A 72,089-nucleotide genomic window follows, 5' to 3' on the forward strand; every position below is an offset into this window, starting at 1 on the left:
AGTGCCATCCAAATTTGATCGGTTTGAAGTGATAACTAGGTTCCAGAATCCCATAGATTGATAAAAGAAAAAAATATATTTAAATAGAGTAGGGCATTCTCAGCTATCAGTTGCAAAATTGCTTGCTATATTCGCATGCTTCCATTTTTAAACTTACATCTGTTTTAATTGAGCAAGTCTAAATTTATAAATTAATATAGCACACTCCTATATTTGATATCTCAAGTATCTGATTTTCAAAGGGGATTATCTATGTGTATGTGCATATCTATCACGGGCAAAAATGGAAGCCAAACTTGAAACTCTATAAATGCTATTGGTGATGCATTTGTGGACATGTATGATGTAGAACTTTATAATTACTATTTGAATGCTCAAATAATACAAAACAGAATACCTCATAAATGGAGTAATGCAGTATCTTCTAAATGGACCATCAACTGTGACTATTACGAAAACACTGACCTAGCACTAACAGTATATATCCTTTTTTCTCCACCTTATTCTATTTTGCTTCACATCAATAGTTAAAAACTGGAAATTCAACAAAGCTTTCTTATAAAAAGTGCCTGGAATATTAGCTCCTTATTTTCTTTTGCTTTTGAGTCTAGCCCAATGGTTTTACCTTATTCATCCCAATATCTCCCTTTCACAACATATTCTAAAACGTGATTCTGTGTGGGAAAAATGGGAAGATGAAAGAGCAAAACATTCACTAGATTTTTTTTAAAAGTACAAGTAAACTAACAAACAAGGTTTATTTACATGTAATAATAGAAAGTGAGGAATGATTTTAATTTATGCAGTGATAGCGTCTCTCCAAAATAAAGAAGTGATGGTATTCAAAGAAAGTAATTCTCTGTATTAAAAATAGGATGGAACAATATTAAAGAATCACTCAAAGCCTGTGATGTACCTCGAATTCCCATCAAGACATGCAGTCAGACTCTAGTAATTGTAGAGACCTTGGGAACGCTTCTGCTTCTGTTAGGTCCATACCATTTCTGTCCTTTATGGAACCCATCTTTGCATGAAATGTTCCCTTGGTATCTCTAATTATCTTGAAGAGATCTCTAGTCTTTCCCATTCTGTTGTTTTTCTCTATTTCTTTGCATTGATGGCTGAGGAAGGCTTTCTTATCTCTCCTGGCTCTTCTTTGGAACTCTGCAGTCAAAAGGGAATATCGTTCCTTTTCTCCTATGCTTTTTGCTTCTTTTCTTTTCACAGCTATTTGTAAGGCCTCCTCGGACAACCATTTTGCCTTTTTGCATTTCTTTTCCATGGGGATGTTCTTGATCCCTGTCTCTTGCACAATGTCACGAACCTCCGTCCATAGTTCATCAGGCTCTCTATCAGATATAGTCCCTTATCTATTTCTCACTTCCACTGCATAGTCGTAAGGGATGTGATTTAGGTCATACCTGAATGGTCTAGTGGTTTTCCCTACTTTCTTCAGTTTAAGTCTGAATTTGGCAATAAGGAGTTCATGATCTGAGCCACAGTCAGCTCCCGGTCTTGTTTTTACTGACTGTATAGAGCTTCTCCATCTTTGGCTGCAAAGAATATAATCAATCTGATTTCGGTGTTGACCATCTGGTGATGTCCACATGTAGAGTCTTCTCTTGCGTTGTTGGAAGAGGGTGTTTGCTATGACCAGCGCATTCTCTTGGCAAAACTCTATTAGCCTTTGCCCAGCTTCATTCTGTACTCCAAGGCCAAATTTGCCTGTTACTCCAGGTGTTTCTTGACTTCCTACTTTTGCATTCCAGTCCCCTATAATGAAAAAGACATCTTTTTTGGGTATTAGTTCTAGAAGGTCTTGTAGGTCTTGATAGAGCCATTCAACTTCAGCTTTTTCAGCATTAATGGTCGGGGCATAGGCTTGGATTACCATGATATCAAATGATTTGCCTTGGAAACGAACAAAAATCATTCTGTCATTTTTGAGATTGTATCCAAGTACTGCATTTCAGACTCTTTTGTTGACCATGATGGCTACTCCATTTCTTAAGGGATTCCTGCCCACAGTAGTAGATACAATGGTCATCTGAGTTAAATTCACCCATTCCAGTCCATTTTAGTTTGCTAATTCCTAGAATGTCGATATTCACTCTTGCCATCTCCTGTTTGACCACTTCCAATTTGCCTTGATTCATGTACCTAACATTCCAGGTTCTTATGCAATATTGCTCTTTACAGCATCAGACCTTGCTTCTATCATGAGTCATATCCACAACTGGGTATTGTTTTTGCTTTGGCTTCATCCCTTCATTCTTTCTGGAGTTATTTGTCCACTGATTTCCAGTAGTGTATTGGGCACCTACTGACCTGAGGAGTTCCTCTTTCAGTATCCTATCATTTTGCCTTTTCTGTTCATGGGGTTCTCAAGGCAAGAATATGGTATGGACCTAACAGAAGCAGAAGATATTAAGAAGAGGTGGCAAGAATACACAGAAGAACTGTACAAAAAAGATCTTCACGACCCAGATAATCACGATGGAGTGCTCACTCACCTAGAGCCAGACATTCTGGAATGTGATGTCAAGTGGGCCTTAGAAAGCATCAGTACGAACAAAGCTAGTGGAAGTGATAGAATTCCAGTTGAGCTATCTCAAAACCTAAAAGATGATGCTGTGACAGTGTTACACTCAATATTCCAGCAAATTTGGAAAACTCAGCAATGGCCGCAGGACTGGAAAAGGTCAGTTTTCATTCCAATCCCAAAGAAAGGCAATGCCAAAGAATGCTCAAACTACCACACAATTGCACTCATCTCACATGCTAGCAAAGTAATGCTCAAAATTCTCCAAGCCAGGCTTCAGCAATATGTGAACCGTGAACTTCCAGATGTTCAAGCTGGTTTTTGGAAAGGCAGAGGAACCAGAGATCAAACTGCCAACATCTGCTGGATCACTGAAAAAGCAAGAGAGTTCCAGAAAAACATCTATTTCTGCTTTATTGACTAAGCCAAAGCCTTTGACTGTGTGAATCACAATAAACTGTGGAAAATTCTGAAAGAGATGAGAATACCAGACCATCTGGCCCACCTCTTGAGAAACCTATATGCAGGTCAGGAAGCAACAGTTAGAACTGGACATGGACCAACAGACTGGTTCCAAATAGGAAAAGGAGTACATCAAGGCTTTATGTTGCCACCCTGCTTATTTAACTTATATGCAGAGTACATCACGAGAAACGCTGGGCTGGAAGAAGCACAAGTTGGAATCAAGATTGCCGGGAGAAATATCAATAACCTCAGATATGCAGATGACACCACCCTTATGGCAGAAAGTGAAGAGGAACTAAAAAGCCTCTTGAAAGTCAAAGAGGAGAGTGAAAAAGTTGGCTTAAAGCTCAACATTCAGAAAACTAAGATCATGGCATCTGGTCCCATCACTTCATGGCAAATAAATGGGGAAACAGTGGAAGCAATGTCAGACTTTATTTTTCTGGGCTCCAAAATCATGGCAGATGGTGATTCCAGCCATGAAATTAAAAGACGCTTACTCCTTGGAAGGAAAGTTATGACCAGCCTAGATATTATATTAAAAAGCAGAGACATTACTTTGCCAACAAAGGTCCATCTAGTCAAGGCTATGGTTTTTCCAGTGGTCATGTATGGATGTGACAGTTGGACAGTGAAGAAAGCCTAGCACCGAAAAATTGATGCTTCTGAACTGTGGTGTTGGAGAAGACTCTGGAGAGTCCCTTGGACTGCAAGGAGATCCAACCAGTCCATCCTAACAGAGCTCAGTCCTGGGTGTTCATTGGAAGGACTGATGTTGAAGCTGAAACTCCAATACTCTGGCCACCTCATGAGAAGAGTTGACTCATTGGAAAAGACCCTGATGCTGGGAGGGATTGGGGGCAGGAGGAGAAGGGGATGACAGAGGATGAGATGGCTGGATGGCATCACCGACTCAATGGACATGAGTTTGAGTAAACTCTTGGAGTTGGTGATGGACAGGGAAGCCTGGTGTGCTACGATTCATGGGGTCGCAAAAAGTCGGACATGATTGAGCGACTGAACTGAACTGGGAACGCTAGTCTCTACTAGGTGACAAGAAATCAAGAATTAGATTGGAATAAGGAACAATAATATGAGAAGAAATTTCAGTGCATGGTAGTATAGTGTGTGGTAGGCCTTATCGGAATAAAAGTGGAAAGCCTCTGGCCACGTGAGAATAAGTCAACAAGTCCAATATACAATCTTCACAATATTACTTATCATTGTACAATCATGCTTAGTCACTCAGTCGTGTCTGATTCCTTGTGACGCCGTGGACTATAGCCCACCAGGCTCCTCTGTCCATGCAATTTTCCAGAAAAGAATACTGGAGTGGTTTTCCATTCCCTTCTCCAGGATCACTGTGCAGTAAGTGAAAAAAATGTGAATATAACTATAAACATTTTTGTAGCCTTTATTGAGGTATCACTTAAATTTCATGTATTCATATTTAATAATTCTTATAATACTGTTTAAATGAGCCTTAATTATTCTTTGTTTCATGTTTACGCATGACAATAACAAAGGATGATATAAATGAAGACTGGTAACTCAAATACCATGAGTGTTATCGCTGTTGCTATCAGTGACACTATTGCCAAAGAAAGTGAAAGTGAAAGTCGCTCAGTCGTGTCAGACTCTTTGCGATCCCATGGACTATACAGTCCATGGAATTCACCAGGCCAGAATACTGGAGTGGGTAGCCTTTCCCTTCTCCAGAGGATCTTCCCAACCCAGGGATTGAACCCAAGTCTCCCACATTGCAGGTAGATTCTTTACTGGTTGAGCCACAAGGGAAGCCGACTATTGTCCAATATAGTGAACAATTCCTGAAAAGTCCCAGGGACTTCCCTGGTGGTTCATTGGTTAAGAATCCACATTCCAATTCAGAGGGCATGAGTTTGATCCCTGGCTGGGGAACTAAGATCCCACATGCCACAGAGCAATTAAGCCTATGTGCTGCAACTACTGAGCCTGCTCTCTACAACTAGAGAGAAAACTATGAGCAGAAACAAAAAGTCATGCCTGCTGCAACGCAGGCCCGATGCAGCCAGAAATAAATATTCCAAACTGAAGTAAAACCTCCCATAGATTTGCATTCTAGTTACATTTCTGGAAAATTTAGTCTGTATAAAAGCTGCACATGTCAAGTGGTTTCAAGTTCTAGGCTCAGATAATTATAAATAATTCTTCCCTTATATGGATTTCTGATGGCATACTCAAAACCTGAGGAAAAGCTTGAGAAAATATACTTTATTGTGTGACACTATCATACTCATTGTAAGGCCTGCAGCATCCTCATTAAAAGCCAGGGCATGACAAAGTCACCCTCGCCAATTTCCAAAATGCCCTCTAGGGGGAGCTACTACCCCCATCAAAAAAGCTAGGATCCCAGCTGTTTTTTAAAAAAATAGTTTCGTGATAAATAATGTCAGCATACCTTCTAGTTGAGGTATTTACATTTAGACTAAAGTATGATTAGCATTTTAATCTTTTTAACTAAAAAATTTAGATTATTTTATGCTGACTAGTCAAGCATTTGTTCATTTATGAAAACCCAACTTTATTACCAACGAATGTAAGAAATTTCAAGTCGGAAGTGTTAATACTAACATACTAACTTATACGACCAGAAGTAGCACAGTAATTGGTTAAATAATATGATTTCAAGTTAGATACCTAGTTCAAGACACAGAACGATGTTTTACTAGTTGTATGACCTAATATGGAATATTTAACCATTATAACCTTTCATCACTTTATCTGCATATAATAATAGTAATTTAAATTGTTATGTTTTACAGAGGAAATGTAGATTTTTTTTAAAAGTCCTTAAACATACATTAGCTAAGTGCTATTGCTATAAAAGCAGTTTTAGCTTTTCACTATATAGTTTTTGATTTTTTGTTTTCTTATGAAATAAATAAATATCAGAGAACATTAAATTGCATTAAAAGCTATGGGCACTGTCAAAGGAGGTAATTCAAAAGAAGAGGTAAACTTTGCATTACAATAAAAGAGAGAAGAAAATGTGTCAGACAAAAATAATTTCTTCCTAATTGTTACACATTTTGTACAGCAAAGCCTCTGCCTTTTCTTTTGGTGTCATGATTTTGCTGTTCCCAGTCTTGGCTGAGGGATGTCACAGCCAAACTCTGCTTTAGTCTTCACACCAAGTCATGATTATACTAGCAATCATCAGTTACATGAGAACAAGTAAGGGCCGTAGCTTCCCTAGATCCTTGCTAGTATTTTAAAAGATTTTTTTAGTTAGACTGAACACATTTTTTGCCCTCTGCTTTAAATGTGTCAAGTACCTAGACCAAACTTATCAACCAAAATTATATTCCCAGAGTAAGAAACAGAGACATCACTTTGCAAAGGCCCATATACTCAAAGCTATGGTTTTTCCAGTAGTTATGTATAGATGTAAAAGCTGGACAATAAAGAAGGCTGAGCACCAAAGAATTGATGCTTTTGAAATGTGGTGCTGGAGAAGACTCTTGAGAGTCCCTTGGACTGCAAGGAGATCAAACCAGTCAATCCTGAAAGAAATCAACCCTGAATATTCATTGGAAGGACTGATGCTGAATATGAAGCTCCAATACTCTGGCCACAAGATGTGAAGAGCCGACTCGTTGGCAAAGTCCGTGGTGCTGGGAAAGACTGAGGGCAGGAGGAGAAGGGGGCAACGGAGGATGAGATGGTTGGATGGCACTACTGACTTAGTGGACACACATTTGAGCAAACTCTGGGAGATGGTGAAGGACAGGGAAGCCTGGGGTGCTGCAGTCCATGAGGCTGCAAAGAATTGGACATGATTCCGTTACTGAACAACAAATACGTGGCACATGCATGAAGTGTGAATCTAGGCTTCTTTCCCCTTTAACCGAGAGTATCTAAAAATCTCTTTCACTAGACAGAATTGTTTAGAGGGTGGAAGTGATAAAAATGAAATATATTTCCCCAGTCAGAGCTGTTACTTAAGAGTCTTCTTTTTCTCAGTCCCCTCTTCTGCCCTTAATTTACCATAAAGCTGCTGAGCTTCAAGTTGTTCAATATTTAAATCTCATGGATTTGTAATACAGTTAGCAGTGTATTCTTTTTAACAAGAATCTATTAAAATGGCATTTGGGCATTGCATCAGGGCCATTTATCTCTAAAACTATAATGTGTATTTACAAACCCTATTCTTTTGATGGGACTATTCCTCTCATAACCTCACCATTTCATATGATTAATAGTTACACTGGGAACAAATTAACTGGTTTGGCCTGAATGTTAATTTTTAAACAAAACTGTTTGTAGATAGATCTCTTAGCAGGTCTGAGATTCTACTATGCACGGGGTTAGGTTAGTGAAAGAATCTTGTGGATGGATTTATCAGTCTCTCTTTCTGACCAAGGGAAATATTTGCTGGATGAGAGGGTAGCTTCGTGTCCCACTCCCCGCCTCTACCCTATTTCACTGCCCCTTGTGAAGGGTATGGTACCGGTCTCTGACTTTCTCCACCTTTTTCTCAATCTTTTCTCTCCTCCCCTGACCCTTCCAGGCCCTAATTTCCTTATCCTGCTTTACTTCTGTTTTTCATGGTATTTTTACCACCTGGAAACCTGTATTAACTTATTTATCACTTTATTGTCTGTCTCTTCAATAGAACATCAGGTCCTCTGAGACTGAGGCTTTGTTTTGGTCACTGCTCTAGCCTGTGCCAGGTAAATAGAATACAGTAAATATTTGTTGAAGGAGTGAACAAAGGAAAAGCTTTTCTTGGTCTTTATTAATGTAATTGATTCAGAAATTCTTTTGTTGTTGTTGCCTCAAGCGGTCCAGTCTAAAATTATACTTTAAGTAGAGAATAGTAGATCAAATTAGAGATGAGCTGAGGAGGAGAATTGTAATGTTATTTAACTCTAAGTGGAAGTCTGGGAACCAGGAAATCTTAGGAGAATACTTGAGGATAATTTTTAAAAACTTTCAATATCCTCTTTTCTGTATCCTAGAGAATGAAGATCAGAAACCCTTGAGAAGTCATGTCTCAACATCTGTCTGTATTTCTGTCAGACAACTTTCTTAAATAATAATGTCAATCCTGTTTATGGCCAAAGACCCTCCTTCACACTTACTTACATCTCTTTTGGGTGATCTGGTACAGCAAAGAATCAGTCTACCTGACATTTCCAGAACAGCTAAGGAACAGATTGCTGTTTTCCTCACTTAGTAGTTTGGGAATTTATATTCCCAAATTATTAAATATTATCAGAGATAAAAATAAGAAAAAAACAAATCATGAATACTGCCTCCCACAGGGTCCAAGTGGAAAGCTAATAAGCCAGCAGAGAAGAGCAGTCACCTGTTCTAGGATGTACCTTACCAATCGCAACTTACATGGTCAAAATCAACTGATGCATTTTATAAGGTAACCACGTTTCCCCAGGAGATCTGGAGACTCACACTGTATAAGTGTGCATATAATTTACATACATATGCATGTCATGCTCAAAAATACTATTCCCACATTCATATACGTAAAAATAAAGTATCCAATAAAATCTTACGGTAGTTGTAGTCGGGTCAAGTATTCAGGAAGTCTAGGAGAGGTAAGGGTCAGAACGGCCAGTGGACAATGGACCAGCTTCCTGAACTCCTTCCTTACGTGAGGGACAGTTCCAGAATATGCCAGAGAGCACACCTAGAGAGAAAGCGGATCAGAATTAACACTGCTCTTGAAAAGAGTTATGTCTGCTAGCGCAAATGTACTGAACATTAATTGGTTTAAGGCATCATACCAGGTCCCCTAAGAATTGTTTTTGAGATCCTAGATGGTACTAAAGTAGACTTCTGTCTCCATATGGAGGGTCGGTGGCAGAATCTTTCTATAAACGAACTGCTTTTTATTCTTTCCTTTGCCTTCTCCCTCTTCCAAATAATACCAACGTATATACTTAATTCAGAAAAGCAAGCTTTGGCGTACAGTTCTTATTAAAGCTGAGAAAAAAATTACTAGTATATAATTCTGAGGTTCATAATTTCCCCTTAAATAAGCTATAGGTTAATGTGTAAAATCCCCTGTGGATTTTTCCCTTTGTTTAAATAATATCCTGTAATTCAAACCAATATACTTTACAATAGCATGTTAAAAGCAAATAGGAAAGCAGCTTAGCTCTAAATTAAGGTTCCTCCATCAGCATTTCTACTCACTCTGGATATTTTCTGATACAAAGCTTTGGTCTCTCCTTTCACGATGCTACTCTGCAATAGTAAAGCAAGTAACCACAGCTTCATAATGCTAAGCACTCCAGTGGGAAACACAAACAGAGTGCATAAACCAAAGTATTCATTTCGTGAGGTTTTATTAAAAGGCTTCACCTCTAAATTGAGCTGTCATACACTGTTGGGAAACTTTTTACCACAGTTTATTTTAACTATGTAAAACATTAAAGGAATGGAATTTCTTCCACTTTTCATAGAACGGGCATGACCTTGCTTACACACTATAAGCAGTCTACACTGCATTTAATCAAATTGGCTGGAGAGTAAAATCAGGACATATGTTTTCCTATTTCCCCCAGTTTTCAGAAATAACCCCAACCTTGTTAACATGCTGTAGATTGTCATGTAGACCCAGTAAGTTCTCTGGCGTTCTTACAGAGAAGCTCTACTGCATGATTAAAAGATATTCTTCGGAGGAGAAGGATTTTAGGTAATTTATAAATCATTCATTTGTGACAGAGCTTTATACAGCATTTCAAGGAACTGCATTAACTGCTTTTGCAGTTTCCTCAAATGTTGCTTTCAGTTGACAGTGTCATAGGTCATTACCAATTTTTTCCTTATGTAAGCAATACCAACTTTCTATTAAAAATACTAATTTCCACCCTACTACAGTGCCTTTTGAAGTAGGGTGTATATTAAAAAAAAATCAAGTTGCTTTGAAATATTAAAGGAATATATTTAACTGAAGGGTTTTCAGACAGGTTGTTTTTCTGTATTCCTGATGACAGAAAGATTTTAGCCTACAAAGTCAATAGTAAATTTTATTAAAGTCATTATTTTCCTGTTACAGGCCTCGTGCTTTAAATAACTACAGCTGACAATGCTGTCTTACATACTGTCATACTGTAAAATGTCCCCTCTTTATTACCACAGGGACAACTCATTTAGAACTTTGAAAGTGTTTTCACATTGGAGTTGCTCATTTGCAGAGCTGGCCTATGGCTGTGTTTAAAGAATGTGGTTGATACTCCTCTTTTCCTCTAAATATTCTAGGGAAAAATATAAACTTGCCAACACAACATTTTTTAGATAAAGATTAATGTCCCTTCTCCATGGATAAAATATATCTCAATCTTTCCAGATGAGTATGCTCTGACTACTCATGACATTATTTCTCCCATTGGCCTATTGTAACAGCAAAACACTCAATGTGGATATGAAATGCTTCGTTTCAGGAATTGTTTTTACTTTCTCCCAAATTACATTCTTTAATGGATGGCCCACCCTGTCGGCATCATCTTCTCCAGCCACATAATCTTGATGTTAGGAATGTATAATGATTAGAAGTCGAAAAATCATCCAGAAAATACTTTTATGAAAATCAGAAGGAATGTTGATCCTTTTTGCAATCATGGCATAACATTCTGCTAGGGGAAGCACGCTGACTGAAACCGCCCACCCTGGCCAGGCACTAGAGTAACCATCTGCATGAGTCGTTTTATGACAGGAGGTCCTGGTAAGGAACACAGAACTAATAAGCCACCACCGACTGGAAGAGTTCGAAAAAGGTCAAAAGGAGACACCACATGTCCAACGGCCTCCCAGAATCCTCTCTGGCATCCATCCTATCTGAACAAGGTGTGCACCACCAGGAGGGACTGAGTCAGAATGATTGGCTAAGGACCACCCGGAAACTAATCCCATCACCATAAAACCCGAGACTGCAAGCCATGTGGCAGGGCCATTCTCCTGGGTTCCCTTATCCTACTTTACCCTACTGCTCTCCACCCAGCTTCCCTTTCCCAATAGAATCTCTTGCTTTGTCAGCACACGTGTCTCCTTGGACAATTCATTTCCGAGTATTAGACAAGAGCCCAGTTTCGGGCCCTGGAAGGATTCTCCCTTTCTGCAACAATTCCAAGTGCTGCCCATTTAACTCCCTATATGCATGCATGCTAAATCTCCACAATCATGTCCAATTCTCTGCAACTCTATGGATTGTAGCCCAACAGGCTCCCTCCAGGCAAGAAGACTGGAGCTAGTTGTCAAGCCCTCCTCCAGGGGATCTTCTTGGCCCAGGCATCGAACCTGCATCTCATAAGTCTCCTGCATTGGCAGGCAGGTTCTTTATCACTAGTACCACCTGGGAAACCCAATCACCCATATAAAACACATTTTTTCCCAGTACCGTTGAACATATATTGCACAATTTTTAACTCGATTTTTTTTTTCTTTTCCGTGTGTATCCAAGCCCCTACCTACTCATATATACTACTAGGAAGAGAACAGAAACACAAAGAAAGAAAAACATGTAACAACTTGCATTTACAGCTTAATGAGATGTAATCACCACTCAATCCATTCTTTCCTGTACTCTTCTCCTATTTTAAGATATGTCTACAAAGTACATCTATAGTGTTCAGGACTACTGAAACCATGTAAAACTTTAAAGTCTTCAAACTCATGGTCAGCATTGTTACATCTGCCTTTCTTCTAAGAACAGGGCAGAGCAGAGACCAGATGCATGGTTAACTCTGCAGAGATGTGGATGTTCCTCTCCTCCACCCTCACAATCTGGCATCGTTTCCTTTTACCTCATGCTGCACTCAGACCCAGAGGAAAAATGAGAAGATGTGTGTAAACCCTTGTCCAAGACTAACGAAGATTTGATCAATGTCAGGTCTTTGATTTCAAATCCAGTTCCCTCCTGTTCGATCTTCAGACAGCGATCTTTGCTGCTGGTGTGTGCCTGTGTTCACCTCTCATTGGTATCAATTTCTGTGGCCTTTTAAACCAAGTGAAATAGAATGGAGAACATAAAATGTTCTCCCTGGGAAAGGTGAACTAATTTCTTTCAAAAATACCCTGTACGGCATCCTTATAAAAGGAGAAATGTTCTTTAATTAACAAACATTTGCAAATTTTTCCTGATTTCTTTAGTATCATACTGCAAATAAGCTATGGTTAAATATTTTGCATTTAAATCACTTTCATTCTCCATCACTCACACACATACTCTTTGCATGTACACACATATACACACAGTACAACCTATGACCTAGTCAATAACTGTAACAACACTTCCTGAATTCCACCCATAGCCCTTCCACACAGTTTAGAGTCCCAGCTAAACCACAATCGCTGGAGTTCCTATACCACATGGTATGAACCCAGATGGTATCAAAATGCCTGATTTGTGATGTGTGTGTTACTGTTCACTTAAAAGTGCTTTCACTGCCTTTTCTTATCAATGGAAAACTTTCAAGATATTTAAAAGGAATGCCTTTAAACCTTCTGACTGCAACAGAGGAAAAATTGTAGGTGACTATATGAAAGAAGTAGAATACATTTAAAGGAAATCACTCCTAGGTAAACATGTGATGTTGCTTAGAGTCCATTTATATACTTTCTACTGGGAAGAATGTGTTTTGGGGTGATGTGAGATTCTTTCCATTTGCCCAGTGAGAACATTAACTGCTTTATAGAACAATGTTATTATTTTTAAGAAAGATGGAAAAATGAAAACAGTAGAAACCCTTCCTTGCAACAAGAAGAGCAGAGTTCAGCCATGATAAATAGACAGGCCAGAAGGCTAAACTTAAAACCACAAATTTCTTAATTAAAGAAGAAAGATTAATTAAGAAGAAAATTAAAATGCTTTACCATTAGGCAACCTTTTTGAGGAGCTGAGGAGAAGGAACTCAATGCCGTGGAAGCAAGCTTTCTAATTAAGGACAAAGAGAAATGCTGGCTCCTTTGAACAGGTTAGCTAATGTGACTAATGCATACTTGTTAAAGGCACAGGGAGATGGTACACTGGCATTCAGAGGAAAAAAGAAAAAAGGTGAGTATTCATAATATAAGTCACAGAGACAAATCTATAAAACCTGTTTCAGTGAGGTTAGGTTCAGATAAAACTAAATAAATCATACATCTGGCTTCCTTTTAACATCTACAATCTCCATTTTGCTTCCTTTATGGAAAGTAACGAAAAGGCCTCCTTTCTTCCCATCACTCCTGCATTCAGTGTATTCAATGGCAGCTGGGAACCTCTAAAAGATGATGTGTCATCAAGGTGAGTGGGCTTCCCAGGTGGCATAGTGGTAAAAAAATCCTCCTGCCAGCGCAGGAGACGAAGGAGATGGGGGTTTGATCCCTGGGTCGGGAAGATCCCCTGGAGAAGGAAATGGCAACCCACTCCAGTATTCTTGCCTGGGAAATCCCATGGACACAGGAGCCTGGCGAGCTACAGTCCGTGGGGTCGCAAAGAGGCAGACACGACTGAGCGCACACACATGCAGGCAGGCATCAAGGTGAAGGTTTTATAACTGTGCCCCTTAAAAGTTAAAAAAAAAACCCAACAAATTTATTATCCTCTAAAACAGAAATTACTTAAGTAGTATTTAAGAGTGTGATCAAAATTGCCATGTAAGTATGATAGTTGGACGGGTAAATAATTTAGAAAGGAAAGACTGATTTTTCAGCATGGAGGTTAAGCTTGTATTTATGAGAGATAGTAAACACTTGTACTGGAAAATGATAGACCCACTGTCACTAGGTTAGAGATTCTTAGAATTTAAAGCTGGTGGAGAAGCCTTCCCATCAAGTGTGCTCAGTCGTGTCTGACTCTTTGTGACCCCATGGGCTTTAGCCCAACAGGCTCCTCTCTTCAGGGGATTCTCCAGGCAAAAATACTGGAGTGAGCTGCCATGCCCTCCCCAGCCAGCGATCGAACTCAGGTCTGCCTGTGTCTCCTGTATTGCAGGCAGATTCCTTACCCACTGAGCCACCTGGAAAGCCTTTGTTTATGCACCTCCAAACCTGAGGAGCATCCAAAGAGTTGCTGTCTGCAGAGATATGCACAGCTTGATGGTGGTTGGCCGCAAACACTTGTGCATGAAACTCCTTGATGGATAAGGCAAAGTCCAGGGTTGGAAGAAACAGGGAGACGCGGAGTGGTCGAGAACAACTGGGCAGAGTCGAAGGACTGAGGGTTGGTCCTCCTCACTCAGCCATCACATCCCTGCAATGAATTCTGAGAACTTAAAAAAAAATGTATTTATTTCTTTGCCTGTACCAGGTCTTAATGTAGTACATGAAATCTTCAATCTTCATTGTGGCACACAGAAATTTTTTTTTTTTTAAGATTTATTTATTTTGGCTGTGCTGGATCTTTGTTTCTATTGGGCTCTCTCTAGTTGAGCCTACTGGGGGCCCCTCTGTAGTTGTGATGCATAGGTTTCTCATTGCCACGGCTTCTCCTGTGGCAGAAGGTGGGCTCTAGGGCAAGCAGGCTTCGGTAGTTGCATCTCCCAAGCTCTAGAGCATCCTCCCAGATGAGGGATTGAACCCATGTCCCTTGCACTGCCAGGAGAATTCTTAACTACTGGACCACCAGGGAAGCCTGGCATGCAGAATCTTTAGTTCTGGGTCTAGTTCCCTGACCAAGGATTGAACCCAGACCCTCTGAATTGGGAGCTCAGAATCTTAGCACTAGATCACCAGGGAAGTCCCCTGAATTCTGAGAACTTTGATAAATACTTTTAAACTTGGGCTTTCAGATTTTTATGGGGGTTTATTTATAAAGATAGACAATTATAATACAATATATTTAAGTGTATTTAGGAATTCATTAGATCTATATAAAATTTTTATTATTTAGATGAATAGTATGTGGGTTTCACAGATATTAAGGATAAGGTGGTAACAGGCCAAGAACTCTTTATTTTATTATGAACATAGAAACTTCTCTCTTGATAGTTTTGGACACAAAAGACACATTTTAAGATTTCAAATCAACTCGGAGGAGGACAAGGAAAGAGCCTTTCAAAGTTGAGAATAAGGTCTATTCCTATCAGCAGACTGAAGAGCCTCATAACAATGCATAGGCATTAATTAGAATACTCAGAAAAGTCTTGCTTCTGTAGTGGGAATTAATTAGACCCAAACTAGCATTTCTTCTGCTTTGCCAAACAAATCTTAAAAGGCAGACCCAATGGTATCAAGCTATTTCTAAATAACTTTCTAAATAACTGTATTTTTTAAGAAAGCTCAAAAATATTTACAGGAATAGGAAATGTTCAGCATTCAAAAATCTTAAATTCAGCCTGTGTAGTATCCAACCCTAAATTACCAGGCATGCAAAAAATGAAAACAAACAACATAAGACACATAACAAAGAGTAAAACTAGTCATTTGTAACTGATCCAGAACTGACATAATTGTCAGAATTAGCAAAGAAGGACAGAGAAATTAAAACCACTACTATAGCTATATTCCTCATGTTCAAAAAAGTAGAGATATGGATATCAAACTGCTAGAAATTAAAACTGTTTGAGATGAAAACTAAACTGGACAGAGTCAACTGAAAATTACAGAAAAAAACATTAGTGAGCCAGAGGGCATAGCAACAGAAACTTTCCACAACGAAACAAAAGAAACCCCAGTTTTAAAAAATGAATAGATCATCAATAGTTGAGGGGCAATTTCAAGCAGTCTATTGTACATGTAATTGAGTTCAAAAAAGAAGAAAGGAAAGAAAATATTTTTTAAAATGGTACACAATAATTTTTCACATTTGATTAAAACTATAAACCAAAGATGCAAGAAGCTCAATGAACCCCAGAAACAAGACAGGTAAATAAAATTACATGAAAGTCAAAATCAAAATTTCTTAAAACTAGTAATAAATAGGAAATCTTAAAAGCATACAGAAGTAAAAGGACATGTTACATGCAGAAAAGCAAGGATAAGGACAGAAGTTTCTCACCAGAAACAACACAAGTAAGAAGATAGAAAAAAAATCTTTGAAGTACTAAAGTTCCTCTTTGAAGTACAAAACGGCTCCCAAAACCTGTTAATTTAGAATTCTAAAACTAAGAAACATACATTTAAAAAAATAAGTCAAAATAAAAACTTCTGTAGAAATAAAAATAGCAGAGAGAATTCATTCACCAGCAGGTACACAACAGAAGAAATATCAGTTTCTCAGGCAGAAAGGAGATAAAATGTGATGGGAATGTGAATCTAGACAAATAAATCAAGAGTATCAAAAATGACAGTTCAGTTCAGTTCAGTCGCCCAGTTGTTTCTGAATCTTTGCAACCCCATGAACTGCAGCATGCCAGGCCTCCCTGTCCATCACCAACTCTTGGAGCCTACCTAAACTCATGTTCATTGAGTCAGTGACGCCATCCAACCACCTTATCCTCTGTCATCCCCTTCTCCTCCTGCCCTCAATCTTTCCTAGCATCAGGGTCTTTTCAAATGAGTCAGCTCTTCACATCAGGTGGCCAAAGTATTGGAGTTTCAGCTTCAACATCAGTCCTTCCAATGAACACCCAGGGACTGATCTCCTTTAGAATGGACTGGCCGGATCTCCTTGCAGTCCAAGGGACTCTCAAGAGTCTTCTCCAACACCACAATAAAATACAAAATAAAAAAAATTAAAAGTACAGAACAACATCCTTCATGATCATGATGCCAATATTCTAAATAAAAACTGAGGAAACCCAATTCAACATTATTTAAGAATGGATTGCCATCCCAATCAATGCAGAAAAAGCATTTGACAAATTGCAACATTCATTTCTGATAAGAACTCTCAACAAACTAGGAATACAAGGAACATTCTCAACCTGTTCAAGGTCATCTACCAAAAACTCCCAACTAACCTCAGCTTAATGATGAAAGATGAAAGGCATTTTCCCTAAGATCAGCACCATGACAACAATGTTCACTTATTATGACTTAGTTAACTTTTTTTTTCTCTTTTTTTATTAGTTGGAGGCTATTTACTCCACAATATTGCAGTGGGTTTTGTCATACATTGACATGAATCAGCCATGGATTTACATGTGTTCCCCATCCCGATCCCCCCTCCCACCTCCCTCTCCACCCCATCCCTCTGGGTCATCCCAGTGCACCAGGCCCGAGCACTTGTCTCATGCATCCAACCTGGGCTGGTGATCTGTTTCACCCTAGATAATATACATGTTTCAATGCTGTTCTCTTGAAACATTTGAAAGGGAGTTTCTATCCTATATTTTAAGTGAACTCACAAACATTTAAGAAATCTAAACACTTATTCATAGACAATATGGTCTATTTAGAAATTTGATAAAATATAGCAACATGTTAATAAAACTATAAGATAGTTTAGAATGGTTGCAGGGCACAAGACTGACATATAACAATCAATAGTATTTCTATATACTAAACACAATCAAATGTAAAAAATTTAAATTACTATTAATATAGCTAAAAATGGAAATACTTAGGAGTAAGATGGTTGGATGGCATTACCGACACAATGAACATGATTTTGGGTAGACTCTGGGAGTTGGTGATGGACAGGGAGTCCTGGCATGCTGTGATTCATGGGGTCGCAAGGAGTCGGACATGACTGAGCGACTGAACTGAACTGAATGAAACCTCACAAAATTATATACGAGCTCCGAACACTGAAAACTATTAAATAGTACTGAAAGAAATTAAAGAAGAATTAAATAATTGGAGAGATGTATCACATTTATGAGTCATGAGATATAATATTAAGATGTGAATTTGGGTGAAATTGATCTGCTGAGTCCATATGCAATTCAAATATTACCAAGTGCTTTTACAGAAGTTGGTAACCTGATTTTAAAGTTTAAATGGAAATCCTAAGTATTCAGAATAGTTAAAACAATTTTAAAGTAGAAAATCAAAGTCGTAAGACTAACACTACCTGAGTTCAAGGCTTTTTATAAAGCCATCATAATACAGAAAGTGTTATAGTGATATAGAAAAATACAAATATATCAATGAAATTATGCAGGTTAATTTATTAATAGCATCAAACCTTTAAAAAGAGTTCAATTTTGAGAAAGATGTTAAGGTAATTTAGACAAGAAAATATAGTGTTTTAAACACATGGTGCTAAAACAATTGGATATTTGTATGCAAAAATGTGGACTCCAATCCATACCTTGTACCATACACAAAAATTAATTTAAAATGATTTATAAACCTAAAACTGCAAAGGCTCTAGAAGAAAACAGGAGAGACATTTCTGCCTTTGGATTAGGCAAATAGTTCTAAAATATGACAATGAAAACATAATTCATTAAAAACAATAATGATAAATTGGATTTCATTGCAATGAAAAAAGATCTGCTCTTTGCAAGACATTATTAAGAGAATGAAAAATAAGACAGAGGCTGGAAGAAAGTATTTGGAAAGCATCTACCTGATAAAAAATTCATATCTAGACTACACAGAGAACTCTTAAAATCCAATAATAAGAATATAAATAACTCAAAAATTTAGACAAAAGTTTGGATGAAAACGTTACCAAAGAAGATACACAGATGATAAAATAGTGTAAGTAAAGATGTTCAACATCTTTAATTATCAGAAAATGAAAATTAAAACCACAATGAGATAACACTATATATTGATACATGAAAATGACTAATGCTAAAAAGAATGGCCATACCAAGGATTCATAAGATTATGAAGCAATTGGAATTCTTAAAGAGTATAAATTGGTAAGAATGTAAACTCGTACAAGGATCAGTTCAGTTCAGTCGCTCAGTCGTGTCCAACTCTTTGCGATCCCATGAACTGCAGCACACCAAGCCTCCTTGTCCATCACCAATTCCCGGAGTCCACCCAAACCTATGTCCATTGAGTCAGTCATGCCATCCAACCATCTTATCCTCTGTCGTCACCTTCTCCTCCTGCCCTCAATCTTTCCCAGCATCAGGGTCTTTTCCAATGAGTCAGCTCTTCGCATCAGGTGGCCAAAGTATTGGAGTTTCAGCTTCAGCATCAGTCCTTCCAATGAACACCCAGGACTGATCTCCTTTAGGATAGACTGGCTGGATCTCCTTGCAGTCCAAGGGACTCTCAAGAGTCTTCTCCAACACCACAGTTCAAAAGCATCAATTCTTCTGTGCTCAGCTTTCTTTATAGTCCAACTCTCACATCCATACATGACCACTGGAAAAACCATAGCCTTGACTAGACGGACCTTTGTTGGCAAAAGTAATGTCTCTGCTTTTTAGTATGCTGTCTAGGTTGGTCATAACTTTCCTTCCAAGGAGCAAGCGTCTTTTAATTTCATGGCTGCAATCACCATCTGCAGTGATTTTGGGTAGTGAAAACCAATTTGACATTTAAAAATTTAATATATTATCATATGATCCAGTCATTCCCTCATAGATATTTGCCCAAGAGAAATAAAAACCTATGTCCAATTAAATACTTGTACATTAGTGTTCTCCAATGACTCAGGGAGTAAAGAACCCACCTGTAATGCAGGAGACACAGAGACATGGATTCAATTCCTGAGTTGAAAAGATTCCCTGGAGGAGGAAATGGCAACCCACTGCAGTATTCTTGCCTGGAGAATCCCATGGACTGAGGTTCCTGGCATGCTGGTCCATGGAGTTATAAAGAGTCAGACACGATAAGCACATGGCACTTTGTTCACAACAGCTTTAGCTCTAATAGTGGCAAACTAGAAACTACTGACATGTCTATCAATAGGTGAAAGGACAGGCAACTTGTGATATATCCATGCAATGATATTTGTTTAACAATAGAAAGAAATAAACCTGCGCAACAACATGGGTGAAACTCAAAATTACTTTTCTGAGTGAAAGAAATCAAACAACATCAAACATCGGTTGTATGATTCCATTTATAAAAAAAAATTAGGCTATCAAAACTAATCTACCATGACAGAAAGCATACACACAGATGCCTGGGGATGATAAAGGTTGGGAGAGAGTGATTATTAAGGGTCATAAGGAATGACTGATATGTCCACTTTCTTGATTGTGGTGATGGTTTCTCAGGCATACACATCTGCCAAAACTTGTAAAACTGAACACCTTAACTAGATAGTTTATTGCATGTCAATTACAACCCATTTGACCTATTCAAAGCCATTATTGAGATGAGTTTGATTTATTGCTCTCTCTCTCTCTGTTCTATAGACCCACTTGGAAAATCAAAATTTTGTATGGCTATTTCCCGAGTTCTTCCTTAAGAGCCTTGCCTTTCCAAGCCTATCAGAAAAATCCAAGGAGAGTTCATGAGGGGGATCACCAGCAACTTGCACTGTTCTCTATATTTAAATTTGTATTTATCATTATTAATGTGGCAGGTATTCAGCTAATCATTTTACTTTCACACTTTTAAATTTTCTTCTTTTCTTTCCTTGATTGTAACTTTCCTCTTGAGCTATCTTTCCCAATTACCTAGGTGGTATGTAGACAAAAGTGTACCAAAATTTAAGGTACTTTGCTTGCCATATTCTTCTTGGCTTAAGCATCAGGTTAAAAAAATAAAACAAAGCTTGAATCTTCTAAAAAAATATGTTTACAAGGCAATATTAGAGAAAATTTTAATCATGGAGGGTTTCCCTGGCAGCTCAGACAGTAAAGAATCCTCCTGCAATGCAGGAGACCTGGGTTTGATCCCTGGGTTGTGAAGATCCCCTAGAAAAGGGCATGGCAGCCCGCTCCAGTATTCTTGCCTGGAGAATCTCCATGGACAGAGGAGCCTGGGGGGGCAACAGTCCATGGGGTTGCAAAGAGTCAGACACGACTGAGTGACTAAGCACAGCACATTAATCATGAAAAGGGAAGACAAAGATTGCAAAATGCAAATTTTTTTATATTGCCTAGAAAGTAGTTTAGCATGTAGAGATTTCTAAACACTTAAATCTGTATCTCTTGACTGTTCTCATTCATTTCTAGTAGGTCTTCTGAAATTAAAAATCAACACTCGTCATTTTTAGTCCTAGCTCTTCTCACCAATGAGTTTTGGTATCTTTGCCTGTTCCTCTATATTCGCATCTGCTTTAATTTTTATTACTATCCAAGTGGCTTCCAATCATTTAATGTTCTCACCCTGGGAGAGGTGAGAACTTCACATCTGCTTTTCTTGCTTCCTACTTCAAATTCTATCTGTTTATATTTGGAGTGTAACCTGAAATTATTACCTGTTAGTACTGTTTGTAACTCCAGTCCATTCTTCCCAACTCACTTCCTATTCCTTCTAAGGTTCTTTGATTCTTTGAAGATGTATTCAGGTGTCTCCCACTTTTAATGGAGCATGAGGATGGTTAACAATAGATACCAAAGTGTGATTTTTTGCAAAAAAATACTAACACATATGTAATTATCATAAGTCATCTTCCCAGGAAAACTCTTGGAGATAGATTGATTTTATTAATTGGTTAAATTCCCCAAAGGAACCAAAATGTTTTATAATGTGGAAAGAGCTTTAGAGTCTAAGGTGATACATGATACCCTAGTGAATATTGAAAACTCCAGTGAATTTTCTACTTTACCTTCACCAAGAGTCATCCAATACAACTTAGCTCACATTTAGTTTGATATAATAATATAGAAAGCTGCAGATACAGATCTCTTAGCATTTTATAAGTGGGTATATGATTGGTGATTGGTTATTTCAAATCTCAAGTGGTAAATTTGAGTTAGAACAGAACTAATGAGTTTATCTGAAAATGATCAATAAATGAGGAACATATGAGTGCACCACACGTGCCCCTAGTAATTTCTTCCTATTTATCATCTGGACATTTCCATCATGGTCCAAGTGCCATGCAGTCAAGTAATTCTGATTTTGAAATTGATTAAACCCAGCAAATAGCAACAATCCTCAAATTTCATACATGAAAAGTTTTATTTTTTAAGTTGCTTTTGTATCTGTATGTTGTTATTCTAATATCAGTACCTATTTTATTGATTCTCTTAGATTTTGGATTTATCTTAAAAGAAAGTGAAAAAAGTCTCAATATCAAGAAAAATAATGTAACAATGATCTCAAAAGCCACTAAATACAAATTAAAGTGATTTAGTGGATTACTCAATAGCAGAGATGCCCTAAATAAGCCAAGGAATATGAACAATGAAGATTATTAAGACATCATCTTAGGAAAAATGATGCTAACTCTCAGAGTCCATTGAAGCAAAGGGTTCTTTTATTCTTACAAAATTTAGGCACTAATCGCTACCTTCAAAACATTTACATTCAAATCTGGTCTATACAAAGTTGGAATGCATCACTGACAACCAATATATTTAAATAATCTACTAGGTTGACTAAATTTTGTGAAAGCTTTAAAGTCTCTTTTTGTATCTTTGCATATTTTTAAAACTCAGTATTTTAATACTGACTGCTAAATTAAAGTTCTTCTGTAGTACTCCCTTTCCACTCCCTGTTTTGGCCTTCATGTATCTGCATATTCATAATTTTTAATTTTTACTTTAATATAACATATATAGACTGTGCTTAGTCGGGTCTGACTCTTTGTGACCCCATGGACTGTAGCCTGCCAGGCTCCTCTGTCCCTGGGATTCTTCAGGTGAGAATACTGGAGTGGGTTGCCACTTCCTTTTCCAGGAGATCTTCCCAACCCAGGGATTGAACCCGGGTCTCCCACATAGCTGGCAGATTCTTTATCATCTGAGCCATCAGGGAAGCCCCATATATAGACTAGACAAAGCTTAACATAAGCTTGTGTCACTGCAAAATCATCAGTTGTGGGGTAATAAGTAAAGATGTAATACACTGTATTATAAAAATATACTACTCTTTATAATAATAAATTCTATTTAAGGCACTTAAAATGCATCATTTTTATAACAAATTTGTATTATAAAAATACATTATCTTGTAACAATGAATTCTATTTAAGGAAACTTACATTTTGTGATATTTCTGACAGATTAATTATTAAATTACTTTTTAATACTACTGTGGAAGGGTGTTTTGATTAGCTAGGCCAACTTCACTTTCAATCTCTTTTGTCAATACAGAGTCAGTGACAGTTAATATATTTTTCCTCAGCCTACCTTATGAGTAGAAGTAATCATGTCACATACTTCTAAAAAGAAACCTGCTTTGCTTAAATTTCTTAATAAAAGAGACAGATCTTACTGCTTTATACTCTCCTTCCTTTTTCCTACCTTGATCTCAACATGCTGAATGGAGCTTCAGCAACCATTCTGTCTCTGTGAGGTTTGGCAACAAGATGTGCATGAATTGATGTACTAAGGATAGTAGAAAAGAAAAACTTAAAGACCCTGGATCCCTGATGGCATCACTGAACAGCAGCATCTCAACTTGCTCTTCTATGCTTCTCGCAATGGGAGATAAATTTATGTCTTTATTACTTAAGCCTTTCTTAGTTGACTTTTTCCAACGATGCAGGTAAAATATTCCTCACTAATATGACCATTTAATTATTTTTAAGTAGAGAAACATAGCTACTTATGAAATTTCAATTTACAAACTTTCTTTCACCTAAATGAAGCTATGTTTTAGAGAAAACAAGAAAAGCATTCATTAGTAGGTATGATAAGTGCTCATACTTGGCTATTTTAAAATGGGTCACAGAATGATTGATTAATCAGGGATATGCTTACTCTGTTTCTGCTTAGTTTTGAGATATATCATGCTTGATAAATGAAAAAGCATGAGTTATTTAAGATATTACTTGGGAAGATACATTTTTTCAAGGAAGGAAAAAAAATTAGATTAATTAAAAAGAAACTCGGTGAGAAAACAATGCTTTATAAGGACACAGGATAAATAATTGAATAGCACATATATTCTGAAGAACAAATGGCAAATTACAAAAGACTAGAAAAAAATGACCAGTTAAATTAAAACAATTCTTTGGGGTGTGTGACTAGAGGTTTAGCAACAATATTGTGTCCCTATCAAACACAATTTAATTCAAGAATAAGGTCTGGAATTGGCTTGAGAATGTGGCAAAAATATTGCTTCTACAAATCTGTTTTAAAACTTTCCAGGTGGTGCGAGTGGTAAAGTACTTGCCTGCCAAGACAGGAGATGCATGAGACACAGGTTTAATCCCTCGGTCAGGAAGATCCCCTGGAGTAGGAAATGGGAATCTACTCCAACATTCTTGCCTGGAAAATTCCATGGGTAGAGGAGCCTGGTGGGCTATAGTCTCTGGGGTCACAAAGAGTCAGACATGACTGAGTACTCTGAGAAGACTAAGATTGAATCACAAATTCAAGGCCTATTTTAATATTAAAATGTCAAAAATGGCAAATATGGTAATTGCAAAATATTTTAATTCTCCCTTTAAATGCAAAAAGAGATTAGACAAGCATTATTTACCCTTCTTTCATCCTACTTCGTGGAACATATATGCAATAACTGGATGTCTAGTTGTTATCTTGTATCAAGAGAAAGTCACCTCAGAATGATCATAATGTGAGCTTGCAAATTTAGGCACAGCTAATATAATTCTAGTGTTCTCTCTCTGTCACTGTCATTCTCTCTCTGAATGGTGCTTAAATCTGTTTATTTTTTAAATGCATGGAAAAGAGTTTATAGTGGCTGTATTTCAACACACTGATTTGTCTGGACCAACCTCAGTTGTGGTGGATCTAGCCTCAGAAATTACCTCATTACTGCTATTGCAACTTAACATTCAAAAAACTAAGATCATGGCATCTGGTCCAATCCCTTCATGGCAATTACATGGGGAGAAAATGGAAACGGTGGCAGATTTTACTTTCTTGGGCTCCAAAATCACTGGGGACAGTGAGTGCAGCCATGAAATTAAGATGCTTGCTCCTTGGAAGAAAACCTATGACAAACCTAGACAGTGTATTAAAAAGCAGAAACATGACTTTGCCAACAAGGTCCCTATGGTCAAAGCTGTGGTTTCCCCAGTAGTCATGTATGGATGTGAGAGTTGGACTATAAAGAAAGCTGAATGCCAAAGAATTGATGCTTTTGAATTGTGGTGCTGGAGAAGACTCTTGAGAGTCCCTTGGACTGCAAGGAGATCCAACCAGTCTATCCTAAAGGAAACCAACCCTGAACATTCACTGGAAGGACTGATGCTGAAGCTGAAGCTGACATATTTTGCCACCTGATGCGAAGAGGTAACTCGTTGGAAAAGACCCTGATGCTGGGAAAGATTGAGGTCAGGAAGAGAAGGGGATGACAAAGAATGAGATGGTTGGATGGTATCACACATTGACTCAGTGGACATGAGTTTGAGCAATCTCCAGGAGATAGTGAAGGAGAGGGAAGCCTGGCTTGCTGCAATGCATGGGGTCACAAAGAGTTGGATACAACTTTGCGACTGAACAACAACAACATTTGGTAGAATCACTGCTAATTAATGACTTACTGATACCTTACATTAACGTCTGTCAACTACAGAGTAAGGAGTTAGAAACATCTGCCCCTAGTGAAAGCAGAATGTGTCACATAATCACATGCTCAAATTATAATTGACAACGTTTTTCTCTTTCTTGTTCATAATAGTGCCTCTTAAAATTGATGGCAAAGGGGGGGAGAAATTGAGAGATTACCACTGACATTCAAGAAGGCAATGGCAAGATACTCCAGTGCTTTTGCCTAGAGAATCCCATGGACGGAGGAGCCTGGTGGGCTGCAGTCCATGGGGTCACAAGGAGTCGGACACGACTGCGTGACTTCACTTTCATTTTTCACTTTCATGCATTGGAGAAGGAAATGGCAACCCACTCCAGTTTTCTTGCCTGGAGAATCCCAGGGACGAGGGAGCCTGGTGGGCTGTCTATGGGGTCGCCCAGAGTAGGACATGACTGAAGTGACTTAGCAGCAGTAGCAGTGAAAGCTGGTTAGAAGGCAAGGTGAATGTGAAAATAGTTTTGAGCACACAGAAGTAGTTTAAGGTTTAACAGCATCTGAGATGTGTCTGCTACCAATCAGCTTGTTTCAAACTGCTGCAAATACACCTGTGTTAAAATTCTAAGCCTTATATGCCCGTTCAGTGAATCCTGGTTGTTGGTTTAGCCATCAAGAAGTGACCAACAGGGGTTGGAGGGAGAAGCAAAGACCTCCTTGTAGATATCTGCGGTAAAGCCCGAGTCAATAAACTTTATTTTCACTTTTGCCTAAACTTGTTGTTATAATTCAGATTTTAAATTAGGAAGAGGATTCCTCTTAGTTATTTCAGAAGCATTAAATTCTTATGCTCAGCAATCCCTCCCAAATCATGTTTACCTTGATAGAGTGCTTAGTAAACCTATGGCTCGGACAGTAAAGGATCTGCCTGCAATGCAGGAGACACGGTTCAATCCCTGGGTCAGGAAGACTCCATGGAAAAGGAAATGCAACCCAGTCCAGTATTCTTGCCTGGAGAATTCCATGGACAGAGAAGCCTGGAGGCTTACAGTCCATGGGGTCACAAAGAGTTGGACACATCTGAGCAACTAAAACTTTCAAGAAGATTCAACACACTCTGTTTAGTCCAATACGTCATTTTCCATCCTTAAGAATTTCAATTCTTATATTTATGAACTGTAACTCACCTCTATTGATAATTAGAAAATGAGGAAAGATTGGAATCAAGACAAAATCAATAAAGCAAATAGCCAAACAAAATAAGACTTTTAGAAGTAGAGCCTTGGGATAAAGGTTACTGTTAGAGAAGAAACACACTTATTCCCATATGATATACATAGGAAAAGCAGATGTTTGAGAGAGCTTGACAGGCTGTTTTGGCCTGAAGTAACTCAGCTATGACAACTACTTTTTGTGACTGGCGAGGAGAGAAAGGACCTTAATCTGAAATAGGGTGAAGTCACTTTGTCTCTAGGACTATAATAGGATACATGAAACATGGGCTTCAGATTTTAAAGTCAGATAGTCATTAAATATTAGTAAAGATAGAAATGAGGGAAACATCTGCTATTACAAATACTATCTGCAACAAAACCAAAAATTTATATTTTGAAATAGAGATGAAAGATCATCAAAGAAAGGTAAATTGAAATTGCTTAAACAATATTCATTAACATTAATGTAACATATACAAATCAATATTTAGGGCTTCCCTGGTAGTAAAGACAGTAGTAAAGACAGTAAAGAATTCACCATCAATGCAAGAGACCCAGGCTCGATCCCTGGGCTGGTAAGATCCCCTGGAGAAGGGAATGGCAACCCACTCCAGTATTCTTGCCTGGAGAATTTCAAGAACAGAGGAGCCTGGTGGGCTACAGTCCACAGGGTCGCAGAGTTAGACATGACCCAGTGACTAACACTTTCACTTTCAAATCAATACTTGGCAGTTGGTAGGCTCCACATGTTTTCTCATTTTTTATTTGTTCTCGTTTATGTAATTTTTTAAATTTATTTTTTATTTGGAGGCTAATTGTTTCACAATGTGTTGATTTTTGTTGTATGTTTTCTATACTGTTCTATATTAGTGAATATAAACTTTCTTTTAAACATTCACAGGTTTTCATAAGGATGTTAGAGATCTTTAATCTTCTAACCTTATTTTTCCCACAGGATATTAAGTTCCTCATTCAGAAATTCTCCTACTAAAAAAATTGTCAGAAACCCAGTTCCTGTGGTTGAGAAAGAAATAATACTACCAACTTTGAAGTATCACATTTTCCTATGTGAATTTTTTTTAATTAGTTCAGAAAGAAGAGAGCTGAAGGTGCTAAGGCCAACCTATGTATGACACTTCCACGAGAAGGTTTTAAAGTGTATTCTCTTTAATAGCAAGAACTATTCTACTTAAGTCTTCTCTAAGATCATTCTACTTAGGCTGGAACCTGTTTGCTTAATCAGTAGATAAAGTCTTAAGTGGCCTTTTAAAAAAAGCCAGATTTTGTTTGGGTGGGGAGGAGGGGTAAAAGAAGACAGAGCTTAATTAACCAGACTGACAGGCTCCATAGATCTCTCAAGTGTTTAAATTAAGGATTGCAAGTTCTTGAAACTTGACAAGGCAGGCAGGATTGTCACTGCTGCTGTCTGAAGCAGAGGTAAGTACAGATTAGGCTTGTCCTATCTCTATCATAAGCATTTTTCCAGGATCTAAGAACTCCACACTGGGGACAGACTTGAAGGTTTTCTTCAGTACTGAAAAATTAAAGTCATAATTAAATTCTCACCTTTTCCAAAATAAAGATTGTTTGCTTGCCACAGTAATTTGTTATTGGACAATGCTGCACCATTACTGTATTAAATGTATTAACACACTGAGATCTATTCCTTTACTAAAGAGAAATACTCACTTGTACTGCACACTGGCTCTCAGGTTGAGTGCATTCACATCACACACAGATTGATGTACATCGAATAACTGGACGTAGTGCTTAGGGGCTAGTGAATGTTATTAGCTCCCACCCACCTGGTTAGAGCTTTCCTGTGGAATGAGATGTATCCTTCCAGTGATTTATTTTCTCTGTGTGCATATATTCACAAGCATAAATATATACATATGCTTGGAGCATGTTCCACTACATTTGACATCTGGCAACTCTCCATTAGGAGACTTTCGATGCTTCCAATGAGTAATAAACTGGAATTACAAGAAGGAGGTGAGGGTGGGGTGTAAATAATGCAAATTATGGCCCACGAGTCTCCTTCTCTGAATTTAGGCACGTATCAAGCACAGATCTTCTATAAAACATCTAATTCTAATCTTTAACCAAGTCCTGCTTACATACTGATTTTTGGGGGATCAAAGACATTTGGATATTAGAGATACTCCTCTCAGATGTTTGTGTGTTGATACCTCCTTGCTGAGGAAGCTTCTTTCAAGCTTACATTAAACAATGGCCTAAGCACATTAAACATCTGAGGTGTTTACAAAATGGGCACATACTTTATTCTGAAAAAGAAAAGAGAATCTTTATTTTTTTTTTAAGAGGAAAAATGTTTTGGCTCTTTCGGTCACCTGGCTGAAGAATAAAAAAAAGGAAGAGGGGAAAAAAAGTTACTGTGTGCAGTTAATATCGAACAGCAGCCATCTCCAGATGATCCCCGCTGCATCCAATTTCTGCCAAAATGCTTTCTGTTAAACCTCCATCAAACAGACACACGGCGCACAAAAGAAAACCTCATCACCAAGGGAAACTAATCCACCGGTGCGCAATGTAAGCCTGTCAACTTTTTATTATAAGAAGTCATCACTCATTTCAGTGAAGATTAAAAGTATGACTAAATTGAGAAAATCCTCTTAGCCATTTGGAATTTTAATAGAGGAGAAAAGGGGGTGAGTAAAATTTAGACTCTAGGGGTGTGCGTGTGTGTGTGTGTGTATGTGTGTATGTATGGGAGGTTGGGGGTGTGTATATAAATATACACACGGTGTATACATGCCTATGTGCTTATGCACAAACATCAACATTTGTATATACATGTCATTTGGATGAACACTGGCAATTATGTATACAACTTCAGCCCCCCTAAAAAGGAAAAGCTACCAAAAATTCATACATAAACATGTAGGCTTGTAGTAGGTTTTCTCAGTTACCACAGACAAACAGTTTCTGATTCAGAGGAGCTTAAGAGATAAGAATGGAAAATGAGTCCTCACAGCTTTAATTACATCGCCACTGGCAACAAGGTGTTACAGTGGCAGAATGACAATTGCTTTTACTCAGAGTATAGATTCAGGGTCAATATGCTATTTCATCCTAGTACACCAGAGCAGATGAGCACCATGTTGTTTCTATATTGGCCTTGCAATGCTTTATCCCTGCAGGTAAAGTTAGTCTGATGTGCAATTAGAATTACGGGAGACGTATGCATCCGTGGTTAACTGGAGTTGGGTTTCGCAAATTATATTGAACGTGGTGTGTTTCACTCCAGCTGTCATCGAAAACGTGGGTAATCTTTTGCAGTTAAAGACCATAATCATCTTCCCATCCCAAAGATTTCACCTGTGTTAAAGCATAAGTCTTTCTCCAGTCAGTCTGAAGTTTGAGGATGATCAGCTCTTATCCCTGAAGTTCTAAGTTACCTTTTTAAAATGCACAGGGAACTTTAAAAGTGGGTAACTCCTCCCACACCTAGGTATATTCTTTCTCCTCTGAATTTTCACAATATAGTAATACAGTTATACAAGTTCTGTATTTGGTTATGAATTTCTGGCAGTAATCCTCAATGTAAGTTCACATGATCACAGGAGAACAAACAGGAAAGTCTCATCACTTGCCAAGAAGATAAACTACAAGTGTATCTTACCTTCAGGCAGCTACACAGGCACCAGCTGGCAGGGAGGTGAGTTGAAATCCTCTCTGCAAATCACTAAAGACCATGGACGACCAGGAAGCTTGCCTCTTAGAACATCACAGAGTAGTGATACTGGCACCTTTGGGAGAGGATGGGGTGCTTGTCAGCTGTTTCAGCGTCTTCTGGGGCTTTGATTAAACTCTTCCCACCCCCACCCCGACTCCCAAACTAACTAAACCCTTTTGCTATTCCAGGAATGGTAGACAACCACTGAACTGTTTCTGCTTTGAGAGCCTACTTTACTTTCCATAACCTTCTCTTCCATCCAATGAAAAGCAACTGTGGCCTTTTACTAAGTAAATGAGCAAATATTTTCCCAGTGTTCACCAGGTTAGATCCCCATTTAATTAAACTGGCTCATTATGTCCCTATCTGATTAGCAGAGTAGAATCAATTATTCAATGCACAAACATGGCTGCAGGAGCTAGAGGTGTATACAGAGCTGTTCATTTAATTCCAAGGACACTAATTAGGTACAAAGCAAGCGATAACTTTAACAATTGCAGGCACAAGCATACACGCAATACAGGACAAGGAGGGAAAAAACAGGCCTTCATTTTCTTAATAAGCTGGATTCTCTTCCTCCTAACAGGGTCAAGAAAAAACAGAAAGCGAGAGAGGATGAAATGTAGATCAAGAAAGCTAAGCATCCAGGAAATAACCCTTGGGATTTGCATATGTAATGGTGTGCTGCTACTTTTGTACTTTATAATCAAACAGTAGGCAATTATCCAAATTATTGACAGCAGATTTCTCATTTCAACTGCAAATTAAGGCCATTAATAAAGCTTTCTAATGCAAAAGTGACTAATTAACTAATGGAATGGAACTCTGAAGCTGTGATATCAAAACCAGTCCACCACATATTGTGGAAACACAGGGGAACTAATTAGTTTAATTATCAAAACAGCTAATTAAAATTACACAGTTGCCTAATTAGTTCTTTGCGTTTTTTCTCTGGTTTAATTGACAGGATGGAGTTAAATAGGTAACCGGTCTCAAAGAGGGAAAGGGAAAAAACCAGGAATAGCTTCTGCTGAATATTTTAGCTGATGTTATCTCATTCATGTGGCAGACCAGTAACAGGAAAATAAATGACTCTCATCCTTTTGGTAAGCAACTCCAAATTTTCCAGACATAAATCTGCCCTCGGAGTAAGCTATCTAAAAAGATTTTCATGAAGTTAAAGGGCTGGGACGTCTTGATGCCTCCAAAAGGTCAGGGCGAACACATATTTTGGAGGAGGACAGCATGTGGTTTTTCTTCAGGAAGTTAATTTTTCACTTAGTTTAATTTATACTGTACTGTATGTGTGGTTCCCTAATCACTGCCAAGGGACATGTAAAAATGGCTTAGATAGCAGAGTCGCTTTTGAGTCCAAGTGCTGAAAGATAGCAAAGGCTGGTGGCAGAGATTTAATCGAAGATGCAAAATATGGGCCATTCCACGAGGTCTCCGGACTTTCCTAAGCTAAATTCCTTGATTCTCGGAAATAAAAATAGTAATAATTTTATAATAAACAGTCTTAGTCTATTAGTGTACATGGTTTCAAGGACTTTGCTCCCACGCTGCAGATGAAATAAAACCAAACAGGACTGTCCCTTTCATTTCAGCACTTTTGGTGCTGGTCAGCACCCACAAACACAAAACCTGGGTGGCAGTGGGTCCAGGATTATCAAAATCATACAATTAAAAAATATTAATTAACTTACCTTTTACTATGAAAGAGCTAAAGAAACCATAGAATCCCTTCTCCTGTGTATGAATGAATTGCATAAAAATGTCTTGTTTTCTGATGTCTTCAGAAGCTATGTATCAGTTACTGGCCATACATAGAAAATATTTCAATATGATATTTTAAACATAGTATCTTTCTTTTAGCTTTGTCCTCAACAAAAAGGGAGAAAGAACTGATCACTTTGTGTTGTTAATGACTTTTGTGAAAGTATATTATTCAGTATACAGGTCACTGTTTTCTGCCCAAAGACAGCTTTGCTTTGGGTGCAGTCTGACATCGAAAATTGAGACAGAGCTAAGTAAGAGGGTCTTCCTAATCCTCTTTTTTGTGCTTTCATTTTGATTTTTTCATTTTATTACTAATTTTTCATTCCTACATCAATTTTGAGAACTAATGACAAACTAGGGCTTTCCAGATGGCTCAGTGTTAAAGAATCTGCCTGCCAATGCAGGAGATGCAAGAGACACGGGTTCTATCCCTGGGTCAGAAATCTCCTGAAGTAGGAAATGGCAACCCACTCTGGTATTCTTGCCTGGAAAATTCCATGGACAGAGGAGCCTGGCAGGCTACAGTCCATAGGGTTGCAAAGAGTCAGAAATGACTGAGCATGCAGCACATACATAAAATGACAAGCTAAATGTAGAAGGCACAATTTTTGCTTAGTAACTAGAAGTTATGCACTTAAAATATTGTGATGTATTTGATATATGGGCTCCCCAGTGGCTCAGATGGTAAAGAATCTGCCGGCAAAATGGGGACCCAGGTTCAATCCCTGGGTTGGGAAGATCCCTGTAGCAGGGAATGGCAACCCACTCCAGTATTCTTGCCTAGAGAATCCCATGGACAGAGGAGCCTGGTGGGGTACAGTCCATGAGGTCGCAAACAGTTGGATACAATTGAGCAACTAACTCACACACACACACACACACACACACATTTGATATATACAAAAGAATATGTGAAACATACATATAATGTTGATGAAGCATAAAATAAAGTGAACACTCATAAATCCACCAATCCACCACACAACTTAAGAGCTAAAGCATGACTGATACTTTCAAAGTTATCTGTGTGCTACTCAGATCCATCCTCTTGCTTCCCACCTCACCCCAGACAGTTAAATACTATCTTGGATTTTGTAAATTTCATTCTTTTGCAACATATGTATGTACCATGACATGGATTACCTAGTTTTGTTTAACTATATAAACATAGTGTAAGTAATATGTAGTTTTGGGGGGCTTACCTATTTTCATCAACATGAAGTGACGCATTATTGCTCAGTTGTGTCTGACTCTTTGTGATTCCATGGGCTGCGGCCTGCCAGGCTCCTCTGTCCTTGGGGTTCTCCAGACAAGAATACTGGAGTGGGCTGCCACTGTATTCTCCAGGAGATCTTCCTGACCCAGGGATTGATCCCAGGTCTGCACTGCAGGCTAATCCTTTACTGCTGAGCCACCAGAGAAGCCCCTCATCCAACAAAACTTTCCTAAGACTCATTTACACTGTCCACATCTCACATTAACGCATTTACTTTCGCATGATGTAATATTTTTGTGTGTGGATAAACTTTATTTATCCATTCCTTTGTTGATCACTTGGAAAATAATTTAGCATTATCCTAAAGCTGAACATGTATGTAATCCTATAAACCAGCAATTTCATTTCTGGGAAAAAATTTTTATACATATATGCTAGGAAATACATTAAAATATGTTTACAGTAGAATGTTTATAAGAGCTATATTCCTTAATTATATTGTTATTTATAATTAATGTATAATATCACATACTATTGTTACAGTCAACAAGATCAATAGCATGAGTAAGAGGGTAAAGAAGGGTTGTAGAGATGCCCTGCAGATAAAAAGGATTATTAGTTCAATGATATATGAATTATTTAGCATTCAACATTCAATATATATTTTTGAGTACTCCCATGTATAAAGCACCATTTTATTTGCAGGAGATGTAACAGTGAATAAAATTGATGAAGTGGCTGTTATCATGGGGCCTTCCTTCTTGCTGTGGAATACAGACATTAAACATATAAATTAATAACATGATATTAGGTAGCAGTGGTATTATAGATAAATACTGAGCAAAATGAAAGGACAGAGACTAATAGGGCTTCTAATTCTGATGGTATAGGCAAAGGGTACCTCTCTGAAGGGTTTGATTCCTGGGTTGGAAAGATTCCCCGGATGAGGAAATGGCAACCCCCTTCAGTCTTCTTGCCTGGAAAATCCCATGGACAGAGGAGCCTGGCAGGCTATAGTCTGTGAGGTCACAGAGGGTCGGACACGACTGAGCGGCTAAGTACACACACATGCCTCTCTGAAGAAGTGCCATTTGAAGAGAAACATCAATGAAGGCAGGAAAGAAGTCTTACATATATCTTGAGAAAGAGAATTTTTGGCAGAACTGCAAAGACCATTAAGTGGGAGTATTTTTATTGATTTAGAAAAGCAGTAGGCTGTCATTGCAGGTGAGAGAGAATTAGTAAGAGCAAGAAAGCTCAAATAATGCTGGAGAGTTAGGCCAAGGCCAGTTCACAAAGGGATTTATGTCGTTTAGTTTAGGTGTTGGACTCAGTTATTTATTCTAGGTGTGAATGAAAGAGAACCATTTGATGATTTCTTTTCAGGGGAGTTAGCTAAATAATATACTTGTTTGTAATATACATGTTTATAATAATATACATGTTTTAGGAGCATCATACTTGATGATAAAGGGAAAAATCCTGTGGCAGGGCAAGAGCAGAAGCAAGGATATCTCTTGGATGGGAGTGATGGTTATTCAGATGGCGGAGGAAGTTACCTTAGCCTAGGTGCTACTAGTGGAGCCAGTATGATCAGATACGTTTTCAAAGTGGAGCCAAAAGGATTACTTGATAGATTGCTCATAAATATTTAGGAGATAAAAGCCAGGCATGACTCCATTGTTTTTGGCCTGAGTAACAAGTTAAAGATGATACCATGTAATGAGATGGAGGATGATGAAGTATGGGCAGGTTTGAGTTTTCTACCAATCAAATGTTTGGGTTTGGACATACTACTTATGAGCTACTTAACAGATATCCACATGGAGTGAGCTGTCAAGTAAGCATTAGATAACTCAGTCTGGAGTTCAGGGTAGCGCCTGGGACAGATCTGAAGTTAATGATAAAATTTATATTTAAAGTAACATAATTAGACGGGATCACCTAAGTGGTTAGTGTAGACAAAGAAGAAAAGAGGAATGAAGATGATGAAGATGAGCCCTAGTGTGGCTGATTGATTTCATTGAAGACTCCACAGCTGTTCCCTTCCTCCACCTCTGTTCTTTGCCATATAATTGGGCTACAGCATTCTGACACTGTTATCATCCCTGAGACTTGCTATGGTCTACAGGATACCAGCAGTTGTGATACAAGGGAAAGCTTGATCAAGTATTCATATATTTCTGCTGAGCACTTACCTTCTACCCTTCCCATGAGAAGTCCCTTACCAGGTCCCTCTGGTCCCAGAAGAAAGATGAGAGATACAGGGTCAATCCAAGGGGCCTGGGTGAGTCCAACAGAACAGACTAGAGCAGCTGAACCTCAGAGACCTGTGAAATATGTTTTTATCGCTGACAGACTGAGTTTTAGAGTGATGCTTTATAAGCATTATTGTAGCACTATATAACCAATACATTGTAGCACTATATAACCAATATCCCCAGTATTTAGAGGTCTGACAAGGAGGAAGATTCATATAAGATACTGAAGAAACCACCAGTGAAGAAGACCTGGACAAGTGTCCAGAAACCCAAGACATGAAAGCACTGCAAGAAGGAGGAAGTGATCAACTATGACAAATGCAATGAGCATTCATGTAAGCTAAAGACTGAAAATTTATCATTATATTTGGCAAAGGAACACCATTAATGCCTTTAATAAGAGTGATGGTAAGAAAAGCCTAAGTTAAGTAAGTTCTAGGGAGAATGGTATATAAGTAAATTGAGATAACTAAGATGAGTGATTTTGCTTTAAAGGCAGTAGTGTCAAGATAGGAAGAGAATGTGAACAAAGAGAGTTCCAGTTTTGGTTTTTACATGAGTTGTATTACAGATCGTCCATATCTGAGTAAGAATCACCTAATTCAAAGGAGAATAAAACAGATGATACAGGAGAAAATGAGGATAATTAGGACAGCAAAGACCTTGAATAGGTAGGTTGGAATAAGATCTAGTGGCCAAAATATGGACTTGTCCTTAGGAGAACTGGCAATCCATCTGTAGTTACAGTGCAAAGGTAAAGTTTAGGAGGAGCTTAGATGAAACTGGGTTGGTAGACTTGCCAGTGGAAGGATAAAGTCTCCTGAACGTTTGTGTTTTTTTTTAATTTATCAATTAAGAAGTAAAACTGTCAGCTGAGAGTGAAGAAGAGGAGTATAGTAGGCAGATTTGTAAGATGACTCCCTTATTCTCATATTATACTCTCTCCTTGGAGTGTGGGTGGAACCTGTGATATGAAGAAATACCACTCCTGTGATTATGTTAGTTGCTCAGTCATGTCCAACTCTTTGTGACCCCATGGACTGTAGCCTGCCAGGCTCCTCTGTCTATGGAATTCTCCAGGCAAAAATACTGGACTGGCTAGCCATTCCCTTCTCCAGTGAATCTTCCCAACCCAGAGATCAAACCCAGGTCTCCTGAAATGCAGGCAGATTCTTTACCATCTGTGCCACCAGGGATTATATCATATGGCAAATCAAAGAGTATCCTGAATGGACCTGACCTAATTAGTTTATCCCCTTGAACAGAATTTTTTTCCCTTCTTGTCTCAGAAGAAATCAGAGAGGTGTCCTCTGACTGGTTTCAAAGAAAGCAAATATCTGTTTTGTGAACTGTTTAAGGGGGCCACAAGGCAAGGCAATGAGAGTGGCTTCTAGGAGCTGAGAGTGGTCCCCAGCTGACAGTCAGCACTAAAATGGAACGACCATCCTACAGTTGCAAGAAAATGAATCCAGCCAACAACCAGCAAGCATGGAAGATGCCCTTAGCCTCTGGTGAGTACCACAGCCCTGGCCCAAGCCCTGATGTCAGCCTGCTGAAATCCTGAACAGAGAATCCAGCTCCACCACACTTGGACTTTTGGTTACAAAGTGAAGTACGTGAAATATTAATCGCTCAGTTGTGTCTGACTCTTTGTGACCCCATGGACTGTAACCCATCAAGCTCCTCTGTCCATGGCATTCTCTAGGCATGAATACTGGAGTGGGTAGCCATTCCCTTCTTAGAGGATCTTCCTGACCCAGGGATAGAACTAGGGTCTTCTGCACTTGCAGGCATATTCTTTACCTGTTCTGGTTATAAAACAATGATATAATAAACTTCTGTTGTACTTTATTACACAGTCACAGCAAACTATATTTGACACTATGAACAAACACAGTATCAGAGGTTTGGGTACAAAAGAAAAGGCACCTGGAGAATGAGGAGTAAACTGACTGCAGAACACAGAAGGATTACTGGGCAGTGTGGAGGACCCATTTGAGGTTTGCAGTCATAAATTTAAAGTGAGAACTGTCAGAATGTGAAAGTTAAATAAAGGTAAAGATCAGGTTATTCAAATTTAATTCTTATTGTGGACTGACCAGTTAAACACACGTAAGGAGAAGAGATAAAGTTACATGCAAAAGAAGGACTATTACTTTAGATTAAGTGATGCAAACAGGGAAAACAGAGAAGTGAGGACAAGAAGAGGTGAAAACTCAAGTTGAGCGGGCTGAACATTCCAGTGGGGTTTCAGATTTGTAAAGCTGGAAAAGAAGGAGTCTGTAATATTACTCGACTCTTAGACATGTCCATTGAGTTGGTGATGCTATCTAACCATCTCACCCTCTGCTGCCTCCCTTCTCCTCCTGCCTTCAGTCTTTGCCATCATCAGGGTCTTTTCCAGTGAGTCAGCTCTTTGCATCAGGTGGCCAGAGTATTGGTTCAGCTTCAGCATTAGTCCTATTAAAAAGCGAAGACATCACTTTGCCAACAAAGGTCCATCTAGTCAAAGCTATGGTTTTTCCAGTAGTCATGTATGGATATGAGAGTTGAACCATAAAGAAAGCTGACAGCCAAAGAATTGATGCTTTCAAACTGTGGGGCTGGAGAAGACTCTTGAGAGTCCCCTGGACTGCAAGGAGATCAAAGCATTCAATCCTAAGAGAAACCAACCCTGAATATTCTTTGGAAGCACTGATGCTGAAGCTGAAGCTCCAATACTCTGGCCACCTGATGTGAAGAGCTGACTCACTGGAAAAGACCCCAATGTTGGGAAAGATTAAAGGCAGGAGGAGAAGAGGGCAGCACAGGAGGAGATGGTTGGATGGCATCACCAACTCAATGGCCAAACTCCTGGAGATAATGAAGAACAGCAAAGCCTGGCATGCTGCAGTCCATGGGGTTGCAAAGAACCAAACACAACTTAGAGACTGAACAACCCCAAGGAAAACAAAGTATAAGTGGGCATCTGAACAATGCTACTCTTTCTCTGTGCTGTTTTATGAAAAAAGAACTGAGACTTGTTGGGAATTTCCTGGCTGTCCAGTGGTTAAAACTTCACCTCCCTACACAGAGGTGTGGGCTCGATCCCTGGTCAGGGAGCTAAGATCCCACATGCCTCATGGCCAAAAAACCAAAACATAAAACAGAAGCAATACTGTAACAAATTCAATAAAGACAATAAAAATGGTCCACATTAAAAAAAAAAAAAAGGAATTGAGGCTTGTGTAAGAAAGGGTAATATATTCACACTCTGGTGTGTTTTGGCATGACTTTAGGACCTGGGATACTGCTAAGGTTTGTTAACTCTTTGTGTCAGGGAGACAGAAGTTTGTTTCAGAAATTTACTTCTCCCTGGTGACCCCCCAAGTGGCAGAATAGAATTTTATTGTACTTCTACCTTAAAGATTTTTTTATATCTATTGAACCATGGATTCTGGACTGAGAGAAACTAATATTATGTTTCCTATGATAAGACTATAAACACTAGAGAGCTCTCTCCTTAAGCTGGCCTAAGGCAGCCCAGAACTATGGAGAAAAACTTCAAAGTCATGTCGCAGAATTTCAGTGGATATCATCTTCCCTAAACTGAAGCAAAAAGGTAGAGGTAAATAATTCTTGTTAATATTATTTCTCTAGTTTTCTGATCGGTGTTACTAGAGGTTTTTAAACCTCTAATGTTTTACTAGTATCAATGTTTTACCAGTATCTTCAAAGAAACACCTTTTAAATTTTGATGATCAACTCCATTGGTTTTTGTTCATTTGGATGTTTTTCATTTTATGAATTTCTGATCTAAGTTTTTATGATTTCATCCCTTCAACTTTGGGCTTACTATGCTCTTTGGATTTATTGTGCTGAATACTCTGTTGTTTATAAAGCAGATGGTCAATACTGATGAAAGTTCCATGTATGCTTAAAATGAGTGTACAGTCTTTCTTTGTTACTGACAGCATAAAAAAAAATTTTTGATTCTACATATATGTATATATATACATACTCATAAACATACATATGTATAACTATACAATTTGTGACTTAAAAATTAATCATATTTCCATTATTTTAATGGGTCTGTTCAAATTTTTGACATGTATATTGAAGTCTAAGGTTTATTTATTCCCTCTTCTCCCAATAAGATAAAATCCTTAACTATTTTATCTCCAATATTCCTCCATTTCATTTTCTGTTTTTGTCTAGCATTTCGGTTTCAACTTGTTTCCTGAACACACACACACACACACACAACTTTTGTTTTGCAGTCAAAGACAGAAGCTTCTGTTTTCTTCTGTAGACTTTTATCCTCTAAAAATTAGGAATCTTCTGTGCTCTTCTTTTCCCCTTCATTCATCCTCTACATATAAAGTCAAAGTCACTCTCAATTTCATATCTTCGTATCTCTTGAATACATTTCTTTTCTCCATCTTCACGTCTCCCCTTCACACATGTAAAGAGACTACCATCATCTCTAGCTTGAAATGAGACTCCTAACTAGTCTTCTTGCCTCTAGTTTTGCCCACTTCTGACCCACTCTACCCACACAGCAGACAGAATGGTACTTCATAACAAAACATGACTTCTTGTTTAAAATCCTTTCAAGATTCCTAGTGTTCTTAGAAAAATTTAAACTTCTTAATGTAGCTTAACACGATGCTATTGCCTTAGTCGTCCTGTGTTTCGATCCATCTCCTCTCTTGTTCACTCTGTTTCCAGTCGTTCTGGGCATCTCTGTGTTTCCTGCACACAGCAGGATCTTTCATCTCTACGCTGCTACATGAGTATTTCCTTCTAACTAGTGCACACTTGTCTGTTTTGCTTGACTAATCTTTATTCATCCTTCAGACCTGAGCTTAGAAGCTATTTCCTTTCAGAAGACTATGCTGAAGTAACTCCTCATCTAGATGTCATGTTCTCTGAGCTTGTTCAGTATTATACTGCTTCTTAGAAACCTCGGGCTGACTTCACTATAATTGCTTTTTAAGATTTGCTGTCTTTCCTGGACTAAAACCTGTGATGACAGGAATCAAATATGTAGTGCTTGACATACAAAACAACTTAATAAATATTTGGGTAATTAATATTAAATGGATTGTGGAAAGGATAAATGATTAAATACAGGTGTTATTCTGGCTGAGCTTACGCTGGAAAAACTTTTGTTGAGAAATGCACTAGGAAATTACTCTAAAGGGGAATTTGATAAAGGGTGAGTTTATCTTACATCCTCTAAAGGGGAAAAAATGGAAACTTCACGAGCCAGCAAGGTGGCCAGGTAACCCTGCAACCTTGCTTATAACACCAAATAAAGAGCCCAGCATACTGTCTGTGGTGATACAACTGGCAAGAGAAGATTGAGAGCCAGAGCAAGAGATATGAAAAAATTGTAGGCGACTCTTCTCTCTAGAATTCAGGGAATGTGTGATCTTGAGATAAATCACTTAATCTCTTGATGTCTCATTTTAACTATTGAGTATATAATGAATGATTATTCTTAACTACTGCATGGGGTATTGTGAGACTTAATTTGCTAATGTTTATAGAGTGCTTCAGATTGTCTGATTAAAAGTATGAAGTATCATCATTATTATACTATAAGAGTATGTGAAATTTTATTTTAATTTCATAAATATGAAATTATACCTTTCTACTTTCACTGAAAACTTTCTGAAATTCATACACATAAATTGGTACATGTTTGAATCTAGGTCTGCAGGCACTCATGTTAGCTGTTCTTATTCCTATCTATCGACCTTGCCTGCATCTCTATTGTCCAAAAGTTTACATGATTTTGACTACAGCAGGCCCTACAAAAAAGGCACAATTTCTTTTTGTTAAATCACTGCTCATATAAGTTGAGATCAGTGTATTAGGATGACTTTTTCTTTCTCTTCAACCTTTGATTCATTTGGTGGATAATTTCCTCATTTCTGGGCTTCCCTGGTGGCTCAGATGGTAAAGAATGTGGGAGACCTGGGTTTGATCCCTGGGTCGGGAAGATCCCCTAGAGGAGGAAATGGCAACCCACTCAAGTATTCTTGTCTGGAGAATCCCATGGACGAAGGAGCCTGGCAGGTTACAGTCCATGGACACGACCGAGTGACTTCACTTTCCTATTTTTAAATGTAAGCCTCTTTATGGGTCATTTGCAGTGATGTGAATGGACTCAGAGTCAGTCATACAGGGTGAAGTAAGTCAGAGAAAGAAAAATAAATACTGCATATTAACAGAAGATCCCTTGGAGCTGGAAATGGCAATCTGCTCCAGTATTCTTGCCTGGAAAATTCCATGGACAGAGGAGTCTGGCAGGCCACAGTCTATGGGGTTGCAAAGAGTTGGACATGACTAGGCGATTGGGCACAGCACAGCATGGAAACTAGAAAAATGGCACAGATGAACCTATGTGCTGGGCAGGAATAGAGACTCAGACATAGAGGATGGACACGGGGAGAAGGACGCGTTGAGAGAGTAGCACGGACATACATACACTACCGGGTGTGAAACAAGCAGCTATGGGAAGCCGCTGTGTCGCAGAAGGAGCCCAGCTTGGTGCTCCGTGATGACCTAAAGGGTGGGGTGGGGGTCGGGTGGGAGGCAGGTCTCAGAGGGAGGGGAGATACATATACACACAGCTGGTTCACACTGTTGTACAGTAGAAACGAACACATTGTAAAGCAATTATATGCCAAAAAATAATAAAATAATACATAAATGTGATCCGCTTTGTATGTGGCAGTTTTCTTCCCCCAGTCTTAAATATCCTCTCAGTTTTGTACACAGTCTGTGAAAGTGTACAAGTTCACTCATTTTTCCCGGAAGTGCACCCCTGGAGCGCCATGCTGTTTCCCTCCGTCTGGGTTGCGCTCCATGTTTGCTATGGACCATGGAGATTTGGTGTTACCCTCCTGTGGCACTTTCCTTATTCTCTGGATGCACTGTCCTTATGTTTCTTTGAAATGGCAACCCACTCCAGTACTCTTGCCTGGAGAATCCCATGGATAGAGGAGCCTGGTAGGCTACAGTCCATGGGGTCGCAAAGAGTCGGACACGACTGAGCGACTTCACTTCACTTCACCTGTTCCTCTAGAATCTTCCTTAGGAATGTGTATAAGAGGTGAAATTTTGGTAATATTGCCTGTCTTAAAATGTCACTATTTTATCTAAACACTCAACAGACAGTTTGACTCTAGGGTTCCAATAGAAAGTAATCTTCATTCAGAATGTTATAGAGTGTCTCCCTTTTTTTCCAGGTTCAATGTTGCCATTTTTATTTTTCATCTTTCATATTTTTTTCCTGAAAAGTTTAGGATCTTCTACCTTCAATGTTATAAAATTGTATGATGATGCATATGGGTGAGGTTTTTTTTCATTTATTGTGTCTGGCACTTAATCCGGCAAGTTAGATCCTTTGGTTCTGTGAATCTCTTTCATGTCTGGCTTAATATAAGACAGCTGGATCCTCATAGCTGCTTCTGTATTCAATTTGTTGTGATATTACATATTGTGTAACCTCTGAAAAACTCCTGCATACACTTATTAAAGTATGAAAGTGAATAAGGAAACTAAAGTCTTACTATTATTATGAAAATAATGACCTTGAAGATCTCCTAAAGAGGCTGTGGGGGAATCCCCTGGGCCTCCAGACCACACAGTTTAAGGACTGTTTGTGCGCACACAGACACACAAACACATATACACACACACACTCTCTTTTCAAAAACTTACCTTGCTTTTTTTGTCTTGTTTTATTTATGGTGTTTTTTTTTTTTACGGGTTTTCTTTTTCGGTTCTTGCTTGTTTTGTTTGAGTCTCCCTATGTTAGAGATTTTCTTCAAGCATCTGATAACAGTTGACTGACAGTCCACATCTAAGAATGAAATCCTGATTAGATACTGTTTTGGGGGAAATAATCTTCAATTAGTGACTTCCTCCCAGGGCAGAGGATATCAACCCTATTAAATGCAATGACTTTTTTTTTTAAACCACATACTTTAGAAATCTGCTTTTACTACCCTGAAATGAAAATAGCAGAATGTAACCTATCACCACATGTGACTTTACCAATAACACTGCCATGCCATAACTATAATGTAAAAAAGAAACAGCAGAAAGTCACTCTAATAAAATATGTATTTCAATGTGTAAACCATCAGGCATAGGTACTCCACACTTCACTGTGCACATAATGAGGTAGTCAGCTGTTTGCACATACTTGTAGAATCTCTAAAGGTGACAGCTATAAATACAGACTGATACAGCTGTCTTGATGTACATTGCTGACATCTTAAGTACCATAAACAGCACTGTTCTTTGCAATGTGATTTTAGGAAATGGTGAAGAACTCTTGGTTAAACTACAAACCAAACAATGTGCTGGCTTGCTTCAATTTATAATGGCATCCCTGAAAAATTCAGTCTATGTTCAGGCCATGCCAAAATACCTGTCTCTATATGTAAAATATAAAAATAAGAGAAGATATCACTTATATGCAAAATGCAGTTAAGACTATAGATTCACATGGTTTAAAACTTTTTTTTTTCTTTTTTGCATATGTGTTGTCTACCGAGCAATCAGAAAATCTTCAGAGATGTGGGATAATTCTTCACTGTGAGGGAGTTTTATATGTGAGATGTCTGGAATGCCAGTAATGTTCTCCCAATTCTTGTGGCAACCTACACATATCTAACTTAGCACTCTTCTAAGAAATCCTGCTCCATGGTGATCAGAACAAGAGTTCAAATTTTGTTTGGAGAACCTTAAAGTGTGGTTCATCATATCAGTTTCTTTTTAGTTTACAAATCATCCCTTCCCCCTAATTCTGAAACTCTGGTTCCAAGGCTTTGGAGAATAGGTTGTGAGACTGGGCTGACTGTCTAGGTGGAGGGTAGTGCTTGAGAAGACTGATGACAGAGAAGTAGTCAAGATTAAGCAAAATGCTCAAATTTTTTTTTTTCCCCCAAATGTTTTTAATATAAACTCTCAGCCATTTCTCTGATTACACACTGTTAGAGCTCTTGCTTTTTGTTACTTTTGTTGAAAACACTTAGTGCTTTCCAGTGTTCTACAGGGAATATTGGTTTCCTTCCCCTCACTTTCCCTCCTGTAAGCAAAAAAGTCTTAGCTTCCTCTGGTCTTCTTAGCACTTAGTTCTCTTCCACTTACTTTCACTTCCCAAAACTTTGTTGACCTCTCTCATCTGCTGTTGTCTTTCCCCTGGGTCTCCTCCTTGAAGTTTTAAAGATTTTTATTTATTTACACTTTTGGAAAGTAATTTAAAGAAACAGCATTTAATCAACCATATTGAATTGGAAGTCCCTGTATTAATTTGTAATTAGAAAAATCAATATCATTAAGGTATGGCAGAGACTAAAGATGTATGAAAAGGAAACCCAAGAGACTTTTAAACTATTTCTTGGCATTCTCTAAACGTTAACATCACAAAGCTGTATGTATGGCCACAGTCTCTATTCTACTAGAAGTGCCATTCTAATAGGGACAAGAAAATTTTGTACTGATACTAAGAAATTTTCCTTGTTTTCCTTGTTTTTATTCCAGAGAATGTTTAACAAAATATATTCAAACATAATTGATATACAATATTACATTCATTTCAGGTACTATCATATCAGGTACATATCATATCAGGTACTATTATTCATAGATAGTAATTTGACATTTACATAATTTGCAGAATGATCACCATGATAAGTCTAGTAATCATTTGGCCCCAAACAGTTATTGTTGACCTTATTCCTTACATTGTGTGTTACTTGCCCATGGCTTATTTATGTTAATACTTGAGATTTGTACCTCTTAATTATCTTCACCTTTGTCTTCCAAACCCCTACCTCCTTCCCCTCTTGTGACTATTTGTTCTCTATAAGTCTGTTTTATTCTATATACTCCATATATGAGATCATATGTTCATCTTTCTCAGTCTGACCTATTTCAATTTAACATCACATTCTCTAGATCCATCCACATTGTTGCAAATGGCAAGAATTTATCTATTTTTTATGGCTGAGTGGTATTCCATTCTTTACATATACCATATATTCTTTTCAAAAGAAACTGTGGAAAATTCTGAAAGAGATGAGTGAAAAAGTTGGCTTAAAGCTCAACATTCAGAAAACTAAGATCATGGCCTCTGGTACCATCACTTTATGGCAAATAGATGGGGAAACAATGGAAACAGTGGCTGACTTTATTTTCTTGGGTTCCAAAATCACTGCAGATGGTGACTGCAGTCGTGAAATTAAAAGACGCTTGCTCCTTGGAAGAAAAGTTATGATCAACCTAGATAGCATATTAAAAAGCAGAGACATTACTTTGCCAACAAAGATCCATCTAGTCAAGGCTATGATTTTCCCAGTAGTCATGTATGGATGTGAGAGTTGGACTATAAAGAAAGCTGAGCACCAAAGAATTGATGCTTTAGAACTGTGGTGTTGGAGAAGACTCTTGAGAGTCCCCTGGACTGCAAGGAGATCCAACCAGTCCATCCTAAAGGAACTCTGTCCTGAATATTCATTGGAAGGACTGATGTTGAAGATTAAACTCCAATCCTTTGGCCATTTGATATGAAGAACTGATTCACTGGAAAAAACCCTGATGCTGGGAAAGATTGAAGGTGGGATGAGAAGGGGATAACAGAGGATGAGATGGTTGCATAGCATCACCAACTCAACGGACATGAGTTTGAGTCAACTCCAGGAGTTGGTGATGGACAGGGAGACCTGGCATGCTGCAGTCCATGGGGTTGCAAAGAGCTGGACACGACTGAGTGACTGAACTGAATTGAACTAATATATTCTTTATCCATTCATTTACAGTGGACACATACTGCTACCGTATTTTGGCTATTGTAAATAATGCCACAGTGAACACTGATGTGCATCTATCTTTTGAAGTTAGTGTTTTTCTTTTCTTTGGGTAAACACGCAGAAGTCAAGTTGATGGATCTGATGGAAGTTCTAGTTTTTAATACTTTTAAAGAACATTACTACTGATTTCCACACTGGTTGCACCAATTTATAATCTTAGCAACACCACACAAGGGTTCCCTTTCTCTGCATCTTCACCAGCATTTGTCCTTTGTTGTATTTTAATGGCAGTCATTCTGAGAGGTATGAGGTGGTACTTCAGTGTAGTTTTAATTTTCATTTCTTTGATGATTAGTAATGCTGAGCACCTTTTCATGTGCCTTTTGGTAATGTATATATCTTCTTTCAAAATATGTCTCATGAGGTTTTGCCAGTTTTTAAAAATCTGGTTGGTTGTTTTTCTGATGTTTAATTGTACTAACTCTTTGCATTTTTGAAAAGTAACCCCTTACCAGATATATTGTTTGTAAACATTTCTCCCATTCAGTCGGCTGCCTTTACTCCTTGTTGATAGCTTCTATTGCTCTGCACAAGTTTTTTAGTTTGATGTCATTCTATTTATTTATTTTTGCTTTTGTTTCCCTTGCCTGAGGAGACAGATCCAAAAATATACCCCTAAGACCAACATAAAAGAAAATAATGCCTATATCTTCTCCTAAGAGTTCTATGATTTCAGGTCTTACTTTAAAGTTTTCACTCCATTTTATTTTTGTAAATAGTGTGAGAAAGAAGTCCAATTTTCTTCTTTTACATGTGGCTATCTAGTTTTCCCCTCCTTTTGAAGAGGCTGTACTTTCCCCGTTGTATATTTTTGCCTTCTTTGTTGTAGACTAACTGACAATATAAGTACAGGCTTATTTCTAGTCTCTCTATTCTGTTCCACTTACTCATGTATCTATTTTTGTGCTAGCATCATACTATTTTGATTATTGTAGCTTTGTATTAGAGTTGGTATTCAGGGAACTGACACCTCCTGCTTTATTCTTCTTTCAAGATTTCTTTGGCTATTTAGAGTCTTTTGTGGTTTCATACAAATTTTAGAATAAGTTTTTCTAGTTCTTTGAAAAAATACATTTGGCCTTTGGATATGAATTGCACTGAATTTGTAGATTGCCTTGGATAGTATTGTCATTTTAACAATATTAATTATTCCAGTTAACAAGTATAGAACATCTTTCCATTTATTTGTGTTGCTTAGAGTTTTCAGAGTAAAAGTCTTTTATTTTTTTGGTTAGATTTATTCCTAGATATTTTATTATTTTGAGGCAGTATTAATGTGATGACTTTCTTAATTGCTTTTTCTGATAATTTGTTGTTAGTGTATAGAAATGAAACAGATATCTGTATATTAATTTTGTATCCTGCAACTTTACTGAATTCATTTATTAGTTCTAATAGTTTCTTGGGTGGAATTTAGAGGATTTTCTATACTTAGTATCATGCTTTCTGTAAACAGTGACTTTTTTTAAAATTTTTTTTCCCATTTATTTTTATTAGTTGGAGGCTAATTACTTTACAACATTGCAGTGGCTTCTGTCATACATTGAAATGAATTAGCCTTGGATTTACATGTATTCCCCATCCCGGTCCCCCTTCCCATCTCCCTCTCTACCCGATCCTTCTGGGTCTTCCCAGTGCACCAGGCCCGAGCACTTGTCACATGCATCCAACCTGGGCTGGTGATCTGCTTCACCCTAGATAATATACGTGTTTTGATGCTGTTCTCTTGAAACATCCCACCCTGCCTTCTCCCACAGAGTCCACAAGTCTGTTCTATACATCTGAGTCTCTTTTTCTGTTTTGCATATAGAGTTATTGTTACCATCTTTCTAAATTCCATATATATGTGTTAGTATAACAGTGACATTTTTATTTCTTACTTTCTAATCTACATTCCAGATTGTAGATTTCTAATATACAATTTTTTCTTGTATGATTTCTATGGTTAAAACTTCCAATACTAACTTGAATAAAAGTGGTGAGAGTGGGCATCCTTCCTGATCTTAGAGGAAAAGCTTTCATCTCTTTACCATTGAGTATGATGTTCTTGTGTGTTTGCCATTTATATGGGTTTCCCTGGTAGCTCACCTGGTAGAGAATCTGTCTTCAGCAGAAGACCTCGGTTCGATCCCTGGGTTGGGAAGATCCCCTGGAAAAAGGACAGGCTCCCACTCCAGGATTCTTGGGTTTCCCTGGTGGCTCAGATGGTGAAGAATCTACCTGCAATGCAGGAGACCTGGATTCGATCCTTGGGTTGGGAAGATCCCCTGAAAAAGGGCACAGCTACCCATTCCAGTATTCTTGCCTGGAGAATTTTATGGACAGAGGAGCCTAGCAGGTTCATGAGGTCACAAAGTGTCAGGCACAACTGAGCAACTTTCACTTTTGTGAAATCTATTCAGTATAGATTCACTTTTGTTAATCTATGTATATATAGAGTGAAAGTTTCACTATATATATATATATATATATATATATATATATATATGGAGAGAGAGAGAGAGAAGTCGTTCAGTCACGTCTGACTCTTTGCGACCCCATGGACTGTAGCCTACCAGGCTCCTCCGTCCATGGGATTTTTCAGGCAAGAGTACTGAAGTGGGTTGCCATTTCCTTCTCCAGGGGATCTTTCTGACCAACGGCTCGAACCCAGGTCTCCCACATTGCAGGCAGACGCTTTACCGTCTGAGCCCCCAGAGAAGCCTATATATATATATATGTTGTGTTTATTATGTTGAGGTATGTTCCCTCTATACCCACTTTGTTGAGAATTATTTTAATAAATGGATGTTGAATTTGTTCAAAAGATTTTCCACATTGACTGAGCTGATCATCTGATTTTTATCCTTTAATTTATTAATCCAGTTAATACATTGATTGATTTGCAGATATCGAACCATTCTTGCATGCCCCAGATAATTCCTATTTGATCATGGTGTATGATCCTTTTAATGTATTTTTGAATTTGATTTGCTAATATTTTGTTGAGGATTTTTGCATCTACATCATCAATTATATTGGCCTATACATTTCTGTTTTTTGTGGTTTCTTATTCTGGTTTTGCTATCAGGGTGCTGTTGGCCTTGCAGAAAATTTTGCAAAGTTCTTGTGCCTTCAAGTTTTGGAACAGTTTGAGAAGGATAGGTATTAGTTCTTCATTAAATCTTTTGGAGAATTTACCTGTGAATCTGTTTGGTTTTGGATTTTGTTGGAATTTTAAAAAATTATTAATTCAATTTTATTACTGGTAATTGATCTGTTCATATTTTCTATTCCTTCCTGATTCATTCTTGGGAAATTGTAAATTTATAACATTTCATTTGCCATGTTGTTAATTTTATTGGTATATAGTTGTTCATACCAATCTCTTATAATCCTTGCTATTTCTGTGATGTTGGTTCTAAGTTTTTTCTTTCATTTCTGATTTTATTTATTTGGGCACTTTCGGTCTCTTTTTTAAACTGGCTACAGTTTTATCCATTTTGTTTATCTTTTCAAAGAGCCAACTCTTAGTTTTATTAATGTCTTTATTGTTTTTTAGTCTCTATTTCATTTGTTTCCACTCTGATCTTTATTATATCTTTCCTTTTATTAACCTTGGATTTTGTTTGTTCTTTTTTTTAAGGGTTTTTTGATATAAGTTGGACTTTTTTACTTGAGATATTTTGGGTTTGTTTGTTCTCTCTTTTCTCCTCTGGGATCCCCTTAATGCAAATGTTAGTATGCTTGGTGTTGTCCCAAAAGTTTTTCAAAACTGTCCACACTATTTAAAATTCTCTTTTCTGTTTAGCTTGGGTGATTTACACTACTCTGTATTCCAGACCATTTATTTATTCCTTTGTATCATTTAATTTACTGTTAATTCATTCCAGTGTAATTTTTAATTTTAGATATTGTATTCTTCAGCTCTGGTTCTTCATATTTTCTCTTTGTTGAAATTTTCACCATATTCATCCATTCTTTTCTCAGTTTGATGAGCATCTTTCTGATTGTGACCCTGAATTCTTTTCTAGGCTTGCTTATTATCTCCACTTCATTTAGTTCTCTTACTGAATTTATGTCTTGTTCCTTTGTCAGGTCTGACCCAGACTTTTTCCAAACTACTGCCCTGCACAGAGACTTGAAGTGTGTGAGACTTTGCATGTGCCCTTTAAGAACGAAGTCTTCGTTTTTTATAGCCCTCCAGCTCTCCTGAACATAAGTCCTACTGGTTTGCAAATTCAGATGTTCTGGGAGTTTGTCTTCCCAGTGCAGGCTCCCTGGGCTGGGGAACCCATGTGGGGCTTGGATGATTATAACATTTCTCTCATTTGTGGTCTGACATGGGTGTGTGGGTCCTGACTGTATTAGGTTTTCACATCTCCTACCCATTTCATTATGACTTTAGTTGTGGAAAATCTTTTCTGCTAGTCTTAATGTCATTTTCACAGATAGCTGCTCTGTAGATAGTTGCAATTTTGGTATCTATGGGAGGTGGTGAGTTCATGGTGTTCCTATTCCACCATCTTGGCCACTTCCTAAAGACTGGCTTTGAACTTAGTCCCTATATATTTTCTGAATCAGGATATTTTGGGGAATTCCCTGGTGGTCCAGTGATTAGGACTCAGCATTTTCACTGCCAGGGCCCAGATTTGATCCCTGGTCAGGAAAATAAGATCCCACAAGTCATGCAGTGCAAAAAAAGAAAAAGGAAAAAAAAAAAAACACACATTAAATCAACGTATTTTGAAATGGAGTGTTGATACTTTTATAAACTTTATTTTTTCTCATACATTTTGCAAACTGCAGGGAATTCTACCTTCAGAATAGGAGGTAATTTAAATATATCAATAAAAATAATAGGTAAAATTCTGAAGTAGTATGCAACATTAAAAGTCATGTAAGTACAATTATTTAAAATAAAAATAAAATTCTTATATTTAAAATTTATTTAAATTTTTTTCTTAATATGATCACTGTGCTGTGCTGTGCTAAGATGTTTCAGTCATTTCCAGCTTTCTGCTACCCTATGGACCATAGTCCACCAGGCTCCTCCATCCATGGGATTCTACAAGCAAGAATATTGGAGTGGGTTGCCATTTCCTTCTCCAGAGGATCTTCCTGACCCAGGAATTGAACCCACATCTCTTATATCTCCTGCATTGGCAGGGGGTTTTTTTTGTTTGTTTTTTGTTTTTAACCACTAGTGCCACCTGGGAAGCCCAATATGATTACTAATTGTACATAAATGAGAGTACATTTAATACTATTGATGACTGGAAATGTTCTCTTCTGAATGCTTTGTTTCCTGTTATCTCCCTTAGACTTTCTAATCATCTTCACATGTTAGGGCTGAAGCAACAATTAGTCTGACCTCATCAGCTTTTTCTCCTTCTTCAGGCCCAATCTTTGCTTCACTCCATCTCTGACAACTGTTCCCCACTTCCAGCCCTCTGGACACTTTTTTAAATCAGTGGGAAGGTAAGTATGTTTTAATACTCTACGTGACTCATAAAAAATAAAGAAATATGGTATTTTTACACATACAGTATACCATACCACCTGCAAAAAAAATCCATCAAATTTAAGAAAATAAAGTGGAGACAAAAAACCTGCTGACCTTGAAACCAGCAGAATCATGGGACAGTACAAATATTCTTCCAGCTACTGGAAGATTTTTGGCAAAAGAGATATTATGTCTTTACTTCTCTACTTGATCTAGAAGGAAATACAATATAAAATTATACACATACTTTATACTCATAAATCTTTATCTAAAATCAAGAAAATATGTTTCTTTTATGGGGTACTTCATTAGAGCAATAATTTACCTTGCTGTTTTATAGTATATTATTTATCTGTGTAATCCCAATACAGCCTAGAGTAACATTTCAAATATTATTTCAAAAAGTTATTTGGCTTGTGTTATGTCAAAAATTGAAGAACGTAATGCTTTTTGATCAAATTGACTATCATTATAAACGAGAAAATGGAAGTGCTTGAATTGAATAAATGTTTTTGAATTAAGTGACTTTAACTTTTGCAGGTATAAATCCATATATATCTGTAATATTCTTTTTAACTTTCTACTTGAATCATGTGGTTACAATCATATAACTACACCTTTCCATCTTGTACCCTAAGATTGTAGAAATAAGTTTTATTTCTAGAAAAAGAAATGGTAAGTTTTAAGCAACGTCTGATCAGTTTTTCATAAATTTACCTTCAATCTAAGTATCTTCCCTGGTTACACTGTGAAAATCATTGTTGAGTATCAGAATATTTTGTCAATGGCTATTTTATCCATGGGAAGTCTCTCCAAGAAAACCAACAGAAGAAATAGCATATAGTGAAGTGAGCCAGAAAGATAAAGACCATTACAGTATACTAACACATATATATGGAATTTAGAAAAATGGTAACGATAACCCTATATGCAAAAAAAGAAAAAGAGACTCAGATGTATAGAACAGACTTGTGGACTCTATGGGAGAATGCGGGGGTGGGATGTTTCAGGAGAACAGCATCGAAACATGTATATCTAGGGTGAAACAGATCACCAGCCCAGGTTGGATGCATGAGACAAGTGCTCAGGCCTGGTGCACTGGGAAGACCCAGAGGGATGGGGTGGAGAGGGAGGTGGGGGGGGGGGGGGACCGGGATGGGGAATACATGTAAATCCATGGCTAATTCAATGTATGACAAAAACCACTGCAATGCTGTAAAGTAATTAGCCTCCAACTAATAAAAATAAATGGAAAAAAATAAAAATAAAAAAAAAAAGAAAAAAAAAAAAGAAATAGCATATAGTGAAGTGATTACACAGATGAGGAAAGAGCTGAGAAGCCCAGTGGGAAACGGTAAGACAATTCACAGATTAGGGACAGAAGGAATCTACTAGTAGGTCAAAGGGAGGATGTGTTGTCACAGCTTAGGGACCACTTTTACGTACAAATGCTCCATCAGTGGGAATATCTAGTAAGAGCAGAAGTTGCTAAGGGCAGCTGCTGCCAGAAATAACACTGTAGACAGAGAGAAATGAGAAAATCTTTGCCTTTCCTTTCCTTCCAGTTACCAATATCCTGCCAAGGACACCCATTGGCTGAACTAGAACCCAGTTAATGTGGACTCCCAGGGAATAACATTCAAAAAACTAAGATCCTGGCATCCAGTCCTATCACTTCAAGGCAAATAGGTGGGGAAACAATGGAAACAGTGACAGACTTTATTTTCTTGGGCTCCAAAATCACTGCTGATGGTGACTGCAGCCATGAAATTGAAAGATACTTGCTCTTTGGAAGAAAAGCTATGACCAACCTAGACAGCATATTAAAAAGCAGAGATATCATTTTGCCAATGAAGGTCCATCTAGTCAAAGCTATGGTTTTCCAATAGTCATGTATGGATGTGACAGTTGAACCATAAAGAAAGCTGACTGCTTAGAATTGATGCTTTTGAACTGTAGAGTTGGAGATGACTCTTTGAGTCCCTTGGACAGCAAGGAGATCCAACCAGTCAGTCCTAAAGGAGATCAACCCTGAATATTCATTGGAAGGGCTGATGCTGGAGCTGAAGCTCCAATCCTTTGGCCACCTGATGCGAAAAGCCAACTCATTGGAAAAGACCTTGATGCTGGGAAAGACTGAAGGCAGAAGGAGAAGGGGACAACAGAGGATGAGATGGTTGGATGGTGCCACTGACTCAATGGACATGAGTTTGAGCAAGCTCTGGGAGTTGGTGAAGGGCAGGGAAGCTTGGCATGCCGCAGTCCATGGGATCACAAAGAGTTGGACACAGCTGAGCAACTGAACAACAAAAACAAGCCTTTCTGTGAGGAGAGGGTGAGAAATGGATCCTATTGGGAAAAATCCCAGGTCCAGCTCTAGCCAGTCATTCCTCCTGGTATTCAGCATCTGTCCTCACCTCTATGCATGCATGCATGCTAAGTCCCTTCAGTTGTGTCCAACTCTTTTTGATCCCATGAACTGTAGCCAACAGGCTTCTCTGTCCATGAGATTTCCTAGGCAAGAATACTGGAGTGGATTGCCATGCCCTCCTCCAGGGGATCTTCCTGATCCAGGGATCGAACCCACATCCCTTATGTCTCCTGCATTGGCAGGCGGGTCCTTTACCAGTCATGCTGAATTTAAAATCTCAGAAAAGTTTATAATTTGGCGTAAATTTAAAAGTGAAGCAACTTTGTGCCATAAATAGAAATATACTGCCAATCTCTCCTAAACAAAAGACCTCACCACATCTGCCCTTTGACATTCTGATCTCATCCTTTTTTTTAATATACACCCACTGTTCAATTCAATCCCAGTGCTTCCTCTAGTTGTGGCAAGTGGGGGCCACTCTCCAGCTGCAGGGCATGGACATCTCACGGCTGTGACTTTTCTTATTGTGGAGCAAGGGCTCTAGGTGTGTGTGTGTTAGTAGGTGCAACGCATAGCTCAATAGTTGTGGCTCACTAGTTCTAGAGCATAGGCTCAACAGTTGTGGCACATGGGCCCAGGTGCTCAGCAGATGTGGAATCCTCCTGGATCAGGGATCAAACCTGTGTCTTCTGCATTGACAGACTTCTTCACCACTGAGCCACCAGGGAAGCCCCTGTCATCTCATTCTTAATGAAGAACTCAAGTCACTAAGTGTCTCATGATTAATTGTTAAAAAAGTCCACTAGAGGCCAAAAGTTGCTTTACAAAAAGAGGGCATTTATAATCAAAGGAAATTATAACTTTACTCCAGTATCTTACCATTATGATTTTTCTTTTGGGGCCTTCCAGATGCTCCCTATAAGTTTTTATTTATTGCCAGCGTTTTGAGCATCATTAGTATCTGCTAGATCATAAAACTGGAATGGTAAGGCAGCTTGACCCTGTTGGAGAGCCTTTTTCTACTCTGGGCTCAATTATATGGCTTATTCAGTAAATCAATTAGAGGAACGCAAAAGTGTGTGATATGCATTGTTCATAACCAGCAAAACATCATACACTATTCTTCTTTGATCAAGTACACTTGAAACCCTCCTTCTTTCATGAACGATATTTATCCACCCTGGATACTGAGTTATGATAGATTCCATCAGCCTTCCCAATTCTTTCTCTCTGTCAGTAGACTTGTCCTTTGCTATCGACTTTGTAGTTTTTGCAACTAAATACAGAGCATACTTCTAAAGGAAGTTTCTATTTCATTACTCCTCTAGAAGTATTCATCCTGCAGCTACTCCCCAGTAAAGTCTAGTGCTGAAGAGGATCACATAAGTGACTCCATTCATGAGGGCTAAACAAGTGTCAATTTCTAGTTAGATATCCTTCCATCTTCATTTTCACCTTTATACCGCAGCACTAAATTCAAATATTTTGAGCAGGTAACTCGCACTAATTTAGAAGTCATGATGCTATTTCAATTTTTAAATCTGATGAACAGAAAAAAAAGAGCAACAGACTTTATTAAATTAATTACATTAAATTTTTAATGAAAATTTAAACAAATTAAAAACCAGTAAGGACTGGTTGGTATTACTACCTAGAAAATTCATCTAAATGACTTTGTAATGACCACTCTGATTGCTTCTTCTTTTTTGTAATTAAAATTACAGTCTCTTGAATTACTCTACTGATTCTTCAGTTTTCTTATATAGCAATATAAGCAATATAAGGAATACAGAGGTATATTCTAGGGTCAAGAAGTAGAAAATAAATGAGTAAGTCTATAATGTTTGCTGTTTGGTCACTAACTTGTGTCCAACTCTTTGTGACTCCATAACTGCAGCGCACCAGGCTCCTCTGTCCTCTCTCTATCAGAGTTTGCTCAAACTCATGACCGTTGAGTTGGTGATGCCATCCCACCATCTCATCCTCTGTTGATCCCTTCTCCTCTTGCCCTCAATCCTTCCCAGCATCAGGGTCTTTTCCAATGAGTTGGTTCTTCACATCAGGGGGCCAAAGTATTGCAGCTTCAGCATCAGTCCTTCCAATGAATATTCAGGGTTGATTTCCTTTAGGACTGACTGATTTGATCTTGCAGTCCAAGGGACTCTCAAGAGTCTTATCCAGCACCACAATTCGAAAGCATCAATTCTTAGGTATTCAGCCTTCTCTATGGTCCAACTGTCACATCCATACATGACTACTGGAAAAACCATAGCTTTGACTATACAGACCTTTGTCAGCAAAGTGCTTTCCAATAAGCTACCTAGCTTTGTCATAGCTTTCGTTTCAAAGAGCAAGTGTCTTTTAATTTCATGACTGCAGTCACCTTCCACAGTGATTTTGAAGTCTAAAAAAATAAAATCTGTTACTACTTCCACTTTTTCCCGTTCTACTTGCCATGAAGCAGGCTTGCCATGGGACTATCTGTCTATATTACAGACCATATATCTATAGTGTATTATATATACATATTGTCTATATCTATAATATATTAATACTAATATTTATAATATTACAAGTGATGATATAAATATGCTGTGGACCTCTCAAAGGAGGTGGTTTAAACATAAACCCACTGGATATGAAGAAGTCTGGAAGTGAATCAGAAAGAACAGTAAAATAAATTTTTACCCTTTAGTGTTTTAATCTTGGACAATTTTATCAACTTGAGTGCACTCTAGTAGATCAAAAGTATATGTCAGCATCACTAGGGCATTACTATCCTGCAATATGAAAGGACCAGGAAAACCAAGAGCTTTCACAGCCATTCATGTTACTTACTATGATGTTGATTACAAAGAAAGTTATAGTTTATCTTATTTCTTAAGTATATATAGTTATTTAAAACATGTTATCAAACTCAACACATAATTCTTTTTTTCAACACATAATTATTGAATTATTCTGTGTCAAGAAGTGGGGGAGACTGATTAGAGGACAGAGAGATTGAGACTCGAACCCTAATATCAAGGAAATTACAAAATGATCTGAGAGGCTAACATATGTATACAAATAATTGAGAAAAGGGTATATATAGATATACACAGAGAGAAAAATACAAAATGCCTTGGGAATTTAAAAGAGAAAATAATCATATCAAAAGTAATGATAGCAGTAATAGTGTTAATAATGCTAAGTCACTCAGCCATGTCCGACTCTTTGAGGCGCCACATCAGGTTCCTCTGCCCACGGAATTTCCCAGGCAAGAGTACTGGTGTGGGTTGCCATTCCCTTCTCTAGGGGATCTTTCTGACCCAGGGATCAAACCCATGTCTCTTAAGTCTCCTGCATCGGTAGGCAGATTCTTTACCACTAGCACCACCTTGTACTAATAAAAGCACCATCTATTATTCTATCTATTATTACATACCAAGTACTTTACTTGGGTCAGGGTCCACTTCTGTACCCCCAGGGTACATCTTCCTGGGGGGTCTGGGCTTTCTGGGCTCTGCAGCAGAACTTTTCACATAATTTGAGGAGCTCTGACAAGATGAACACGGACGAGGCCAATCCGGTTAAAAGCAATAAATCTGCCAACAGACAAAAAGAGAAAAAGTTCAGAGAATGCACAACATACCCTGTGGCCCCCAGCCCCTCGAAGCTCAGCACTGGCACAGTGCCCAGCGTGGCCTCAGAGCTGTGTCCTCTAGTTTGGGGCAGCTGCAGACAGAGGTGAGTGGCCAGGACCCAGGAGCTGAGGGCCAGACTGTCCACACCCCCCCGAAGGGGCAGAGATCTCCCCAACCCAGGATCCGGAACACTGCAGAGCCAGCTCCACCAGGACTTACTGGTCTGGGCAGGCAGCTCAGAGCTGGGCTTCCCTGGGGCTCAGCGGTAAAGAATTTGCCTGCAATGCAGGAGACGGGGGTTCGATCCCTAGGCTGGGAAGATCCCCTGGAGAAGGAAATGGCAACCCACTCCAGTGTTCATGCCTGGAAAATCCCATGGACAGAGGAGCCTGGTGGGTGGCAGTCCTTAAAGTCACAAGAGTCAGACAAGACTGAGCGACTAAACAATAACAACAATCTCCAGGTCCCAAGTCTGCAAAAATTCTCATAATCTTGTATAATATAATGTATTGCAAGTATTTTTTTTTCTGTTACATAAATTATAACTTACTTGTGAAAACAGAATATTCTAAGCCAATCTTAGACATAAGACTAGCAATTCCATGTGTTCTCTGATGAAAGAAGCATTGCCACTTGGGAAATGGCAAGAAGCATCCTTTACCTATTTTTAATATTTGTGTTTTGTAGGCTTCTACTTACCAACAGATCCTATAGCTGTTTTGTTCGATCCTACATAAGTATTTTGCTTTTTGGAGTTATTGTAAACACTATTGCTTTTGTAACTTTTTATTTTATATTGGAGTATAGCTGATTAACTATGCTGTGATAGTTTCAGGCGGACAGCGTTATCCAAGGGTACAGTTATGCCTGGGTATTCACTGGAAGGACTGATGCTGAAACTCCAGTACTTTGGCCACCTCATGTGAAGAGTTGACTCATTGGAAAAGACCCTGATGCTGGGAGGGATTGGGGGCAGGAGGAGAAGGGAACGACAGAGGATGAGATGGCTGGATGGCATCACTGACTCGATGGACATGAGTCTGAGCAAATCCCAGGAGTTGGTGATGCGCAGGGAGGCCGGGCGTGCTGCGATTCATGGGGTTGCAAAGAGTCGGACACGACTGAGCGACTGAACCAACCAACCAACCGGAAGTTAGGCATTGGTATTTTCCTATTTGGGGGCTTCCCAGGTGGCTCAGTGGTAAAGAATCATGCAAATGCAGGAGGTGCAGGAGACATGGGTTCAATTCCCGGGCCAGGAAAATCCCCCAGAAAAGGAAATGGCAACTCACTCCAATATTCTTGCTTGGAAAATCCCATGGACTGAGCGGCCTGGCAGGCTACAGTTATTTTACAAGTAACCTAAACTCTAGAGAATTTGTGACTTTACTTACTTTCAAGTGGAACAGTGAGAACATAAACCTGAGTCTGTCTGAAATCAGAACAAAACTTTATACTTAGGAAGATAATTTTAAAAGCTTTATATTTAATATGGAATACAAGGAAAGAGAAAAAACAGTTTTAGAGAGATAGAGAAAATCAAGGAGTAAGAGATTAGAAAGCATGAGGAGAAACTATGGGTCATAAAATACCTTCACTTGGTTTGATCGAAGCAAGAAGTCATAGAAAACAGCAAGAAACTTTACAAAATGATATTTTTAAACTTAATTTTAGAGGCTTTGGGGGAACTGCTGAAAAATTTTCAGGTACAGTATTGACAAAACAAATAATTTCTTTTTGTGGAAATGTACTGTGTATAGGATAGATTAGTGAAAGAAGACACTAGAGGCAACATAATTGATAACAAATGCCATAGTGAGCAGAACAGTATTCTTTTCTGACATAAAATTAGGGAATTTTGTTATGGTTCTTGGGATAATTAGATTAGTAATAAGTGGCATCTTTTACATGGAAATACATGGTGCCAACATCTCTGAGTTGATTTTGTAACATGATTTTTCTCAAAGCACAATGAAATGATTTTTTTCCAGGTTGATCCAAGGCTTGGATTTAGATGGATCCATTAGGTTAACTGCTAGGTGAAATTATTCTAGTATTTTCTTATCCAAGGTTTAAACTATTAAATAGTCCAGAATAACTACTCCTTATCTTACATAATATTTAAGATACAGCTCAATGATGGCCTTCCCCAGCCCTCTTCTTTTTCATTCCTTTTGCATGTCAGAGAACTCTGTTTACTTTATTTCCTTTTTTTTTTTTTACCTATTCTTGTTTTTTTATTAATAATAATTTTATAATTCTTAACTCTGAAGGGATTTGTCATCTTGCAAGAAAACCCAATGTCATTTGAAAATATGTAGATATTAATATTAGATAACATTCCTCAGTTTGGGGACCAGTCTCAGAGGTTACAATATCAATGCATCCATTTTGATCAACCAAAAATTTATTGAATGCCGTGTTGCTGTTGTTCAGTCAGCCAGTTGCATCGGATGCTTTGTGACCCCAGGGACTGTAGCATGCCAGGCCTCTCTGTCCTTCATCATCTCCCAAAGTTTTCCAAATTTATATCCATTGTACTGATGATACCATCCAGCCATCTCATCCTCTGATGCCCTCTTCTCCTTCTGCCTTCAGTCTTTCCCAGCATCAGGGACTTTTTCCAATGCGTCAGCTGTTCACATCAGATGAACAAAATACTGGAGTTTCAGCTTCAGCATTAGTCCTTCCAAGTGTTCAAGGTTGATTTCCCTTAAGAGTGATTGGTCTGATGTCCTTGCTATCCAAGGGACTCTTACGAGTCTTCTCCAGCACCATAGTTTGAAGGCATCAATTTAATGTCTATTTATTGTCAATTACAGTGGAGAACAAAGGTAAATAAGAAAAACCCTAAGGCAAAGAGCTATTTAGAAAAGAGACAAACACATAAATTATTGTAATATGCCATAAATATTATGATAAGAAACAAAGAAAATGTTGAGAAAATAAAGGCATGAGAATGTCAAATTCTCCCAGGAGATGCCAGCAAAGACTTCACAAAAGATGATCTTATCTTAAATATGAGGGTAAATTCATGAAGCAGAAAGGTAGGGTAGGACACACACGGGGAAATAAGATTTGTAAATAGGTAAAGATCTGGAACAAAAAAAGTTATGGAGGATTTGGGAAATGGTGAAAAGTTTGGTGTGAATCAGGCATATGATTGTGAATCACCCATGGAAGACTATGACGTTTTATATAGTTTTTAATTTAAAAGTGAATAGATTAATTTTAAGTCTATGTTGTTGGGCTTTTATTTATTTATTTTTTTGTCTTTTAATAAGTTTTTATTTTTACTTTTTTTCCATTTATTTGTTGGTCTTTTAAAATCTGGTTTCTAGTTTAATTCACTGTGGGCTTGCTTTATGGTCCAGCATATGGTCAGTTTTGGTAAATGTTCCATGCTTGCCTAAAAAGACCATGTATTCCGCCATTTTGGGTTATGATCATCTCTTTAAGTTCAATAGTATGTTTTGGATTTTTAACATTTTTTTAAAAATTGAGGTAAAAGCCACATACATACAATTGACCATTTTAAAGTGTACATTCAGTTGCATTTACTGAATTCACAATGTTGTGCAATTTTTCCCTCTTTCTAGTTTCAAAACTTTTCAGTACTCCAGAAGAACATCTTGTATGCATTAAGCAGTTACTCCCCATTACAAACTCCACCCCTCTATGGTAACCACTAACCTGCTTTCTGTTTCCATGGACTTGCCTATTCTGGATATTTCATATAAATGGAATCATATAAAATGTGATCTTTTATGTCTGGTTTCTTTTACTTGGCATAATGTTTTAAAGGTTCACCCAAACGAATATCAGTAGCAGCATTTTATTCCTTTCTATGATAAATAATGGAGAAGGCAATGGCACCCCACTCCAGTACTCCTACCTGGAAAATCCCATGGACAGAGGAGCCTGGTGGGCTACAGTCCATGGGGTCGCTAAGAGTCAGACACGACTGAGCGACCTCACTTTCACTTTTCACTTTCATGCACCGGAGAAGGAACTGGCAACCCACTCCAGTGTTCTTGGCTGGAGAATCCCAGGGACGGGGGAGCCTGGTGGGCTGCCGTCTATGGGGTCACACAGAGTCTGACATGACTGAAGCGACTTAGCAGCAGCATGATGAATAATATTCTGTTTTATACATACACTGCAATTTTATCCACTTGTCCATTGATGGTTATTTTGATCATTTTCATATTTTGGTTACTGTAAATAATTTTGTCCAAAATGTATGTGTAAAGTGTTGAAGAAATATGTAATGTCAATTAGAAAAAATTTTTTAAAGGAATGAAACAAACTCTGGAGGTGAACAGAGCCATAGTGGAATAATTCACTAGCAGAGTTCAATGGCAGATTTGAGCAGGAAAAAGAAAGAATCGGTGAGTATAAAGATAAGACCATTGTGTTGGTCCAGTATGAGGACCAGAAACAAAAAAGAATAAAGAAAAATGAACAGAGCCTGTGAGATACTCTCATGTACTAACATATGCATAAAGGAAATTCCAGAAGAAGAGGTAGAAAGCAGGTGAAATAGTTGTTCAAAATTAATGGTCCCAACTTTTATAAAAAATTATACATCCAAGAAACTCAATGAACTTCACACAGGATAAACTCAAGGAGAGCTGTGCTGTATAGTCAAGTGTGGAACGCTAAAGATAAAAGAAAATCAAGAAAGCAGCAAGGAAAAGTGACGAATATTACACAAGGGATCCTCAATAAGATTGGTGGTGGTTTAGTCATTAAGTCGTGTCTGACTCTTTGTGACCCGATGCACTGTAGCCTGCCAGGCTCCTCTGTCCATGGGATTTCCCAGGCAGGAATACTAGAGTGGATTGCCATTCCCTTCTCCAGGAGATCTTCCAGACCCAGGGATTGAACCCACATCTTCTGCATTGTCAAGTGGGTTCTTTACCACTGAGCCTCATGTGAAGCCTCAATTAAATTAATAAGTAAGTTTTCATCAGCAAACATGGAGGTCAGAAAGCAGTGGGCTGACATATTTAAAATCCTGAAATAAAAAAAAACTCAACCATTAAATAGTCAATGTATAGCAAAACCAACACAATGTTGTAAAGTAAAATAAATAATTTAAATAAAAATAAGTGAAAAAATAACTCTGTATCTACAAAATTATCCTTCAGGAATGAGGAAGAAATTAAGACGTTTCCAGAATTAACAAAATCTGAAAGTGCTTGTTACTGATAGACTTGCCCCACAAGAAGAGTGTAGGCAGTCCATCAGACTAAAAGGAAAGGACGCTGGAAAGTAGCCTGAAACCATATGAGAAAATGAAGGACATTGGTAAAACAAACTGTACAGGTAAATATGAAAGTTAGTATTATTGCATTTTGGTTTGTAACTTATTTTTAATAATATAAATGCATAAAATAATAATTATAAACCTATATTAGCAGGCACACTATGTATAAAGATATAATCTGTGACACTAATAAAGGGAGAAGGTATAAGATATGCTAATAAAAGAGCTGAGAGTTTGCATTCTATTGAAACTAAATTTGTACTGTTCAAATTAGATTGTTACAAGTTTAAGATGTTGATTGTAACACACTGTAACACACTAACATTAAAGAAGTTAACTATAAAATAAACAGAAAAGGAAAGAATAAGGAGACCAAAATGTTTACTACAAAAAAAATAATAATCAAATACAAAATGAAGGCAGGGAAGGAGGAATTGAAAAACAAAAACATCAGACTTACAGAAGATAAATAGCTAAAAGGCAGAAGTAGTGCTCGCTTTGGCAGCACATATACTAAAAGGCAGAAGTAAGTCCTCTCAGTAATTATTTAAAATGTAGATGGATTAAATGCTTCAATCAAAAGGCAGAAATTGGTAGAATGGAAAAATGACCCACATATATGCCATTTTCATACATATATATTCTGTATGTAATTACAAAACACCAAAATAAGATGAAAAATGGTATTTCATGGTGATACTAACTGAAAGGGAGCTGAGCAGAATACATTTTTACGACTTTAGTCATAGAAATAGACTTGAGGTCTACTAAAAATGCTATAGTAATCAAGACATTCTGGTACTAGCATAACGAGAGACATATAGACCAATGGAATAAAATTGGAAGTCCAGAAATATGCTTTCATGTACACAGTTAATTACTTTCAACAAAGAGGTCATGATCATTCAATGTGGAAAGAAGAGCCTCCTCAATAAATGATACAGGAAAGATGAATAGCTACATGAAATGAATGAAATTAGACCTGTCCCTTATGCCATACACAAAAATTAATTCAAAATTGATAAAAGACTTAAATTTAAGGGCTAAAATGACAAAACTCTTAAAAGAAAACATAAAGGCAACTTATATGACCTTGGATTTATCAATGATTTTTAAGATATAACAACAAAAGCAACAAGAAGAAAAATAAAGTGAATTTCATCAAAATAAAACTGTGCATCAAAAGCTATTTCAAGTGTACTTAATGCTACTGGCTTGTACACTTAAAAAGCAAAGTTGTAAATTTGCATTATGTATACTTTACCACAAAGAATAAAAATTAAGTTCTATACAATTTCACTTGGTAATTTTTTCCTTTATCTATTGTTATTTAACTTTTTTGCTTAATTACCAAATATTAAGGCTTTTCTTCACAGTATTTTGTTACTAATTTTTACTAATTTTTAATTGTCCTTTTTTGATTAGAGTGCAAGCTGTATGCTTTTAATTATTAAGTATTATTTAAAATATTTTAAATACTACTTATATTTATAATGATATTTATTTATAAAATATGTAACATTTAGTATTTATTAAATAATATTGGATTATTTTATGGCTCAGCATATGATCTATCTTGATTAATGCTTCATGGACCCTTGGCAAAGATATTCTTCAAATGTTGGATATAGCGCTATAAAAACAATATGTAAATATCAACTGGGTGAATGATGGGATCAAATCTACATATTTAATTGTTTTTTCGGGTGCTTACTTTTTTTTGTAATTATGTGAGTTAAAATCTCCAGTTGTAATCATGAATTTGGTTACTGTTGTCTTCAATTTGTTGATGTCTGCTTTACATATTTTGAAGTTTCATTATTAGGCTAAACCTTTTAGAATTGCTAATTTTTCAGATGAATTGACTCTATTTTGATTTTGATATGACCCTTTTACCTTTCCTAGTACTCCTGTTTTTGAAGATAATTTTATATTAATATAGTCATTGTTGTTCAGTTGCTAAGTCATGTCTGACTCTGCAACCTAATGGACTGTAGTCCGCTAGGCTTCTCTGTCCACGGGATTTCCCAGCAAGAATACTGGAGTGGCTTGCCATTTCCTTCTACAGGGGATCCTCCCAGACCAGGGATCAAACCTGCATCTCCTACGTTGGCAGAGAGATTTTTTACCACTAAACCACCAGGGAAGCCCTAATATAGGCGTGTGTGTGTGTGTGTGTGTGTGTGTGTGTGTGTTTGTATGTGTGTGCTAGTTGCTCAGTCTTGTCCAACCCTTAGCACACCAGGCTTCTCTGTCCATGGGATTCTCCAGGCAAGAATACTGGAATGGGTTGTCATCCGCTTCTCCAGGGGATCTTCCCAACTTCAGGATTGATTCCAGGTCTCCACACTGCAGGCAGATTCTTAACCATCTGAGCCACTAAGGAAGCAATAATATAGGCATACCAACTCACCAACTCTTAAAATTATTATTTTTATGTCACAAATACATCCATCCCTTTGTTTGAATGATCTGTGTAAATAGCTAAAGTATGTTTCTTATAAACAATATGTAGCTGGGTCTGTATTATTTTTTAGTCTAGCCTGAAAATCTTTACCTTTTAGTTGGGATATGCATAACTTGTATATTTAGTGTGATTATTGAGATGATTGGGTTTAAATGTATCCTATTGTTTTCTATATGTCCCATATATTCCTTTATAATTTTTTCTTTGGTGTGATTATTTTTTAATATTTCATTTTATCTCATTTCTTGGATTTATTGTTGAATTTAATTTGGTATTATTTTGTTAAACATTTTTGCATCTATGCTTATAAGAGATATGGTAAGGCACTTTTATCCCAATATTTTTGTCCACCTTTGGTATCAAGATAATACTTGCCCCTTAAAATGTTTTGGCATATGTTTACCCCTGTGTTGTTTGAAAAAGTTTATGTATGACTGTTACAATTTCTTCCTTAAACGTTTGATGGAATTCACCAGTTAACTCATCTTGGTCTAGGTTCTTCATAAGAATGTATTTATTCACTGTTTTTTTTACTTTATATATATATATTAAAATGTTCTAGTTTTCCTGTGTCAATGCCTTTCTAGAAATAGATTTTATCTACATTGCTAAATTTGTTGCTAGAGTTGTTCATAATATTACCTTTTTTAAAATTTCTGTTGGATCTGTTCTGAAATTCTACCTTTCACACCTCATATTGGTAATGTTTTTTTTTTAATCTTGATAACTGTAGTTAAAGATTTACAAATTTTATTGATTACTGCAAAGATACATCAGAGTCCATTGTTTTCTTTATTGTTTTTGTATTTCCCATTTTGTTATTGTTATAATTGTTTTATATCTTTTCTTCTATTGCCTTACTTATTTTTTTTGTCTTAAGTTGAAAGTTCAGATACTTGATTTTATACCTTCTTCTTTTGTAGTAAAATATTTAAAGCCATAAATTTCCCCTAAACATTGATTTAGCTTTATTCCATAAATTTCGATTTGTTGTGTTTTCACTTTCAACCAATTCAAGATATTTTTAATTTCCCTTGTTACTTCTTGTTGAAACCATGAATGATTCAGAGCTGCTTTGTTCAACATTTGTTCTGTTTAATTTTTTAATGCTTTCAAAGCACTTGGTGCTGGAGAAGACTCTTGAGAGTCCCTTGGACTGCAAGGAGATCCAACCAGTCCATCCTAAAGGAGATCAGTCCTGGGTGTTCATTGGAAGGACTGATGCTGAAGCTGAAGCTCCAACACTTTGGCCACTTGATATGAAGAGCTGACTCACTGGGAAAGACCCTGATGCTGGGAAAGATTGAGGCAGCAGGAGGAGATTAAGATTATGATTAAGGCAGGAGGAGAAGAGGACAACAGAGGATGAGATGGTTGCATGGCATCACTGACTCAATGGACATGAGTGTGAGCAAACTCTGGGAGATAGTGAAGGAAGGGGAGCCTGGCGAGCTGCAATTCACGGGGTCGCAAGGAGACAGACATGACTTAGTGACCGAACAACAATAACAATGTGTAGACATACTTATTAGACTGGGTTCTCTGATGCAAGTATTAGATATTTTATTTTGGAGATGAAATCAAGGGCAGCCAGGGTGAGAAAAAAGAGAAATAAGGCTTTATGAAGATGAGAGATGATAGTTACACTTTATGAGTAGGCACAAGGAGACACAGTGAATTGGACTGAAAGAAATATCTGCTGCAAATGGAAATGTTTCCATATGAGCCATAAACAGTAACATGCCTCGGAGTAGAACCTGGGGAAAGAATTTACTTCCTTGGCTTCCTCGCATTTCCTTTTCTCATTGATGAAGCTTTCCTGATCAGGCATTAGCTTCCCCCACCTCCAGATTGTATAATTCTACCCTTCCAAAGGTGTGGTAACCCACTCCAGTATTCTTGCCTGGGGAATCCCCTGGACAGAGGTGCCTGGCGGACAACAGTCCATAAGGTCGCAGAGAGTCAGACACGACTGCAGTAACTTAGCACATATGCATACACACCCATGGAAAGACTGTTTATGTTGCCAGGTTCCAAATTCTGTTACATGCTTGCCAGTGAAAGAAATACTAGAATCTCTGGGCATCCATTGACTAGCCTGGCTGTATAGCAGAGGCTTGGAGGGAAGAGTTCTATATTTATAGTGCAACACACTGGATGTTGCTTTCCCGTGGCTCAGACTGTAAAAAATCTGCCTGCAGTGTGGGAGGTCCAGGTTCGATCCCTGGATCAGGAAGATCTCTTGGAGAAGGGTATGGCAACCCACTCCAGTATTCTTGCCTGGAGAATTCCATGGACAGAGGAGCCTGGTGGGCTACAGTCCATGGGGCCACAGAGTCGGACACGACTGAGCAACTAACACTTTCACGTTCAACTGGATGTCGCTGGGCAGCAGAGCTCTTTACGCCTGAGTGTGAGGCCACAGTGTGGGGTTGGTGTCGGCCACAGGGAAGGTGGCTGAGGACACATGAGTTTCGCAGCATTGTGCAGTAGCATATATACCTGCTGACATATATTTTTAAACTCAGAAAATCACTGGGAAAAATGCACATGAGAAGTTAACCTCCTTGGGAAGAACATGGCATGAGCAGACAAGGGGATTAATACTGTTTTGCATGATTTTTAGTAGTGATACTATGCATTTTAAAAATCTTTTTTGTGTGTATTAACAAATTTTTTAAACAAAGATTGTCAGATTGGCTAAATCAGTGCACAGACATATGGAATTCTTTGTAGCCATTAAATGCAAGTTAAGAAAGACTACTTACTTATATAAAACAGCATCTTTCTCATGACACATTAAGTAAAAAATATTAAAATGTTAAGTGATACACAATGAAAATAATTAAGAATCCTTAGATATTTAAGAATTCTAAATAAAAATTGCTAAAGCATCTTCTATTAGTCTTTGAACATGTAAATGAAGTAAATGAAAACTATGATGAAGAAGAAAATAATCGAAGAGACACAAGGAAAAATACACGATTTATATGAGACTGAATGGATAGCTGTCATAAAGCAAATAGATTTCAGAGAAATACTTGTATGTGGACATGAGTCAGGGAAAAAGCACTAGTTCAAGACACTGACAAGTATGGTTTTGAATCCTGCCATGACCATCCTGAAATTTATTCTAAGTTCCGTTTTCATTACCAGTTAATAAAAACAATAACATTTTGTTTTTAGAGGGTCCTTATTATTGTGAAAAACAAGGTTATATTTAGAATGATTTGAATGAATGAAAGGAGTAAGGATATAGTAATAAAGGAGAAAGTTCAAACAACTTTGTCTGATAGTAGGAAATAAGGAGATCTGCTAATACTACTGTTGTCTTTTCCCATTTTAATTTTTTTTATTGTCTCAGTAATTGGTTAGTTACTAGCACTCTCTAGAAACTCAAAGAAGAATCCCAGGATTCAAAGCTAAGCCTCAATATTTACAAAGGTAATGAGTCTGTCAGCCATGGGAAGTCAAGTGTTCTTACTGTTTGGTATTGCTAACCTCAAGCTTAACCTAAAGGGACACCTTTCTTGGGGGAGAGCAGTTCATTTGTCTTCATGCTAACTCTATCAAGGAATTTTCCTGTGCAGAAAACAGCTGGTTTAACTAAGCTTTGCGTGGGCAGTGTTTTTATGTAGTGTACTGACAGCCAGTAACTGAACCTAATCCGTCAAACTCATTTCACCCCAGACCTCAAGTGTAAGTCCAATTCTGATCCGCAAGGTAATGGCATTACTGAACTACTTAATTCTTGACCTTTTGTTTTTGAACACATAGTACTCTATGGTTTGGGGTTGGGGGAAATGTGTATTTCTTTTAGTGCTAAGAAATATGGTCATTATCTTCAGGTGTTGCATTTAAAAATATTATGTTTGCCCTAGAATTTTCTTATAGTAGCTGCAACATTGATCAACCAGCCTTTGACAGAGTTGTTCCTCTGCACTAATAGGCTTACAGTGCAGTAAACTGCATGATTTTATTCATTTTTCACTTAATAGTTGAATCTTTTAGTAATATTGTATTCCTATATACTGATACATGAGATTGGTAAAGAATTTGCCTGCAATGTAGGAGTCGCGGGCTGGACCCCTGAGTCAAGAAGATCCCCTGGAGGAGGGCATGGCAACCCACACTCCAGTATTCTTGCCTGGAGAATCCCATGGACAGAGGAGCCTGACAGGCTACAGTCACAAAGAGTCCAATGCAACTGAAGAGAAGGAGAATGCATGCATACGTGAGATTTTAAAAATCGTTCTTCTTGATTTTTGTTTAAATTTCAGGAACTGACCAGAAGAATTTGGATGTATAGCCTTGACCTGTTTAAAAAAATAAAAGAAAAAAACTCTTCTAATTGTACTGTGTACACTTTTTTGTGCATAATGTGTGTTAATTCATGCTCAGTATTATTTCTGCCCATTATTTACATTTCTAATTATTGAGAAAATACTAAAACAGGCATTTGGGAACCATTTCTGCAGCACAAAGTGGTTGCCCTTTGCTTTCTCACATGTTTGCTGAATGATCTGGTGTTTTCTGAAGAGCAGAAACCATTTACAAATACAGAGGAGATTTAGAAATACATTTAGATAGGAACCAAGGAACAACAAAAGGAATACAAATGTTTATAACCTAAAAATTACATCTATTAGTATGTTAGTTGAAATTATTCTGTTGCTAATGGCCCTATTTCAGAACTTTAAGACTCCTACCATATAACTGACTACAATTAAATGTGGGGGAGTTAAGAACAACTCAGAAAGGAAACTTAAAGACTTTTGGTAAAGGTGTGTGTGTGTTTTTTTTAAAGATGTTATATTACGGTAAAACCTTTACTTATATTAGTTTTACTTTTGACACCCCAAACCACAGGATGGACCAACCTTGATTTCAAAAATTGTCTCTAGAGCTGCTTCAAATAAGATGAAAATAGCAAACATTCCCAGATTCAACCAAGTTTTAGAATTTTCTTTAAAAAAGACAAAATTGTAACTAGTACAAGTCATGTTATAAAATGCTATCTACTTAAATTTCTTGGATCCTTAAGGGAAATAAGATATTTTATTTAAAGTTCATTGAGAAAGAGATATCTTAATTTTAATGATACCTTAATCTCTGAAAAATCCTGAATTTTCTATGAGTGTCAAAACTTTAGCATAATGCTTATAAGAACAGAAGTAACTCTATTCACAATATTTGACCATGGTCATGATTTCTTAAAAAATGCATTAGAATTATTAGATCTGTCATCAAATTTCAGTTAGAATTTACTTTAATATCTTTGATATTACGTTGAAAATAAGTACCAAACACATTAGCATTTCCAAACATAAGTGTCTCGTTTAAAGTAGGCTTAAAGATAATAAAAGCATGTAAGTTTTCTCTAGTATGTGGGTCAAATTGGAAAATATGAATTTATTATGTAGACATCCAGTATTTGTTCACAATGATGCTTCCTAAGGCGCACTTGACTTCACATTCCAGGATGTCTGGCTCTAGGTGAGTGATCACACCATTGTGATTATCTGGGTCATGAAGATCTTTTTTGTATAGTTCTATGTATCCTTGCCACCTCTTCTTAATATCTTCTGCTTCTGTTAGGTCCATACCATTTCTGGCCTTTATTGTGCCCATCTTTACATGAAATGTTCCCTTGGTATCTCTAATTTACTTGCAGAGATCTCTAGTCTTTTCCATTCTATTGTTTTCCTCTATTTCTCTGCACTGATCACTGAGGAAGGCATTCTGATCTCTTGTTGCTATTCTTTAGAACTCAGCATTCTAATGGATGTATCTTTCCCTTTATCCTTTGCCTTTTGCTTCTCTTGTTTTCTCAGTTATTTGTAAGGCCTCCTCAGACAACCATTTTGCATTTTTGCATAGGTAAAAAAGCGAGTGGAGGTGATGGACTTCCAGTTAAGCTATTTCAAATCTTAAAAGATGATGCTGTGAAAGTGCTGCACTCAATATACCAGCAAATTTGGAAAACTCAGCAGTGGCCACAGGACTGAAAAAGGTCAGCTTTCATTCCAATCCCAAAGAAGGGCAATATCAAAGAATGTTCAAACTACCACACAATTGCACTTATCTCACACTCTAGTAAATTAATGGTCAAAATTCTCCAAGCCAGACTTCAACAGTACATGAACCATGGACTTCCAAATGTTCAAGCTGGATTTAGAAAAGGCAGAGGAACCAGAGATCAAATTGCCAACATCCACTGGATCACAGAAAAAGCAAGAGAATTTGAGAAAAACATCTACTTCTGCTTTATTGATTACGCCAAAGCCTTTGTGTGGATCACAACAAACTGTGGAAAATTCTTAAGAGATGGGAATATCAGACCACCTGACCTATCTCCTGAGAAATCTGTACGCAGGTCAAGAAGTGACAGTTAGAACCAGACATGGAACAACATACTG

Source organism: Odocoileus virginianus, chromosome 23 (genome assembly GCF_023699985.2).
Source record: "Odocoileus virginianus isolate 20LAN1187 ecotype Illinois chromosome 23, Ovbor_1.2, whole genome shotgun sequence".
NCBI lineage: Eukaryota > Metazoa > Chordata > Mammalia > Artiodactyla > Cervidae > Odocoileus > Odocoileus virginianus.